This window comes from Salmo salar, chromosome 21 (genome assembly GCF_965601325.2).
Source record: "Salmo salar chromosome 21, fSalSal1, whole genome shotgun sequence".
NCBI lineage: Eukaryota > Metazoa > Chordata > Actinopteri > Salmoniformes > Salmonidae > Salmo > Salmo salar.
In genome coordinates this window covers 60,359,593-60,425,000 of record NC_138311.1, presented here as the reverse complement: position 1 = coordinate 60,425,000, position 65,408 = coordinate 60,359,593, and the positions used below count along the sequence as shown (strand labels likewise).

Sequence of the window (65,408 nt, the reverse complement as noted above, 5' to 3'; positions counted from 1 at the left end):
CAGACCTCCACTCCCAACGATCTGAGCTACTAGATCCCTGCCTTCACCGACTAGATCTACCAGACCTCCACTCTCAAGGATCTGAGCTACTAGATCCCTACCTTCATCGACTAGATCTACCAGACTTCCACTCCCAACGATCTGAGCTACTAGACCCCTGCCTTCATCGACTAGATCTATCAGACCTCCACTCCCAACGATCTGAGCTACTAGACCCTCACCTTCACCAGCTAGATCTACCAGACCTCCACTCTCAACGATCTGAGCTACTAGATCCCTGCCTTCACCGACTAGATCTACCAGACCTCCACTAACACTACACCTGCAGAAGACTCAACACACTACGGCTACATCTTCCAGACCTCCACCCCCACTAACACTACACCTGCACCACACACACCTTTTTCCAGTCCGGAACGGGTAGCTCCCCTGTACCGACTAGGTGCACCTTTTGCCACACTTTTTACTTCCTTTTTCTCCCTGCCGCCTGAAGAAACCCAGCAGGCAGAAACGCGTCGTGGCTGGGACCCTACTAGATCCGTTGTGCAGCTGTCAGGAAGGCAAGATCCGCAACAGACTTTGGGAGGGCCTCTTTTTGGCTACGTTTTAATTAATTTGAACTTTATTCTCTCCTTAATTTGAATTTTACACCGCTCCCACACAAACTCAACACATGACGGCCATGGACGAGACACAAAGGAAAACATTTTCGGCGGGCAACCCTGTCTCACCACCGGAACGTCACATCTTCAACGAACATAAAAATCTTCAAACACCTCTCCAGACTGATCTACTCAACACAGGAAGATGGAACCAGCTCTTCAACGTTACCACCACACTCACAGACCACCTGAGACCACTTCACTCCACCAGCCCAGACACCTGTCTGAGACACCAGGACTACTACACGGGCCATCGGTCCCCCCTTGGTACAGGAAGATACCACCACAAGACATCCTACAGCAGGCACTCCCACTATACAGGGAGGCAGAGCAGACCAACAGAACAGGACCGAACAGCTCCTGTACCTCTACGTAGCACCTCCAACCCAGAGGACCACCACCACACAGAGAAGATTGAACACCACCATGATCTGGGACCTCCACGCTACACAACGGCTTCCAGACACTCCAGGGTATCCAGAAACCCACCTACCTCCAGAGAAACACCTCCCCAGCGGCGAACTGATCCACCTCTGACTCAACACCACCAATGCAACACCTCCGGAACAGAGACTACGCCCCACACCGGCAGCAGCTTCAGCCAAGCCGCCGAGGCCACAACTACTACTACGGGTACCATGAACTACTCACCAGTCCCCAGCCCTTCTCCTACCCTAAGACAAGACACCAGGAGCACCAACACAGAGGACTCCACACCAGCAGCACCGAGACCCCTCTTCACGACACCAGAGGATATCTCCTCCTCCTCTTCCCTACCATCATTCCTGCAGCCCATCACTCCTGTCCACAACCGTAGAACTACTGAACAGCGACCCAGAGAGACCCCACTATATGGGACCTCCACCCTCTTCCACCCCAGTGTCAAGACAACAGCTAAGCTGATCTCCAGACTCATCAGAGTGAGACACCACCTGGAAGCAACCAGCGAACACCTCTCCAGAGGCCCTCTACCACCTGGCTACCAGACCAAGACAAGGGAACTGATAGCCCTCTTCACCCCACCTAGAGCATCAAACGACACCCTCGACAAACTAACCATCGCCACCACGCAATGGCTCAGAAGGAACCATGAGATCCTGGAGAGAGACTACAGGAACGAGACAATACACCCACCACATCCTCTTTGACAACACCAACTGCACCAACTGGACAGAGGCCTGGTACCTCGGCAGCAGATGGGCAGAAGAAGTCCTTCAAAGACCCCCACTACTACCTCTTCTGGAGAGCCTGCGGAACTCCCTCCCTCTAACCGGTGTGTGTATGTAGCCTCGCTACTTTTATAGCCTTGCTACTGTATATAGCCTGTCTTTTTACTGTTGTTTTATTTCTTTACTTACCTGTTGTTCACCTAACACCTTGCACTATTGGTTAGAGCCTGTAAGTAAGCATTTCACTGTAAGGTCTACACCTGTTGTATTCAGCGCACGTGACAAATAAACTTTGATTTGATTTGATCTTCACAGAGACTGGCCAACCAGAGACAACGGCCAATTCATCCCCCCCCCAGGCAGCGAAGCAGAGGGCGACTCACCTCTCCAGACCTCTCTACACGCCACCCCAACTGAGGAGAGACCTACTTCGCCATACCAAGGCCTGAAACGGCCCCTCTCCACAGAAGAAGATCCGGCAGGACCAAACTTCGATCCTCCGAACAAAGCCACTACCTCCCACACCACGGAAGAACCCGACAAGACGCCCACAGACCACTACTAGAGGACGCAAAAGAACCCACAAGACCAACAGGGCCTTTACCCCCTCTCCAGATCCTGACAGAACCAGCCACTTACAGAACAAGACTGCACCTGACCCACCGCCGACCACCAGTACAGCCCAGACCAGGAAGACCGCACCTGAGGAAACCAAGGCTCAACCTACTACCTCTGAGCCCACAACACTCCACCCGACCCTGGACAGAGACCACCACCTACCAGAACCTACAGACCCGCCAGCAACAACTACCTGCAAAAAAAACAAGAAACGACTCAACCAGTACTCCAAGATACGCCTGGTACCTCTCCAAAAGACCAAGCCCCCTCCACCCTCAAGCCTATCCACCGGCATTGCAGAGACCATCAACCAACTCGCCGCACTAGAAGACGGGCTCCCCACCTTTCTGGATCTCACCACCAGCCCACCAGTCCTCTCCGGACCCCCACTATCACCTCTTCACTCCACCAGCCCTCCAGTCCTCTCCGGACCCCCACTACCACCTCTTCACTCCACCAGCCCTCCAGTCCTCACCGGACCCCCACTACCACCTCTTCACTCCACCGGACTACCATCTCCACTGGCTCCAGAGGATCCAGATACCCTGGATGACGCCCTCCTCATGCGTGTTGTGACAGAACTCTCCCAGCAGGCTAGAAGAGAGAACACAACAGCCACCAGACCCCACTCAACCCAGACACAAGAGGCACCACTACCCTCCATAAGGAAGAAGAGCACCACTACAACCACTACCATGGCACCTCCTCTTCTACCTCCTCCACAATCCTCCACCACCTGCACGGCGAACACCAGAAAACATTGAAAGGGACACAACACCCCCAGCATCAACCAACCACCCACCAACAGCAAGACCATCACACCAGCACAGACCAAGAGCAGCTCCTCCACACCTCAACCCTCACCAGCAATGACTCCTCTACACACTCATCGAGAAACATCGCCACCGCCACCTCCTCCTCACCCTGGGAAAACACTATGACCCCCTCCGATGACCACTACTCCCTGCACGACACCGCCTCAGGGGACCAGTAGCTTCAGACGACACCCAGGATCACGCTACAGAGCAGACTGGAGAGTCCAGCCCAGGAGACCAACTCTCATTATGGGAGACTCCAACTTCAGCAGACTCCCAGACATCCACTCAGACCTTATACAGGTCGAAGCTTACCCCGGAGCTCGCCTATGCCATGCCATTGACATCCTCCAACTCCTACCCCAGGAGGGATGCCCCACGGTCACCAAGGTGATACTCTCCTTCGGCAATCAACAAATGGGAGAAAGGCTCCGCGGCTTCCTACCAGGCGGACGTCGATACTCTCTACAACACAGCGACGAAAGCCTTCCCCAACGCCACGATCTTCATGCCGAAGATCAACTACTCCCCCAAGATGCCACTGCTGGAGAGACTAAACCTGGACATCATAAACAGATTCATTGGTAACAGACATCACATCCCCCTACTACCCTCATCAGACTTCTACACCCAACAAGATTGTATACATTGGACCCCGACGACGGCAGCAGCTATGTGGCTATGGTGGCAACGCCATTTAAACTAGGAGCACCGCTCTCTTAACCAGAGCAGGGGGAGAGTGACAGCCTAGCTGGTACTCCACTCCCCACCTGGCACCCCACTGCAAGACCTTCCCTACACCAACAACACTATACCACCATGAGGAGGAACACCCACACCACCATCAACACACCAATGACCGGAGGAACAACCACAACCATCACCACCCCACCACCCCAAGAGAAGACTTGACAGGGGGCTGGACCTGACCATACCACATCCGCCGGGCTCTACTTGTTCTGAGATCGGCACTGATGTAGTAGTACTGTCACGCCTCTTCACCCCCACCCCACAACAACTCAACCTCCTCAACACAGCTGACCCCTCCAACAATCAACAACTACCTGCTAGACCTACACTTCCTCCAAGTACATCCTGGAAACCACTTCCACATGACGGGACTTAAACATAACCAACGATGGCCCTCACAACAACGACTATCCCGCAAAGAACACTGGATAACTCGACTGCGCACAGACACCCCACCTCTCGGACTCAACACAAGACTCCATCCCATCTAGACGATCCCCAACCCACCTTCAACAAAGACAAAACACAACCATCAACATCATCGTCACCACCACCGCCACCATCATCTCCTTCCTCACCTCAACCTCTGTCGCCACCACCTCCTCATCATCCCTCTCCTCCTCCACCTTCTCATCCTTGATGTGCTCCTATCATCACCATCACCATCCAAACCTCTGCCATTGCGGACCAACCCAACACCTACACCTACCACATCCCATCATAAACCACAACAAACGACACCACAGACTCAAATCAACACTCTACTCAACAAGCTACGGAGCTAAGGGTGGACCCAGCAACAGACCCAAGGCACTAGCCATCAAAGGAGCAACAAAAACACACGGAGCCAACAGCCCTCCTGTGTTTCAACAGCAGCACCCAACCCATCCACTCTCCAATCAAGCCTCTCATCAACCTCAACTAAAATCAACCCACTAAAACTCACCAACAAACCCTACGACAGAGAGGACCTAAACACTCCTCCAACCTTCGGTCTCTTGCCCCCCCCCAACGGGCAGTCTGTGCGCTGAGCCTCCCTAGCAAATCAGGCCCGTCCAAATCCTAACACAAAAGGGCGAAAACTACAGTAAAAAGGGAACCATCTAAATACACCTGTGGGACTGGACGGAGGGTCTTCCCCTCTCCAAATCTACCCTTCAACCACATCTTTAAGGCCTTCACGTGAGCCTCCCCTCGCTGCTCCGAGGGGCTCAGAGTTGGAGTGCAGCTTGGATTCATGCCCGGGATAAGACGCTCTAACAAAGCGATGCTGCCCTACGCATATCCATTCCATATCTCTCTAAAAAAAATGCCAGATACTCTTACCGAAGAGTATGTGGGGCTTGACTAGCGGCCAATGACACACCTTCGCTCCCGGGAGAGCTACCCTGTAAGCCTGCTGATTTAGTACCTTGACAGAATGAGTCGGGAAGTTCAGCCACTGACCGGTTGGTGGCCCTCGATGTCTCCGATGGAGTGTAGGTGAAATGGGCTTGAGATCGCTCGGCGCGCCGGAACCTGGTTGGGGCCTTAGAACTTGGAAGGGAGACCAGGTGCAGTTTGACGGGGAAGAGGATCCGTCAGATATAAAAACCAGCTTCGGACACTCTGCAGACACCCGGCCCCGTCTCGCTCATACTGATCAGACCACTACAAGACTTGAACAACATAGTGACAATAACTCACTGGCTAAGAATGACACCCTATGATCCTGGAAGGGAGTAGCCTCACTAGTTCTAATTTTTGTCTGCTCAAACTCTCAAGGCCGACTGACTGACATGCTTGAGATGGACACATGGCAACCAACTGAGAAGCTGGGTTCCTGGAAGGGAGCAGCCCTCTATGGTTTTTGCCTGACCCTAAACCACGTATGTATCTATGAGGATGATGGACGGGGCTCAAAGGGTGGATGCATGACAACCGTAGAGAAGGTTCACCTTCTGGGTTTTTGTCTGCTCAAACCACAAAAACTCAATGACAGACCGTATTGGTATGGACACATGGCAAGCAACTGAGACACCAGACCCGCACAGCGTACGCAACTCAATCGCGTTGCCTGATCCTACACCAAGCACGCCACGACAGCACCAGCTAGATGTGAATCAATGGCAATCACTTCAGAGTAAGGATCCTGGAAGGGAATTACTCTTAAATGTATTGACTAACCAAAACATCTAGGACCCAATGACTGACGGACACGGAGTGACACTTGGCCAACCAGCAATGAAGGATGGTTCCGTGGGCGACTTCCTCTCTGGTGGCCCTTTTTCACCACCATTGACACCTTGATCAATAGAAGGACTCCCCTAACCTTTACTCTAACCCTAACCCCACCCTTATCCTAACCCTAACCCCCACTCTAACCCTATCCCTAACCCCTAACCCCTAACCCTAACCTCACCCCCTACCTGGACTTAACCTCTCTGGGCTAGGCGGGACGAATTCGTCCCACCTACGTAACAGCCAGTTGAATCCTGTGGCGCGATTTTCAAAACATTTGAAATGCTATTACTTCAATTTCTCAAACATATGACTATTTTACAGCTATTTAAAGACAAGACTCTCGTTAATCTAACCACACTGTCCGATTTCAAAAAGGCTTTACAACGAAAGCAAAACATTAGATTATGTCAGCAGAGTACCAAGCCAGAAATAATCAGACACCCATTTTTCAAGCTAGCATATAATGTCACAAAAACCCAGAAGACAGCTAAATGCAGCACTAACCTTTGATGATCTTCATCAGATGACAACCCTAGGACATTATGTTATACAATACATGCATGTTTTGTTCAATCAAGTTCATATTTTTATCAAAAACCAGCTTTTTACATTAGCATGTGACGTTCAGAACTAGCATACCCCCCGCAAACTTCCGGGGAATTCGCTAACAATTTACTAAATTACTCACGATAAACGTTCACAAAAAGCATAACAATTATTTAAAGAATTATAGATACAGAACTCCTCTATGCACTTGATATGTCCGATTTTAAAATTGCTTTTTGGTGAAAGCACATTTTGCAATATTCTAAGTACATAGCCCAGGCATCACGGGCTAGCTATTTAGACACCCGGCAAGTTTAGCACTCACCAATATCAGCTTTACTATTATAAAAGTTTGATTACCTTTTGTTGTCTTCGTCAGAATGCACTCCCAGGACTGCTACTTCAATAACAAATGTTGGTTTGGTCCAAAATAATCCATCGTTATATCCGAATAGCGGCGTTTTGTTCGTGCGTCCCAGACACTATCTGAAATGGTAAATCAGGGTCGCGCGCATGGCGCAATTCGTGACAAAAAAAATCTAAATATTCCATTACCGTACTCCGAAGCATGTTAACCGCTGTTTAAAATCCATTTTTATGCCATTTTTCTCGTAAAAAAGCGATAATATTCCGACCGGGACTGTCCATTTAGCTAAACAGAGGAAAGAAAACAAACCTTTCGGTCGACGCGGGCACGAAGCCTGAGTCTCACAGTACTGTAACCAGCCACTACCCAAACGCGCTGCTTTTTTTCAGCCAGAGCCTGCAAAGCCACGATTCCGCTTTTTGACGCCTTCTGAGAACCTATGGCAGCCGTAGGAAGTGTCACGGGACAGCTAAGATCCTCACTCTTCAATAAACAGAGACAAGAAGAACGACACCTTGTCAGACAGGCCACTTCCTGTAAAGGAATCTCTCAAGGTTTTTGCCTGCCAAATGAGTTCTGTTATACTCACAGACACCATTCAAACAGTTTTAGAAACTTTAGGGTGTTTTCTATCCATATGTAATAAGTATATGCATATTCTAGTTACTGGGTAGGAGTGGTAACCAGATTAAATCGGGTACGTTTTTTATCCAGCGGTGTAAATACTGCCCCCTAGCCCTAACCAGGTTAAAACGGACGAAAGACCAACGATGAAGACACCTAAACCAATTCTACTAAAGTGAGCAACTATAGGGTTCTACAACCTGGGCGGATCTGTGCCCGGACCCCTCGACTCCCCCATTCGGCAAGCGGAGTGCAACCCTCCCCCTGGTCTCTGCATTAGCTTGAAGGCATCAGATCGACCTAGTGGATTCCTTAACAAACACAACCCTAACCCTCTGTCCTCAACCTTGTCCTCAACCCCCACTGTACCTGGATAACAGGAAGTTTCATTAGACTATTCTGTAGCAAAACAAATCAATTTCCTGGGTTGAACTAGGATATCTGAGAGATCCATCTTCCTCAGTAGTGATATGGTTTACGTAATTTCTATAGAGCTTTATGTCTGGATTTGAACAGTAATGACTGATTGAAGATGATTGGCCAGATCCTGCAGATGGAAACACTAGTTGAAGGTGATTGGCCAGATCCTGCAGATGGAAACACTAGTTGAAGATGATTGGCCAGACCCTGCAGATGGAAACACTAGTTGAAGATGATTGGCCAGACCCTGCAGATGGAAACACTAGTTGAAGATGATTGGCCAGACCCTGCAGATGGAAACACTAGTTGAAGATGATTGGCCAGACCCTGCAGATGGAAACACTAGTTGAAGATGATTGGCCAGACCCTGCAGATGGAAACACTAGTTGAAGATGATTGGCCAGACCCTGCAGATGGAAACACTAGTTGAAGATGATTGGCCAGACCCTGCAGATGGAAACACTAGTTGAAGGTGATTGGCCAGATCCTGCAGATGGAAACACTAGTTGAAGGTGATTGGCCAGATCCTGCAGATGGAAACAGTAGTTGAAGATAATTGGCCAGACCCTGCAGATGGAAACACTAGTTGAAGATGATTGGCCAGACCCTGCAGATGGAAACACTAGTTGAAGATGATTGGCCAGACCCTGCAGATGGAAACACTAGTTGAAGATGATTGGCCAGACCCTGCAGATGGAAACACTAGTTGAAGATGATTGGCCAGACCCTGCAGATGGAAACACTAGTTGAAGATGATTGGCCAGACCCTGCAGATGGAAACACTAGTTGAAGATGATTGGCCAGACCCTGCAGATGGAAACACTAGTTGAAGATGATTGGCCAGACCCTGCAGATGGAAACACTAGTTGAAGGTGATTGGCCAGACCCTGCAGATGGAAACACTAGTTGAAGATGATTGGCCAGACCCTGCAGATGGAAACACTAGTTGAAGGTGATTGGCCAGACCCTGCAGATGGATACAGCCTTATAAGCGCTGCATGGATTGCCATATAGCCTCACTGTTATTTTCAATCTCTTTTCAAGTGAAGGGGGAAATGCAGTTTAAATCTTTTGTTTAATCTAATTCATCTGGTTAAGACTGTCACTATTGTCAGGGCCACCCAGATGTGCAGCACTGGACACAGCTTTTTGTCACAACTAATTCATCTGGTTCAGTCTAGTCCAGTCTCTCTCAGGCATCACCTAATTCTGAACAGCTAGGAGATCTAGACTTCAGTTTAATCATGATTTATCTGTTACACCAGACAAATCACTTTATAAATGTTAATGTGGTTTGACTGTTTTGAGTGAAAAGCAAGAAGATAATGAATATTTAGGAGGTTTTCAGAGGATGAACAGTGAGGCAGATTGCCTGGGTATCCACAGGGTGTGCAGGCTTTTGTTCCAGCACTTAACTCCTCTAATCATCAAGAACTTGATTAGCTAGTGGAATTACTAAGGTGTTAGAAACAAAGTGCATTCTCACATGTTTTGTCCAATGTTTTGTTCTCTCTGATTAAAATGTGTGTTAAGGCAGATGCATGTATCATCATTGGAAATAAAATACGCTGTAGCTTTAAAAGGATCAGCCTTCTCCTTTTCCACAAAGGAAAAAAATACAGAGGGAGGGGTTTCTTCCGTGCCACTGGTGTGCTGCGTTGCTTAAGTCACAAGACATTACTCTGCTGTGCTGCGTTGTTTTAGTCAAAACACATGACTTACGAGTGATTCTGTAGTCGTCTTGAAAGGAAAGTGAGTTTTTAACAATTGTTTTTAATGTAGATACAATATTGTAAAACTACATACTTCAAACTGTATCTGTAGAATTCATGACAATTGGGAGTAATTTTCAAATCGATTTTGTAAACTTTGCCTTGTTTGTCTTTACCAGCCACGCTATGTTCATACAAAACTGTCTGTTGAGAAATGCAGATTGAGAGCTGTGACAAGGCAGGCCGAATGCCAATTTAACAGTAGTTCCAGTTGAATAAACTCACAGGCTCACTATATTCCTGCACTAGCACTGCTTATGTTTACATGAACTGACTTTATATAAATACATATGTGTCATTCTCATCTGTGAAAGGATAGTAAGTTGTGATTGTTTTGACAGACCATTTAGCCATGTCGTGTGCTATGAGAAGTCTGGTGGAGGATGATGACAGATACCTGAAGTCCTTCCAGCTGTTCCTGGAGCGCTCCTCTGAACACAAGTGCATGCAGGACTTTATCCATGGCATCCTGCCTGACATTCTAGCCAGGTAACAGTTCTGATATACTAGCCAGGTAACAGTTCTGATATACTAGCCAGGTAACAGTTCTGATATACTAGCCAGGTAACAGTTCTGATATACTAGCCAGGTAACAGTATTGACATATTAGCCCAATTATGGCTACAATTCCAAGGATATAACCCCATGTTAGACAGAACATCACAAGGGCATAACTTTGGATGTAATTAAGTCTGAGGATCTTACACAGTATATGTTTCATGGTAGTACTAGTACCTTTCCTGAAAGCACATTGCCCTGCCTGTTTCTTCCCCAGCATTGGAGAGGGAAAAGCCAACCTTAATATGATGGGAGTTGGAAGTGGAGCAGGTGAGAAAGAACCATGGTGTCACAAAGGATTAAACTATCATAGATAAACATTTGTTGAGCAAATTCAAATATTTACTCATTGTTTAACCCTCTACAATTGTAAGGGTTGAAAATGGCTGATTTGGGCACTGATAAAAGCCTAGATTGGAATGCAGTTACCAGTGACTGTACAGTAACATGCTATACATGTTCATTATTTAGCAGACACATATCAAATCAAATGCAGAGCGACTTACAGGAGCAATTAAGATTAAGTGCCTTGCTCAAGGGCACATCAACAATGTTTCACCTAGTCGGCTCGGGGATTCGAACCAGCGACCTTTTGGTTACTGTCCCAAGACTCTTAACCGCTAGGCTACCTAAGTTATGTCAGAGCTCTGTCTCTGCGCTTCATACTGCTGTATGGGTTTTGACCGTCCATTGTTCTGAACTTGAGCACCTCCAGTGGCAAGAAGTTGCCCCCATCCCTCCCGCTATTTGGGCAACGTTGGTGCATTTCTTGTTGTCTGAGTGAACTGCTGTACATTAAGAGGACTCTATGCATTTAGAAAGATGAGGATTATAATAATTACCGCTTTGATGTCCTATAAGCAAGCCAAACTCAAATGGTATCCAGTGTCAATGTTTATGATCACTATCTTGATGTACAGTTTACAAGATGACATGGCGTCAAACCCTGGGTTGTTCTGATCAGAAGGAGCCTATATTTGTTTATTGTGAAGAGAATTTTCTGCTGAACACACACCTGAATGTACTCGACTACTTTCTGTTCGCACCAAAATGGTGACCTGTTTCCCTGAATTGCATTGGGAAAGCTTAATGCTGTATTATCGTATGTTAGAACTTAGCTTTTCATGTTGGCAATAGAACAGGCTTTCAAATGATTCCCAGCTGACCCAGATTGGGATTTATAATGGACTGTTTTTGGATTGTGTAAACAACAGTAATGGTGGAGATGCAGCGTTGTTTCAAACATAACAACTACAAGTGTGCTTGCTTTAGTTCCTCAACGGCTCAAAGTGCTCAAAGTACCTTTTAGTTGAATCCTCTTCTTTTGAGTTATAAAGGTACGTTGAAATGACTTAGGAACTGAGCACACAGTGGAGAGGTGTGTCCCCACTTGGAGACTGTCATGAAGTTGGCCTGTGGGTAAGGTTTATGACCCCCCATAAATACCTTTCTCCCTTCCCCTCTCTCTCTGACCCTACTGAAGGACTGTTGAATAGCCTTTGTTAAATATAGAGAGTCTGGGAACATCAAACAAATGGGGAAAAGGAACCATATTTTGGTAATAAAACCAGTTGGAAATATGCTTTGGAACTAAATGAGTATGGATGTCAGTTCGGTTGTCATCTGAGACATTATGACTGATGACAGGACGACATAAACTGTACCTGGGAAAGTATACGCCCTCTAGTTATCAGAGTCACATGGAATTGTTATGCAATTGAAATGTTTGATATTGAAATTGTTTGTTAGGAGATTAAATGTAATTTTAGCTTCCAATTGAGAGAATTGGGTTTTCATAAGGAAAGTGCCCTGCTTGATCAGTGGCCCACCCCTGTGAAGAGACAGGGGTTATAAACGATGAAACACACCCTCCTCCCCTCGCCACTATATAAGACAATGACCAATGTTCTTCAGGAGTTCCACTACGTGAGGTCTGCAGCCTCTGCGTTACAAGGACACACATGTCAAGTACAGAACTAAGCCAACCTCGGCGTGAGCTTTGGTTGTGAATGGTATAAACTTTGAACTTATTCACTACAGAAGTGATACTTCCTAGCCGTTGAGTTAGCAGCGGCCGCTGTAGACGTGGGCTAGGAAAGGACGGATGACGGATCCAGTCTAACACACGACGAAGATACTACAACGTATCCAATTTACCAAAAGAGGGTTAGGGTTACTCTTGGCCAACCCGGCCAGCATCTACGACCAATCTACCGAAGCGCAGCTCAGAGTAAATATTTATTGCATTTTCCTTTTCCAAATGGGCGGTAATTTAGAATGCATAAGATTCTGTATTTACGATAGCATAGCTGTATATTACTAACGGCTAACGGCTCTATAAACGTTCTTCCGTGGTGCCCCGACTTCCTAGTTAATTACATTTACATGATTAGCTTAATCAGGTAATATTAATTACAGAGAAAGGATTTTATAGAATAGCATGTCATTTCACTTAAATCCGGCATAGCCAAAGACACGACAAGACACTAGTTAGTCCTCTCATTCAAACCCTTGTCATTGTTTTTTCTTATGTTGTACCTACCCCACATATTCTGATCATGTTACTGAATGCATCCAGAGTATTTTCAGATGTCATTATCAACAAATGTGGCGCAAAGAACATTAAATGTAAAATGCACATAAAATCAACAGTATAATGTTTGGATTGAGTCTGGTGTCAGGTGAACTGTTTTCTCCTCACCTTTTGGTCTAATACATTTCCCATAATCTCCAAACTGTTTCCTTTCAATTGCTACCATGGTTATGCGTTTCATATTTCTTCTGTAAGAAACATTTCAATTCAGCCCTATCCATAGGCCAATTCCCACAGGTGTAAAAGGGGTACCAATGTTGATACCAGGTGGAGTAATTAGCAGCCACTAATTTCAGCTAATCATAACTGATGACAAATGATCACTGATATCCATGATTTACTTATTGGGTAGCTGACATGATTAGTCATGATAAAATGACATGACTTTGAAACTTCCTGTAGATCTTACGCTTTATGATAAAATGACATGACTTTGAAACTTCCTGTAGATCTTACGCTTTATGATAAAATGACATGACTTTGAAACTTCCTGTAGATCTTACGCTTTATGTTTGGAAGACAAACACTTTTTGATATTTGCTTCATACCTGATTAGGATCACATTTATTTTTTGATTGTTGAACACTTGTAATCATTCTCCATCTTGTAGACCTCTATCCAGCTGTCAGATACTCATTCACCGTCAGATACTCATTCACCTCAATGTCACCTTTCACAAGTCTTTCGGCAGAGTGAGTCTCTTCCTGGGTTTCCAGGCAGAGTGAGTCTCTTCCTGGGTTTCCAGGCAGAGTGAGTCTCTTCCTGGGTTTTCAGGCAGAGTGAGTCTCTTCCTGGGTTTTCAGGCAGAGTGAGTCTCTTCCTGGGTTTTCAGGCAGAGTGAGTCTCTTCCTGGGTTTTCAAGCAGAGTGAGTCTCTTCCTGGGTTTCCAAGCAGCTCAAGAAATGTTTCCATTACTCCTATATCAAGTTTCAATCCAACCAATGAAACTATGAGGACTCTGATTTACTTTCAGTTCACGGGCTCTGAATCTGTATCTAGTAGAAAAGCCCTCATTCCCGCACAGTGTTTCTCTTCCTATAATACGATAGATAGGAGGAACTTTAATGTCCCGAAGAGGGACATTGACGGATTTAAACACACAGTACTGCTGTATACAAAACTAGACACTGGTCATTATACACAACATAATACATACTGTACAGTCCACATTACCTGTCCTCCTCAGGTGAGAGAGACATACCTGTAGGATTGTCTCAGCTGTCCTCCTCAGGTGAGAGAGACATACCTGTAGGATTGTCTCAGCTGTTCTCAGGTGAGACCTACAGTATGTGTTTCTCATTTTACCAACATCACCTGTCCTCTCCTCAGGTGAGATTGACCTTGAGATGTTCTCTCAGCTGCATCTGAAGCATCCTGCAGTAACCGTGGACAACCAGGTGGTGGAACCCAGCGCCCAGCAGCTCCACCTCTATAAGGGTATATATAACCATACTAAATTATCTCTTAGGGTATATACACTGAACAAAAATATAAATGCAACATGCAACGCCGATCCCGCAGGTGAAGAAGCCGGATGTGGAGGTCCTGGGGTGGCGTGGTTACACATGGTCTGCGGTTGTGAGGCCAGTTGGGCATACTGCCAAATTCTCTAAATCGAAGTTGGAGGCGACTTATGGTAGAGAAATGAACATTCAATTCTCTGGCAACAGCTCTGGTGGACATTCCTGCAGTCAGCATGCCAATTGTACGCTCCCTCAACTTGAGACATCTGTGGCATTGTGTGGTGTGACAAAATTGCACATTTTAGAGTGACCTTTATTGTCCCCAGCACAAGGTGCATCTGTGTAATGATCATGCTGTTTTAATCAGCTTCTTGATATGCCACACCTGTCAGGTGGATGGATTATCTTGGTTACGGAGAAATGCTCACTAACATTAATGTAAACAAATTTGTGCACAAAGTTGGAGAGAAATAAGCTTTTTGTGTATATTGAACATTTTTGGATTTCTTTTTTATTTCAGCTCATGAAACATGGGATCAACACTTTACATGTTGCATTTTATATTTTTGTTCAGTATGATTACACCTCTATACGGGTATATAGTTCAGGATGATTACACCTCTATACGGGTATATAGTTCAGGATGATTACACCTCTATACGGGTATATAGTTCAGGATGATTACACCTCTATACGGGTATATGGTTCAGGATGATTACATCTCTATACAGGTATATAGTTCAGGATGATTACACCTCTATACGGGTATATGGTTCAGGATGATTACACCTCTATACGGGTATATGGTTCAGGATGATTACACCTCTATACGGGTATATGGTTCAGGATGATTACACCTCTATACGGGTATATGGTTCAGGATGATTACACCTCTATACGGGTATATGGTTCAGGATGATTACACCTCTATACGGGTATATGGTTCAGGATGATTACACCTCTATACGGGTATATAGTTCAGGATGATTACACCTCTATACGGGTATATGGTTCAGGATGATTACATCTCTATACGGGTATATAGTTCAGGATGATTACATCTCTATACGGGTATATAGTTCAGGATGATTACACCTCTATACGGGTATATGGTTCAGGATGATTACACCTCTATACGGGTATATGGTTCAGGATGATTACACCTCTATACGGGTATATGGTTCAGGATGATTACACCTCTATACGGGTATATGGTTCAGGATGATTACACCTCTATACGGGTATATGGTTCAGGATGATTACACCTCTATACGGGTATATGGTTCAGGATGATTACACCTCTATACGGGTATATGGTTCAGGATGATTACACCTCTATACGGGTATATGGTTCAGGATGATTACACCTCTATACGGGTATATGGTTCAGGATGATTACACCTCTATACGGGTATATGGTTCAGGATGATTAGCTCTGTAATTATATGAATGTACTGTTACTTCATATATCTTTATCTTGTGTAGTGTTGGTGTCCCAGAAACCAAACCTAGACTACATTAAATTCACTTGGAACAAGATGACGGCCACTGAGTTTGAGAAGCACTGGAGAGAGAACCATTTGACCAAGAAGATGGACTTCATTCACATGATACAGGTAGAACTACCCAGATGGAGTTACAGTTGAAGTTGGAAGTTTACATACACTTAGGTTGGAGTCATTAAAACTCGTTTTTCAACCACTCCACAAATTTCTTGTTAACCTGTTGGGGCTAGGGGGCAGTATTTTCATGGCCGGATAAAAAAAACGTACCTGATTTAAACTGGTTACTACTCTTACCCAGAAATGAGAATATGCATATAATTAGTAGATTTGGATAGAAAACACTCTAAAGTTTCTGAAACTGTTTGAATGGTGTCTGTGTATAACAGAACTCATATGGCAGGCCAAAACCTGAGAAGATTCCATGCAGGTAGTGCCCTGTCTGACAATTTGTTGTCCTTCTAGGGCATCTCTATCAAAAATACAGCATCTCTGCTGTAACGTAACATTTTCTAAGGCTTCCATTGGCTCTCAGAAGGCGCCAGAAAGTGGAATGAGAGCTCTGCAGTCTCTGGGCAAAAAACAGCAGGAGTGTTTGTGAGTGGTCAGGCAGGGAACACTGACACTGGAGCACGCGTGCACGAGAGGACAATTATTATTTTTTTTTTCTCTCTTTGAACAAATACAACGTCGCCCGGTTGGAATATTATCGCTATTTTATGAGAAAAATCACATAAAAATTGATTTTAAACAGCGTTTAACATGCTTCGAAATACGGTAATGGAATATTTTGACATTTTTTGTCACGAAATGCGCCGGCGCGTCATCCTTTGGATACTGACCTCAACGCACGAACAAAACAGAGCTATTTCAATATAACTATGGATTATTTCGAACCAAAACAACATTTGTTGTAGAAGTCCTGGGAGTGCATTCTGACGAAGAACAGCAAAGGTAATCCAATTTTTCTAATAGTAAATCTGAGTTTGGTGAGGGTCAAACTTGGTGGGTGTCTAAATAGCTAGCCCGTGATGGCCGGGCTATCTACTCAGAATATTGCAAAATGTGCTTTCGCCGAAAAGCTATTTTAAAATATGACACCGCGATTGCATAAAGGAGTTCTGTATCTATAATTCTTAAAATAATTGTTATGTATTTTGTGAACATTTATCGTGAGTAATTTATTAAATTCACCGGAAGTTTGCGGTGGGTATGCTAGTTCTGAACATCACATGCTAATGTAAAAAGCAGGTTTTTGATATAAATATGAACTTGATTGAACAAAACATGCATGTATTGTATAACATAATGTCCTAGGAGTGTCATCTGATGAAGATCATCAAAGGTTAGTGCTGCATTTAGCTGTTTGGGTTTTTGTGACATATGCTTGCTTTGAAAATTGTTGTGTGATTATTTTGGGCTGGGTACACCTTCTGACATAATCTAATGTTTTGCTTTCGCTGTAAAGCCTTTTTTGAAATCGGACAATGTGGTTACATCAAGGAGAAGTGTATGTTTGAGAAAGTTGAATTATGACATTTTGTTGTTTTTGAATTTGCCGCCCTGATATTTCACTGGCTGTGTACCGCAGGTGGGACGCTTGCGTCCCACGTAGCCCATAGAAGTTAAAGCTTGGTCGCAAATGGGTCTTCCAAATGGACAATGACCCCAAGCATACTTCCAAAGTTGTGGCAAAATGGCTTAAGGACAGTAAAGTCAAGGTATTGGAGTGGCCATCACAAGGCCCTGACCTCAATCCTATAGAAAATTTGTTGGCAGAACTGAAAAAGTGTGTGCGAGCAAGGAGGCCTACAAACCTGACTCAGTTACACCAGCTCTGTCAGGAGGAATGGGCCAAAATTCACCCAACCTATGGTGGGAAGCTTGTGGAAGGCTACCTGAAATGTTTGACCCAAGTTAAACAATTTCAAGGCAATGCTACCAAATGAGTGTATGTGATGAAAGAAATAATTCTCTCTACTATTATTCTGACATTTCACATTCTTAAAATAAAGTGGTGATCCTAACTGACCTAAAACAGGGATTTTGTACTAGGATTAAATGTCAGGAATTGTGAGAAACTGAGTTTAAATGTATTTGGCTAAGGTGTATGTAAACTTCCGACTTCAACTGTATATAGGGGATAGTGTGTATACTACAATATGTGCCATACATTGCTACACTGAACAAAAATATAAACACAACATGTAAAGTTATGAGTTATGAGGGTGTGTGCAATTGGCACACCGACTGCAGGATTGTCCACCAGAGCTGTTGCCAGAGAATTGAATGTTAATTTCTCTACCATAAACCGCCTCCAGCGTCGTTTTATAGAATTTGGCAATATGTACAACCGGCCTCACGACCGCAGACAACGTATAACAATGCCAGCCCAGGACCGCCACATCCGGCTTCTTCACCTGCGGGATCGTCGTAGACCAGCCACCCGGACAGCTGATGAAACTGTGGATTTACACAACCAAATAATTTCTGCACAAACTGTCAAACCGTCAAGCTTATCTGCGTGCTCGTCGTCCTCTCCAGGGTCTTGACCTGACTATAGTTGGGCGTCGTAACTGACTTCAGTGGGCAAATGCTCACCTTCGATGTCAACTGACACGCTGGAGTGTGCCCTTCACGGATTAATCCTTTTTTCAACTGTACCGGGTGAGCGGTTTGCTAATGTCAACGTTTTGAACAGTGTCCCTTGCTCGGCGGTGGGGTTATGGTTTGGGCCGGCATAAGCTACGGACAACGAACACAATTGCATTTTATCGATGGCAATTTGAATGCACAGAGATACCGTGACGAGATCCTGAGGCCCATTTTCGTGCCATTCATCCGCTGCCATCACCTCATGTTTCAGCATGATAATGCATGGCCCCATGTCACAAGGATCTGTACACAATTTCTAGAAGCTGAAAATGTCCCAGTTTTTCCATGGCCTGCATACTCACCCATTGAGCATGTTTGGGTTGGTCAGGATCCACGTGTACGAGAGCATGCTCCAGTTCCCGCCAATATCCAGAAACTTCACACAGCCATTGAAGAGGAGTGGGGCAACATTCAACAGACCACAATCGACAGCCTGACCAGCTCCATGTGAAGGAGATGTGTCACACTGCATGGGGGGGTCACACTGAATAATGACTGGTTTTCTGATCCACACCCCTACCTTTATTTTAAGGTACTGTATCTGTGACCAACAGATGCATATCTGTATTCCCAGTCATGTGAAATCCATAGATCAGATGAGGGCCTAATTTATTTATTTCAATAGGCTAATTTCCTTATGAACTGTAACTCAGTAAAATGTTTGAAAATGTTGCATTTTTATATTTTTGTTCAGTGTATTTATTTCATCATATTCAGTCTTATATCACAATAACATGATAGTTCCCCTGTACTCCATCCAGATGTTGTATTACGTGAAGGATCCAGGTGCTACAGTCACATTCTACCAGAGCCTCCTGGACAGGAATGGAAAACTACTCATAATTCTGGTGTCTGGTGAGTCAGTTGAGTTCATGTACCGTCAAACATTTGGACACACCTACTCATTCAAGGGTTTTTCTTTGTTTACTATTTTCTACATTATAGAATAATAGTGAAGACATCAACACTATGAAATAACTTATATGGAATCATGTAGTAACCAAAAGTGTTAAATCAAAATATATTTGAGATTCTTCGAAGTAGCCACCCTTTGCCTTGATGACAGCTTTGCATACTCTTGGCATTCTCTCACCTGGAATGCATTTCACGTGTACAAACATGCTTTTCGTACACGTGGATCCTGACCAACCCTTGTTAAAAGTTAATTTGTGGAATTTCTTTCCTTCTTAATGTGTTTGTGCCAATCAGTTGTGTTGTGACAAGGTAGGGGTGGTATACAGAAGATAGCCCTACTTGGTAAAAGACCAAGTCCATATTATGGCAAGAACAGCTCAAATAAGCAAAGAGAAACGACAGTCCATCATTACTTTAAGACATGAAGCTCTGTCAATCTGGAAAATTTCATGAACTTTGAAAGTTTCTTCAAGTGCAGTCGCAAAAATCATCAAGCTCTATTTTGAAACTGGCTCTAATGAGGACCGCCACAGGAAAGGAAGACCCAGAGTTACCTCTGCAGAGGATCAATTCATTAGTTAACTGCACCTCAGATTGCAGCCCAAATAAAAAATAATCTAATTTTATTTGTCACATGGACAATGACTGTTATACTTACTTTAGGTAGTTAACATGGAATTACATGTTACAACTAATTAATAATGAGTTACTATTAGAACTAAGTCATTTAATAGCATATATGTGGTGGTGACACTGTGGGGTTCTGTTACTATGGGAGGTTATAATGTGTATAATGTCTGTAGATGAGAGTGGCTGGGGAAAGCTGTGGAGGACCTTCAGGACCCAGCTGTGTAACACAGAGATCAGTCAGTGTGTGACTACAGGTGATATTAAAGCCTACCTGGACTCTAAGACAACGAGTTACCAGAGCTACAAGCTGCCGTCTCAGATGGACATCACAGAGTGTTTCACTGAGGGGGACCAGAGAGGAGAAATGCTTCTGGACTTCCTGACTGAGGTGTTAGACTTCAGTGCCACTGCTCCTCCTGAGCTGAAGAGAGGAGTTCTAGACCTGCTGATGACCCCAGACTGTAGCAAGGAGGTAGATGGGAGGGTCATCTTCAATAACACCCTGGAGGTGCTGGTGGTTGACCCTCTACAGTAACACAGGAATAGATCTCAAAAGGCTGTAGCAACAATGTGTATCACTGATAAACACTGAATATACAAAACATTAGGAACACTTTCTCTTTCCATGACAGACTGAGCAGGTGAATCCAGGTGAAAGCTATGATCCCTTATTGATGTTACTTGTTAAATCCACTTCAATCAGTGTAGAGGAAGGGGGGGGAGACAAGTTAAATAAGGATTTTAAAGCCTTGAGGCAATTGAGACATGGATTTGTATGTGTGACATTCAGAGGGTGAATAGGCAAGATGAAAGATTTAAGTGCTTTTGAACGGGGTATGGTAGCAGGTACCAGGTACACCTGTTCGTGTAAAGAACTGCAATGCTGATGGGTTTTTCACGTGTATCAAGAATGGTCCACCACCCAAAGGACATCCAGCCAACTGCGGGAAGCATTGGAGTCAACATGGGCCAGCATCCCTGTGGAACGTTTGACAGCTTGTAGAGTGTGCCCCGATGAACTGATGCTGTTCTGTGGGGGTGCAACTCATTATTAGGAAAATGTTCCTAACGTTTGGTATAATCAGTGTATAAAGTCAGTATTTCATCCATCACAAATAATGTTTGTCATGTGAAAACAATGTTTTACCTCACTTTAACAACACATCAGAACCTAAAAGATGATACACAGTTTCTTTTAGGGGGACGCTACTTTGGTTTTAGAAGTGGGAGGGACATATCATGGCGGGGTGTCCTCCCCCAGAATTATTTTGGGCATGTAAAGCAAATTTCCTGCATTTCTGCACAAGCCGATATGACGCAAGGCCCTTCTAGCCGTCTCTATTTAGTACAACAAAAAGTAAGCAAAAATGCCCACAGTCATCAAGCCAGATAAGAGATAATTATTAAATATGTTTAAGTGATTGATAAAACTGAACTACATGAAAGGCAATTGAATAATCAATATTGTGTTGCACCTTTAACCAATAGCCTAACAAATGAACAAGACTTAAAATAATAAAGTACAAAGACTTTTGATTATCTTTATTAAGACATCTATATCAAATTTCAGGCAGACCGACCAACCGCATGCACTCCCAACCCCCACCAGTCTAGTCAATAACTCAACTCTCTCCCTGACACCCACCAGTCTAGTCAATAACTCAACTCTTTCCCAACCCAATTTCCTTCCAACTTTTTTTTATTCCCAAGGAAAAGGTTTGGAATTTAAAAAAATAGAACACCTGCACATATACATTAACACACAGAAACAGCACATCCTCCATATAATTTTTTACACATTTTTAGCAGTTTTTTTTATTAACATATACATTTTAAATACATGGTACTTTTATATAGAGCACTCACATGACAAAGATATTATATTCAGTACCAGTCAAAAGTTTGGATACCTACTCATTCAAGGGTTTTTCTTTGTTTTACTATTTTCTACATTGTAGAATAATAGTGAAGACATCAACTATGAAATAACACATATGGAATCATGTAGTAACTAAAAAAGTGTTAAATAAATCAAAATATATTTTATATTTGAGATTCTTCAAAGTAGCCACCAAACAAAGTAGACGAAATTCGAGCAAGGGTTCCCTTCCAGAGAGACATCAGAGATTGTAACATTCTCTGTTTCAAGGAAACATGGCTCACTCAGGATACGTTATCAGAGTCGGTACAGGCACCTGGTTTCTTCACGCATCGCCGACAGAAACAAACATCTCTCTGGTAAGAAGTGCGGGGGTGTGTGCCTTATGATTTAACTCCAGTGTTTAATTGCTCAATTGTAATTATTTTGCCACTATGGCCTATTTATTGCCTTACCTCCCTCATCTTACCTCATTTACACACACTGTATATAGACTTTTTCTATTTTTTTAATTTGTTTATTTCGCCTTAATTTAACCAGGTAGGCTAGTTGAGAACAAGTTCTCATTTACAACTGTGACCTGGCCAAGATAAAGCAAAGCAGTGCGACACAAACAATGAGTTACACATGGAATAAACAAACATAGTCAATAACACAATAAAGAAAGTATATATATAGTGTGTGCAAATGAGGTAGAATAAGGGAGGTAAGGCAATAAATAGGCCATAGTGGCGAAATAATTACAATTTAGCAATTAAACACTGGAGTGATAGATGTGCAGAAGATGAATGTGCAAGTAGAGATACTGGGGTGCAAAGGAGCGAAAATAAATAATAAAATAACAGTATGGGGATGAGTTTTTAAAAATGTATTTCACCTTTATTTAACCAGGTAGGCTAGTTGAGAACAAGTTCTCATTTGCAACTGCAATCTAACCACATTGTCCGATTTCAAAAAGGCTTTACAGCGAAAGCAAAACATTAGATTATGTTAGGAGAGTACAGAGACACAAATAATCACACAGCCATTTTCCAAGCAAGCATATATGTCACATAAACCCAAACCACAGCTAAATGCAGCACTAACCTTTGATGATCTTCATCAGATGACACTCCTAGGACATTATGTTATACAATACATGCATGTTTTGTTCAATCAAGTTCATATGTATATCAAAAAACAGCTTTTTACATTAGCATGTGATGTTCAGAACTAGCATACCCACCGAAAACTTTGGGTGAATTTACTAAATTACTCATGATAAACGTTCACAAAATACATAACAATTATTTAAAGAATTATAGATACAGAACTCCTTTATGCAATCACGGTGTCAGATTTTTAGGTTTTCGGCGAAAGCACATTTTGCAATATTCTGAGTACATAGCTCGGCCATCACGGCTAGCTATTTTGACACCCACCAAGTTTGGGGCTCACTAAACTCAGAATTACTATTAGAAAAATTGGATTACCTTTGCTGTTCTTTGTCAGAATGCACTCCAAGGACTTCTACTTCAACAACAAATGTTGTTTTGGTTCCAAATAATCCATAGTTATATTCAAATAGCTCCGTTTTGTTCGTGCGTTCAGGTCACTATCCGAAGGGTGACGCGCGAGCACATTTCGTGACAAAAAAATTCAAAATATTCCATTACCATACTTAGAAGCATGTCAAACGCTGTTTAAAATCCATTTTTATGCAATTTTTCTCGTAAAATAGCGATAATATTCCAACCGGGCAACGTTGTATTCATTCAAAGGCTGAAAGAAAAAAATGGAGTAGTCTCGTGAATGCGCATCTCAGTCTCACTGTCCCCAGGCTGACCACTTACAAATTCTGCTGCTGTTGTTTGCCCAGAGACAGCAGACACCCCATTCCACTTTCTGGCGGCTTTAGAGAGCCAATGGAAGCCTTAAAAAATGTCACGTTACAGCACAGATACTGTATTTTAGATAGAGATGCAACAGAAGGACAACAAATTGTCAGACAGGGCACTTCCTGTATGGAATCTTCTCAGGTTTTGGCCTGCCATATGAGTTCTGTTATACTCACAGACACCATTCAAACAGTTTTAGAAACTGTAGAGTGTTTCCTATCCAAATCTACTAATTATATGCATATTCTAGTTTCTGGGCAGGAGTAGTAACCAGATTAAATTGCGTACGTTTTTTATCCAGCCGTGAAAATACTGCCCCCTATCCCAAAGAAGTTAACTATTCATTATACATTCTACATCAATTACTAATTAGATAAGTTTCAGAGTGGATTCTTTACTCATTTACCTGTAATCATTTATTTCACTTATCAAAAGGTTAACCCAGCCGTGAGCTGCCCAGTGACTCAAGCCTACCAGATGAGCTAAATGCTTTTTTTGCTCACTTCGTAGCAAGCAACACTGAAGCATACATGAGAGCACCAGCTGTTTCGGACGACTGTTATCTCTCTCTCTGTAACCGATTAGAGCAAGACCTTTTAAACAGGTCAACATTCACAAGGCTGTGGGGCCAGATGGATTACCAAGACATGTACTCCTCAAAAAGTTCTACAACTGCACCATCGAGAGCACCCTGACCGTTGCATCACTGCCTGGTATGGCAACTGCTCAGCATCTGACGTAATCTGCTACAGAGGGTAGTGCATCACTTGGGCCAAGCTTCCTGCCATCCAGGACCTATATATGTGACGTGGTGAGGTTGGACCCAGGTGCAGAGAAGAGACCAGATGAGGAATCAGTGGTTAAGGATAAGCATAATACTTCACTGTGAAACGGTAGTTGCAGGATCACAGTACACTTGAAAAACAACAAACACTAAGTCTCAAACGCACACAGTAAACAAAAAAAAATAAAAAAAAACACACAATTAACCTCCTAACTAAAGGGAGGGAAGGGAGGGTGGCTGCCGTCAACGACGGCACAGTGCTACACCCCCCCTCCCCAACCCACCTATATTGGAGGTGGCTCCGGTTCTGGCCTACTGTCCAACAGACCGTAGACAGACCTGTTGGGCTTAGGACAGTAGGCAGACTTCTTTGGTTCTGGTTCGTGGGCCGACTCCGTCGGTACCAGGCTGTAAGCAGACTCCTTCGGTTCTGGGTTGTAGGCAGAATCATCACAGTCATAGTTAATCAACTTTATTTTAGAATTGTGACCAGACTCACCCGGTTCTGGGTCACAGGCAGCTCCCCTCAGTCCCGGGTCGCAAGAGGTTGTCGGATACTCTGGTCCGCACCCCGGTGTCGGATCCTCTGGGCCGCACCCCGGTGTCGGATCCTCCGACGGCCCTGACCCAGGATTCACCAGGCTGGGGAGACATGATGGATGCCTGGCCCTGGGCACAGGCACAGGACTCACCAGGCTGGGGAGACCCACTGAAGGCCTGGTCCTGGGAGGTGGCACAGGATGAACCAGGATGGGGAGACCCACTGGAGGCCTGGTCCGAGGAGGTGGCACAGGACGGACCAGGATGGGGAGACCCACTGGAGGCCTGGTCCTGGGAGGTGGCACAGGATGAACCAGGATGGGGAGACCCACTGAAGGCCTGGTCCTGGGAGGTGGCACAGGACTCACCAGGCTGGGGAGACCCACTGAAGGCCTGGTCCTGGGAGGTGGCACAGGATGAACCAGGATGGGGAGACCCACTGGAGGCCTGGTCCGAGGAGATGGCACAGGACGGACCAGGATGGGGAGACCCACTGGAGGCCTGGTCCGAGGAGGAGGCACAGGATAAACCGGGCTGTGGGGGAGCACTGGAGTTCTGGTACGGACACTCTTTACCCACACTCCAGGCTGAATGCCCACTTTGGCCCGGCACGGGCGGAGAGCAGGCATTGGGCGAACTGGACCCTCCCAGCGCTCTGGAGACACAGTGCGCAACGCCGGCGCAGGATAACCTGGACTGAGGAGGCGCACTGGAGACCAGACGCGCTGAGCTGGCACCATCCGCCCTGGCTCGATGCCTGCACTCGCATGGCACTTGCGGGGGGCTGGTATGTAGCGCACCGGGCTTTGAACGCGCACTGGGGACACCGTGCGCTCCACAGCATAACACGGTGTCTTACCAGTACCACGCTGCTTCCGGTAAGCACGGGGAGTTGGCTTAGGTCTACCACCTGACTCCGCCAATCTCCCCGTGTGCCCCCCCCCAAAAAAATTGTGGGGCTGCCTCCCGTGTCCGTTGCGCTCCCTCTCCTCATACCAGCGCCTCTCAGCTCTCGCCGCCTCGATCTCCCACTGTGGGCGGCGATAATCCCCAGCTTGAGTCCATGGTCCTTTCCCGTCCAGGATTTCCTCCCAAGTCCATGACTCCAGATAGCCTTTCTCCTGGTGCCTCTCCTTGTGCTGCTCCTTCCTCTGCTGCTTGGTCCGTTGTTGGTGGGTAATTCTGTCACGTTCCTCGTATTCTCCCTCATCGGAAGATATGTCGAAATCACTCGATGACCAATACGCAGCAGGTTGACTGTTCCACATCATATTTATTTTAGATGGAAACGACAAAACAAAATAAACACTCAGAGGAGAAAGGTGACAGTTTCACAGGTGAAACGAAACACAGTGCAAAATTACAATTACCCACAAAAATCAAACACAAACACACCCCACTATATGGGACTCTCAATCAAAGGCAGATAGACAACACCTGCCTTCAACTGAGAGTCCCAACCCCAATTAACCCAACAGACATACACTCACTCAACTCCACATAGAAATACCTAACCTAGAACCTACCCCAACACTCACAACCCCACTATACCATAACCAAACATAACTGCCACGTCCTGACCAAATATAATACAAAAAAACCTAAGTATATGGTCAGGACGTGACAACAGTAAACAATTCAAGCTTCTGCAAAGGACAACAGAAACACCTCTTTTAACAGGGAAATCATCATGAGTAAATTGGACACACCTGAGTGTCATTAATGTCTCTAGGATGGTCTCTGCCGCCCTCTGGTGACAGGTGGAACCATGACAATATACTAGGCGGTGTCAGAGGCAGGCAAAAAAAAATGTCAGTCACAAGTCATAGACTGTTCACTCTGCTATCTCACGGCAAGTGGTACCGGAGCGCCAAGTCTAGCACCAAAAGGCTCCTTAACAGCTTCTACCCCCAAGCCATAAGACTGCTGAACAATTAATCAAATGGCCACCAGACTATTTACATTGACCCCACCCTTTGTTTTTTACACTGCTGCTACTCACGGTTTATTATCTATGCATAGTCACTTTACCTCTACCTACATGTACAAATTACCTCGACTAACCTGTACCTCGCACATTTACTCGGTACTGTGTACCCCCTGTATATAGTCTCGTTATTTTATTGTTACTTTTAATTACATGTTTTACTTTGGTTTATTTAGTAAATCTTTAACTCTTTCTTGAACTGCATTGTTGGTTAAGGGCTTGTAAGTAAGCATTTCACAGTAAGGTCTACACCTGTTGTATTCGGCGCATGTGACATAGTTTTATTTGATTTAACATTTCAGCCGTGTTTGGCATCTCTGGGCAGGGCTGTAACACGTTGGAGTCTCTGGGGCAGGGCTGTAACACGTTGGAGTCTCTGGGGCAGGGCTGTAACACGTTGGAGTCTCTGGGGCAGGGCTGTAACACGTCAGCTGTGGTTGGAGTCTCTGGGGCAGGGCTGTAACACGTTGGAGTCTCAGGGGCAGGGCTGTAACACTGCTGTGGTGAGAGTCTCTGGGGCAGGGCTGTAACACGTTGGAGTCTCTGGGGCAGGGCTGTAACACGTTGGAGTCTCTGGGGCAGGGCTGTAACACGTCGGCTGTGGTTGGAGTCTCTGGGGCAGGGCTGTAACACGTTGGAGTCTCTGGGGCAGGGCTGTAACACGTTGGAGTCTCTGGGGCAGGGCTGTAACACGGCTGTGGTTGGAGTCTCTGGGGCAGGGCTGTAACACGTTGGAGTCTCTGGGGCAGGGCTGTAACACGTTGGAGTCTCTGGGGCAGGGCTGTAACACGGCTGTGGTTGGAGTCTCTGGGGCAGGGCTGTAACACGTCGGCTGTGGTTGGAGTCTCTGGGGCAGGGCTGTAACACGTCGGCTGTGGTTGGAGTCTCTGGGGCAGGGCTGTAACACATTGGAGTCTCTGGGGCAGGGCTGTAACACGTTGGAGTCTCTGGGCAGGGCTGTAACACGTTGGAGTCTCTGGGCAGGGCTGTAACATGTTGGAGTCTCTGGGGCAGGGCTGTAACACGTTGGAGTCTCTGGGGCAGGGCTGTAACACGTTGGAGTCTCTGGGGCAGGGCTGTAACACGTTGGAGTCTCTGGGGCAGGGCTGTAACACGTTGGAGTCTCTGGGGCAGGGCTGTAACACGTTGGAGTCTCTGGGGCAGGGCTGTAACACGTTGGAGTCTCTGGGGCAGGGCTGTAACACGTTGGAGTCTCTGGGGCAGGGCTGTAACACGTTGGAGTCTCTGGGGCAGGGCTGTAACACGTTGGAGTCTCTGGGGCAGGGCTGTAACACGTTGGAGTCTCTGGGGCAGGGCTGTAACACGTCGGCTGTGGTTGGAGTCTCTGGGGCAGGGCTGTAACACGGAGTCTCTGGGGCAGGGCTGTAACACGTTGGAGTCTCTGGGCAGGGCTGTAACACGTTGGAGTCTCTGGGGCAGGGCTGTAACACGTTGGAGTCTCTGGGGCAGGGCTGTAACACGTTGGAGTCTCTGGGGCAGGGCTGTAACACGTTGCAGTCTCTGGGGCAGGGCTGTAACACGTTGCAGTCTCTGGGGCAGGGCTGTAACACGTTGGAGTCTCTGGGGCAGGGCTGTAACACGTTGGAGTCTCTGGGGCAGGGCTGTAACACGTTGGAGTCTCTGGGGCAGGGCTGTAACACGTTGGAGTCTCTGGGGCAGGGCTGTAACACGTTGGAGTCTCTGGGGCAGGGCTGTAACACGTTGGAGTCTCTGGGGCAGGGCTGTAACACGTTGGAGTCTCTGGGGCAGGGCTGTAGCACGGCTGTGGTTGGAGTCTCTGGGGCAGGGCTGTAACACGGCAGCTGTGGTTGGAGTCTCTGGGGCAGGGCTGTAACACGGCGGCTGTGGTTGGAGTCTCTGGGGCAGGGCTGTAACACGTCGGCTGTGGTTGGAGTCTCTGGGGCAGGGCTGTAACACGGCGGCTGTGGTTGGAGTCTCTGGGGCAGGGCTGTTGAATAAATGACTTATTGTAAGTATATCTAACCTATGCCCTGTTTATGCATGTACATGCATATTTTCTAATCCACACCCTTACCTTTTTTATAAGGTATCTATGACCAACAGATGCATACCTATATTCCCAGTCATGTGAAGTCCATAGATTAAGGCCTAATTAATTTCAATTGACTGATTTCCTTATATGAACTGTAACTCAGTAAAATCTTTGAAATTGTTGAATGTTGCATTTATATTTTTGTTCAGTATATGTATTTATGTACATAATATACCTGCACTGTAATTGATAAAGATTAGTAGTCTTTAATTTTATACTCAGGAAAAGCTCTGCATTAGTGTACCAGTTCTATCTGGGCTACAGGTCACAGGTAGCAAATGAATGCTTATATAACACTGTACAGGCAGCTCTTATATCCTTCCATGTTTAAAATGTACATATCAATTGTCTTGATACAATTTTCAGAAGTCTCCTATTTGAAGAGAAACATGTAAATCCTAAGAGATCTGTGTGTTCATAGTCTGTAAGCACAATGCACTGCTCACATTAATACACAGCTATTCCTTAGTTAGCTGTTAGCAGTGCTGGATTCCCTCTATGGGGGAAAGAGGTTCACAGAGCGCTGTGAATAGAGTGAATTGATAATGGGAACTAAGGATGCCCTTTGGTTGTTTACTAATGTGTGGGTTCCTTGAAACAGTCTGGGTCCATCCAATAGGAAGCAGGCTATGTTTGGATGCCAGCCAAAGGCAGAGGAGTACAGTAGGGAAGTATGGGCTCTATTTAATCCGTGTTGCAGAAGTCAAATCAAAGTTTATTTGTCACGTGCGCTGAATACAACAGGTGTAGACCTTACAGTGAAATGCTGAATACAACAGGCTCTAACCAATAGTGTGAAAAAGGTATTTGGTGAACAATAGGTAGGTAAAGAAATAAAACAACAGTAAAAAGAAAGGCTATAAAAGTAGCGAGGCTACATACAGTAGAGAGGCTATATACAGTAGAGAGGCTATATATAGTAGAGAGGCTATATACAGTAGCGAGGCTATATACAGTAGAGAGGCTATATACAGTAGAGAGGCTACATACAGTAGAGAGGCTATATACAGTAGAGAGGCTATATGCAGTAGAGAGGCTATATACAGTAGAGAGGCTACATACAGAAGAGAGGCTATATACAGTAGAGAGGCTATATACAGTAGAGAGGCTATATGCAGTAGAGAGGCTATATGCAGTAGAGAGGCTATATGCAGTAGAGAGGCTATATACAGTAGAGAGGCTACATACAGTAGAGAGGCTATATGCAGTAGAGAGGCTATATGCAGTAGAGAGGCTATATACAGTAGAGGCTATATACAGTAGAGAGGCTATATGCAGTAGAGAGGCTATATGCAGTAGAGAGGCTATATGCAGTAGAGAGGCTATATGCAGTAGAGAGGCTATATACAGTAGAGGCTATATACAGTAGAGAGGCTATATACAGTAGAGAGGCTATATACAGTAGAGGCTATATACAGTAGAGAGGCTATATACAGTAGAGGCTATATACAGTAGAGAGGCTATATACAGTAGAGAGGCTATATACAGTAGAGAGGCTATAAAAGTAGCGAGGCTATAAAAGTAGCGAGGCTACATGCAGACACCAGTTAGTCAGGCTGATTGAGGTAGTATGTAGATATGGTTAAAGTGACTAAGCATATATGATGAAGAGAGAGTAGCAGTAGCGTAAAAGAGGGGTTGGCGGGTGGTGGGACACAATGCAGATTGCCTGGTTAGCCAATGTGCGGGAGCACTGGTTGGTCGGCCTAATTGAGGTAGTATGTAGATTAATGTATAGTTAAAGTGACTATACATATATGAACAGAGAGTAGCAGCAGCGTTCAGGGTTACAGTGTGATTGCCTTTAAATTTCAATGTTCCCACATTAGCGGAGACTGCATTCACGGTAAATGCTGCATATGTTGGTTCAATTAGAAAGTACCTTTACATTTCTATCACGCCATCTCTAACGCTTCAGCAATACAGGTTGAATAGAGCCGTAAGTCTGAGAGACTTGCCACTGTATAGTATAACATGTCAGCTAAAATAAGGCAATGCATTTGTTCTCAATCTATTCCTTGTGTCCTTCAAGATGCTTAACATAGCCATTCAGTGTGTGAAATGATTGTTGTCTGTAAAAATAATTAATGTAGATGTGGTTGAAAGATGGATTAACCTTGAGAGGTTGTGCTCCGGGCACTTTGATTTGGTTCTGGAAATGGCTCCATGGATATTTGACTGGATGGGAATGGAATGTGACAGCACAGCTGCATGGACTCTATGAACAGACCAGTACTGTGCATACAGACAGTCTGTCTAGTTATATTATTGGGGACAGAGTCCACCCAGTCAGAGGGGGCTAGGGAGGGCTTTCAGGTCTACTCAGGAGAGGCTTCTCATTTCTCTGTACACTACGGCAAGGTAATCCATGCTTCTCACGGTACTTTCTCAATTGACTGATCTTGATGATTTATATGAAATATGTTATGTTGAATTGTGACATGTAGAACTTAAAATACCAGTATTCTAACTGCATACTAAGGTTAATGTCAGTTTGGTCTTTACATCAACAGGCTGCAGCCATGGACACTGTGAAGCCAGCGGGGTACGAGGGCCGTTATGTTCAGGGGTTCCAGTTTTACTTGAAACACTCGGAGGAACACAAGGCCATCCTTGGGTATGTCGACAAGGTTCTCCCTGGAGAGTTCACCAGGTAATGATTTATAACTCATCTAGTTTGGTTAGTACATTACTAATGATCATCTGGGATATATTTACAGTAAACTGTTCTCTTTGATTTCTGTAGAATTGGAGAGGGGAAATCCAAAATGGATGTTCTAGGTGTTGGAAGTGGTGGCGGTACGTAATTTAATCTGAGTTGCACTCAACTATTAATACTCAACTGTTTCTCCAGATTTATACCGCCACAGTGACAGCCTATATAGCCCTAGTAATACTAGTATAGAATTATACAGTTCCTCCAGTTTTATGTGGTAATAGAGCGGTGATCGGTCAAATGTGCATGCCCTCACATAATATGCAGGGAATTGTTGATTTTGCAGCACATTCTACGATCGCGTCCTGCGGTGGACTGATTATGGCTTCATGGTTATAATGCTGTGGTCTTCTAGTTAAAGTGTTATGGTATTTCAGGGGAGATGGATGCCCACATCCTGTCTATTCTACAGTCTAAACTGCCAGCCACCGCTCTTACTGCAGACATAGTGGAACCCAGCATCCACCTCACTGACAATTTCAAAGGTACTGATTTATTTCACATGTATTTATTCAGGGGCGTCACATTGAGATTGGTGTCTCTTTTGCTAGGGAGACCTGATTCTCAAAGAGCTACAGGTCAAAGAGCTACAGATTCACGTCTGCATTGTCATCTGTTCCAGGAGTTATTGTGATACCATACAGAGTCTGTGTATTTGATCATCATGCCTTTGATCAAATACTCTCACTAGATGTTTTGCCTGTTTGTCTTGTAACTGTTTTGTAGCGTTAGTGGAAAAGACTCCCAGCCTTCAGAAGATCCCGTTCTCTTGGCACACCGTGACGTGTGGAGAATATGAGAAACAGGTCAAAGACAAAAGAGAGATCAAAAGATTTGACTTCATTCACATGATTCAGGTAAACTGCTTGACTATATATACAAATGATTCAGGTAAAAAGCTTGACAATGTACAAATGATTCATGTAAACGGCTTTACTTAATACACATGATTCAGGTGAAAGGCTTGAAGTTGCTTTGGAAATACCCAGTGATCTTAACCAGCCAACAATGGCGCCGACAGAGGGCTGCCTTGCTTCTATTCCTTAGTATTTTGTTTTTTGGTCTATTATTTCTTACATTGCTACCCCAGAAAATCTTAAGTGTTATTGCATACAGCCGGGAAGAACTATTAGTTATCAGAGCGGCGTCAACTTACCAGCACAACAACCAGGAACACGACTTTCCCGAAGAGGATCCTTTGTCTGAACTACCCAGGGCATTTGAACTGATTCCAGAGGCTGACCCAAAACAACGCCGCCAGAGAAGAGGTAGACGGAGCGGTCTTCTGGTCAGACTTCGGAGGCGTGCACACCACCTACCGCTTCCGAGTATATTATTCACTAATGTCCAGTCTCTAGATAACAAGGTCGACGAAATTAGTTGCAAGAGTTTCTTTCCAGAGAGACATACTCTGTTTCACGGAACCATGGCTTTCTCGGGATATGCCGTTGGAGTCGGTACAGCCACCTGGATTCTTTGTACGTCGCGCCGACAGGAATAAACATCTCTCCGGGAAGAAGGGTGATTAACAACTCATTGCGTAATATATATATCATACCAACGAGACATTAAAAACTGTAATATCTTATGTTTCACCGAGTCGTGACTGAACAACGACATTAACAACATACAGCTGGCGGGTTAGACACTCTATCGGCATCCTCTGGTAAGACACGGGGCGGCGGCCTATGTATATTTGTAAACAACAGCTGGTGCACAATATCTAAGGAAGTCTCGAGGTTTTGCTCACCTGAGGAAGAGTATCTCATGATAACCTGTAGACCACACTATCTACCTAGAGAGTTTTCATCTGTATTTTTCATAGTTATCTACATACCACCACAGACCAATGCTGGCACTAAAATCGCACTCAATGAGCTGTATTCTGCTATAAGCAAACAGGAAAACGCTCATCCAGAGGTGGAGCTCCTAGTGGCCGGCGACTTTAATGGAGGGAAACTTAACCTCTTACATCTAGACGTTCCGCTAGCGGAACACCTGCTCCAATATCCAATGATAGGCGTGGCGCGAATTACAAATTCCTCAAAAATACAAAAACTTCAATTTTTCAAACATATGACTATTTCACAGCATTTTAAAGACAAGACTCTCCTTTATCTAACCACACTGTCCGATTTCAAAAAGGCTTTACAGCGAAAGCAAAACATTAGATTATGTCAGCAGAGTACCAAGCCAGAAATAATCAGACACCCATTTTTCAAGCTAGCATATAATGTCACAAAAACCCAGAAGACAGCTAAATGCAGCACTAACCTTTGATGATCTTCATCAGATGACACACCTAGGACATTATGTTATACAATACATGCATGTTTTGTTCAATCAAGTTCATATTTATATCAAAAAACAGCTTTTTACATTAGCATGTGACGTTCAGAACTAGCATACCCCCCGCAAACTTCCGGGGAATTTGCTAACAATTTACTAAATTACTCACGATAAACGTTCACAAAAAGCATAACAATTATTTTAACCTCTTATGGCTAGGGGGCAGTATTTTCACGGCTGGATAAAAAACGTACCCGATTTAATCTGGTTACTAATCCTACCCAGTAACTAGAATATGGATAGAAAACACCCTAAAGTTTCTAAAACTGTTTGAATGGTGTCTGTGAGTATAACAGAACTCAAATGGCAGGTCAAAACCTGAGAGATTCCTTTACAGGAAGTGGCCTGTCTGACCATTTCTGGAACTTCTTTGCCATCTATCTTTTACAAAGGATCTCTGCTCTAACGTGACACTTCCTACGTCGTCCATGGGCGCTCAGAGCCCGGGAAAAACCTGAATGTCGTCATCCCAGCCCCAGGCTGAAACACATTATCGCCTTTCTCAAGTGGCTGATCAAGGGACTGTGGGCTTAGGCGCGTGACCTAACCCCGTCTTTGTGATTTTAGAAACGTTTTAGGAACGTTGGAGTGTTTTCTATCCAAAGCCAATAATTATATGCATATTCTAGTTACTGGGCAGGAGTAGTAACCAGATTAAATCGGGTACGTTTTTTATCCAGCCGTGAAAATACTGCCCCCTAGCCATAACAGGTTAAATCAGTTTTACATCATTTCTATCAGCATGTTAAAAGTGCAACCAGAGGTGAAAAAAAACTCTAGACCACCTTTACTCCACACACAGACGCGATCAAAGCTCTGCCTCGCCCTCCATTTGGCAAATCTGACCATAATTCTATCCTCCTGATTCCTGCTTACAAGCAAAAATTAAAGCAGGAAGCACCAGTGACTCGGTCTATAAAAAAGTGGTCAGATGAAGCAGATGCTAAACTACAGGACTGTTTTGCTAGCACAGACTGAAATATGTTCCAGGATTCTTCCAATGGCATTGAGGAGCACACCACATCAGTCACTGGCTTTATCAATAAGTGCATCGAGGACGTCATCCCCACTGTGACTGTACGTACATACCCCAACCAGAAGCCATGGATTACAGGCAACATTCGCACTGAGCTAAAGGGCAGAGCTGCCGCTTTCAAGGAGCGGGACTCTAACCCGGAAGCTTATAAGAAATCCCGCTATGCCCTGCGACTAACCATCAAACAGGCAAAGCATCAGTATAGGACTAAGATCGAATTGTACTACACCGGCTCAGACGCTCAGACGCTCGACAGATGTGGCAGGGCTTGCAAACTGTTACAGACTACAAAGGGAAGCATAGCCGGGAGCTGCCCAGTGACACGAGCATACCAGACGTGCTAAATAACTTCTATGCTCGCTTCGAGGCAAGTAACACTGAAACACGCATGAGAGCATCATCAGTTCCAGACGACTGTGTGATCACGCTCTCCACAGCCGATGTGAGTAAAACCTTTAAACAGGTCAACATTCACAAGGCTGCAGGGCCAGACGGATTACCAGGACGTGCACTCGGAGCATGTGTTGACCAACTGGCAAGTGTCTTCACTGACATTTTCAACCTCTCCCTGTCTGAGTCTGTAATACCAACATGTTTTAAGCAGACCACCATAGTCCCTGGGCCCAAAAACACTAAGGTAACGTGCCTAAATGACTACCGACCCGTAGCACTCACATCTGTAGCCATGAAGTACTTTGAAAGGCTGGCCATGGCTCACATCAAAACCATTATCCCAGAAACCCTAGACCTACCTCAATTTGCATAAAGCACCAACAGATCCACAGATGTTGCAATCTCCATTGCGCTCCACACTGCCCTTTCCCACCTGAACAATAGGAACACCTATGTGAGAATGCTATTCATTGACTACAGCTCAGCGTTCAACACCATAGTGCCCTCAAAGCACATCACTAAGCTAAGGACCCTGGGACTAAACATCTCCCTCTGAAACTGGATCTGGGACTTCCTGATGGGCCGCCCCCAGGTGATGAGGGTAGGTAACAACACATCTGCCACGCTAATCCTCAACACAGGGGCCCCTCAAGGGTGCGTGCTCAGTCGCCTCCTGTACTCCCTGTTCACTCATGACTGCATGGCCAGGCACAACTCCAACATCATTAAGTTTGACGATGACACAACAGCCTGTTCACCAACAACAATGAGACACGGAGGAGGTCAGAGACCTGGTCGTGTGGTGCCAGGACAACAACCTCTCCCTCAATGTGATCAAGACAAAGGAGATGATCATGGACCACAGGAAAAGGAGGACCGAGCATTCCCCCATTCTCATCGACGGGGCTGTAGTGGACTAGGCTGAGAGCTTCAAGTTCCTTGGCATCCACATCACCAACAAACTAACATGGTCCAAGCACACCAAGACAGTCATGAAGAGGGCATGGCAAAACCAATTCCCTCTCAGGAGACTGAAAAGATTTGGCATGGGTCCTCAGATCCTCAAAAGGTTTTACAGCTGCATCATCGAGAGCATCCTGACGGGTTGCATCACTGCCTGGTATGGCAACTGCTCGGCCTACGACCACAAGGCCCTACAGAGGGTAGTGCGTACAGCCCAGTACATCACCGGGGCCAAGCTTCCTGCCGTCCAGGACCTCTATACCAGGCGGTGTCAGAGGAAGGCCCTAAAAATGTGTCAGACTCCAGCCACTCTAGTCATAGACTGTTCTCTCTGCTACCACACGGCAAGCGGTACCGGAGCGCCAAGTCTAGGTCCATGAGGCTTCTAAACAGCTTCTACCGCCAAACCATAAGACTCCTGAATATGTAATCATATGGCTACCCAGACTATTTGCCTTGCCCCCCCCCCTCCCCCGCTGCTACTCTCTTTTCTATGCATAGCCACTTTAATAACTCTACCGACATGTACATAATTACCTCGACATCGGTACCCCCGCACATTGACACATTGACTCTGTACCGGTACCCCCTGTATATAGCCCCGCTATTGCTATTTACTGCTGCTCTTTAATTATTTGTTATTATTATCTCTTACTTTTTGGGGGGAGGTATTTTCTTAACTACATTGTTGGTTAAGGACTTGTAAGTAAGCATTTCACTGTAACACCTGTTGTATTCGGCACGTGACAAATAACATTTGATTTGATTTATGATGTCCATCCGGTTTGATTTCTATTTGCCATATCTTTCAAACGGTGCTCTTTCACAAAAGTTCTGAACCTAACCCATATACGTTTTACGGGCACAGTATGTTTTACATTAGTTATCTTGTTGTTATTAGTCCCAACCCCTCCCGTCTATCTCTTAACACCATCCATATTGTATTTATATTTGCCATATATTTTTCAACTGTGCTGTGATGTTTCACAAATGTTCTGAACCTTTCTATTCTCATTCTTTGTACAGATTGTAAATTGAAAATAAACATTTTTTGCCAGAAGTATTATTATATTATTGATCGATTGACTATGACTTTTTAGATCGCCCAGTAGTGCTATCTGCAGGTTTAGCTCCAGGTAAATATTGCAGTTCTTCAAACATTCCTGGACCTGTGACCAAAAACAAGCTACATATGGGCAGTACCAAAACAAATGATCTAATGATTCTTACTCTTCACAGCCAAATCTGCAGAGCTGGGAAGATTGTATCCCCCATATAAATAACATTCTGCAAGAATTATGTTTAAAAATTCAAAGTTTTGAATCCGGTGTCTTTTAGCGCATCAGTTCATAAACCATGTGCAATGGAATCGGTACGTCAAAAATCTCTTCACAACTATTTTGCAATCTATATGGCACGGCTGTCAATTTTTTGGTCCTTAAATGAAACTGGTATACTTTTTTTATTTATCACAATTTTCTTCAACCAATTATGGTCTTTAATGCAGGGCTGACAGACAAGTTCCTTTATCCCCCTTCCACTTTCCTCTTCCATTTTTGCGGTAATGCTGCAATTAGTTGGTTGTAATTTTAGGTAGAGTAGACATTTCCATATGTTTTAGTTAGCTGCATGTATGACAACTCCACCAGTGGTATTTATGATATAATTTACAAAGAGTATACCTTTTTTTTAATCATTAGTATATTTGAGTTTAACCACTCTAACACTGTGTTGTATTAGTTGTTCTGGTGGATTAAAATCTAGTACAACCACTAAAGTTTTTTTGATCAATTAGTATATTTGAGTATAACCACATTTATTGTATTATTTGTTCTGTCTTTTCTGATTAAATTGAAATGGCAACCTACTTTCTATGGCTTGTTTTAAAATAGAGATATTTGGGAGATGATTTCCTTTTCAAATATCTGAAAGTGAGAGAATTGGCCACTAGTCTAAGTGGTAACAGTATTTCTCTTCCATCCTCAACCTCACATGCATCCCTATTCAACCCCATAGATGCTATACTACGTAGATGACTATCCAGGAACCATCAAGTTCTTCCACAATCTTCTGAAGGAAAACAGCAAACTGCTCATAGTTCATGAAGCAGGTTAGTATACCAGTTCAGTCACAAACTGTGTAATATACAGTAACATATAATGTACAGTAACATCTAATGTATAGTAACATCATGTATAATATACAGTAATATATAATGTATAATACAGTATAATAGCATGTAGAGTAACAATATATATTATACAGTGCAGTAACATAATGTATAGTAGACATTAACATAGCATGTATAATATACAGTACCAGTCAGAAGTTTGGACACCTACCCATTCCAGGGTTTTGCTTTATTTGTACTATTTTTCTACATTGTAGAATAATAAAGAAGCCATCAAAACTATGAAATAACACATATGGAATCATGTAGTAACCAGAAAAGTGTTAAACAAATCAATATATATTTGACATTCTTCGAAGTAGCCACCCTTTGCCTTGATGACAGCTTTGCTGTATGGCATTGAAGCTCGTCTGGAGGTTTGTTAGCACAGTGTCCAAGGAAGGACCAGAAGTATACAGAATGGTGTCGTCTGCGTAGAGGTGGATCAGAGAATCGCCCGCAGCAAGAGCGACATCATTGATATATACAGAGAAAAGAGTTGGCCTGAAAATTGAACCCTGTGGTACCCCCATAGAGACTGCCAGAGGTCCAGACAACATGCCCTCCGATTTGACACACTGAACTCTGTCTGCAAAGTATTTGGTGAACCAGGCGAGGCAGTCATTAGAAAAACCAAGGCTATTGAGTCTGCCGATAAGAATACGGTGATTGACAGAGTCGAAAGCCTTGGCCAGGTCGATGAAGACGGCTGCACAGTATTGTCTTTTATCGATGGCGGTTATGATATCGTTTAGTACCTTGAGCGTGGCTGAGGTGCACCCGTGACCAGCTTGGAAACTGGATTGCACCACGGAGAAGGTACGGTGGGATTCGAAATGGTCAGTGATCTGTTTTATTAACTTTGCTTTTGAAGACTTTAGATTGACAGGGCAGGATGGATATAGGTCTGTAACAGTTTGGGTCTAGAGTGTCTCCCCCTGTGAAGAGGGGGATGAACACGGCAGCTTTCCAATCTTTAGGGATCTCGGACGATACGAAAGAGAGGTTGAACAGGCCAGTGATAGGGGTTGCAACAATGGCGGCGGATAGTTTTAGAGAGGGTCCAGATTGTCTAGCCCAGCTGATTTGTACGGGTCCAGGTTTTGCAGCTCTTTCAGAACATCTGCTATCTGGATTTGGGTGAAGGAGAAGCTGGGGAGGCTTGGGCGAGTAGCTGCGGGTGGGGCGGAGCTGTTGTCCGGGGTTGGAGTAGCCAGGAGGAAGGCATGGCCAGCTGTTGAGAAATGCTTATTGAAATTTTCGATAATCATGGATTTATCGGTGGTGACCGTGTTACCTAGCCTCAGTGCAGTGGGCAGCTGGGAGGAGGTGCTCTTGTTCTCCATGGACTTTAGTGTCCCAAAACTTTTTGGAGTTAGAGCTACAGGATGCAAATTTCTGCTTGAAAAAGCTAGTCTTTGCTTTCCTGACTGACTGTGTGTATTGGTTCCTGACTTCCCTGAACAGTTGCATATCGCGGGGTCTATTCGATGCTATTGCAGTCCGCCACAGGATGTTTTTGTGCTGGTCAAGGGCAGTCAGATCTGGAGTGAACCAAGGGCTATATCTGTTCTTAGTTCTGCATTTTTTTGAACGGGACATGCTTGTCTAAGATGGTGAGGAAATTACTTTTAAAGAATGACCAGGCATCCTCGACTGACGGGATGAGGTCAATATACTTCCAGGATACGCGGGCCAGGTCGATTAGAAAGGCCTGCTCACAGAGGTGTTTTAGGGAGCGTTTGACAGGGATGAGGGGTGGTCGTTTGACCGCAGTCCCATAGCGGATACAGGCAATGAGGCAGTGATCGCTGAGATCTTGGTTGAAAACAGCAGAGGTGTATTTGGAGGGCAAGTTGGTCAGCATAATGTCTGAGGGTGACCATGTTTACGGATTTAGGGTTGTACCTGGTGGGTTCCTTGATGATTTGTGTGAGATTGAGAGCATCTAGCTTAGACAGTACAGTAACGTATAATACATAATATACTGTAACGTATAATATACAGTAACATTTAATGTAACCTATACAATAGTAACAATGTATGATATACAGCACATTAACATAAAACGTATAATATACAGTAGTAACACAATTGATAATGTACAGTAACATGTGATATATAATGTACAGTGCATTATCATATAATGTACAGTAACAAAATGTACAATGTACTGTAACATATAATTCATTATACAGTAACATCTAATGTATAACATGCAGTACAGTAACTTGTAATGTATAATATACAGTAACATACTAATATATATATATATATATATATATATATGGTTAGGGTATATACACACACACACAATACAGCAACATATAATGTATAATTTTCAGTACAGTAACATAATGTATAATATACAATACAGTAACATAATGTATAATATACAATACAGTAACATAATGTATAATATTCAATACAGTAACATGGGCTACAGACTCTTTAGCAGGGTAGTAACCTATAGTATTGGTTGCAGATTTATACAAATGTTCTGGGGTTTGTACAGATGGTTATAAATATTAAAATATATCCTCCATTATTTCACTGTTCTCTATCATACTATTTCCAGCTGGCAGCGGCTGGGACACCCTGTGGAAGACCTACAGGAAAGAGCTCTGCACCAAGTCCATCTCTGACTACCTGTCTGCTGGAGACATCAAGGTTCATCTGGAGCGGCTGGAGCTTCAGTATGACGAGCACCTCATCCCTAACACCCTGGACATCACAGACTGCTTCACTACTGGGGATGAGATGGGAGAGCTGCTGCTGGACTTCATGACAGAGCAGGACCACTTCCACCAGTCTCTGACCCCTGACCTTAGAGCAAGCATCCTGGACCTTCTCCGGAACCGATGTAGCACAGAGAAAGAGGGCAGGATACTGTTCGACTGCAGCATGAGTTGTCTCCTGGTTTACTCCTGAACCATGTGTGGTGTTTAATGAGAGTGCCGAGAGTCATACGAAGAGATCTACTGTACACAGTATATGGCTCTGAGTTTGTCTAAGTGGCTATAGTGCACTTTGTAGCAAAGGCTATACCTATATATCTTCTGCAATACAACATGTTGGTTTTCTATCTGCAAACCAAATAGTTTTTCAGTGTTTTCAATAAAAGTGTCCTCTCATTCTCTCAAATATCATGCTCTATTTTGTTACAAATATCAGAAACACGCCAAGGCCAGTAGATGGAGCCATTAGTCCACATAGCAGGTCAGTAGATGAAGCCATTTGGTCTAGATAGCAAGGGAAAGGGAGATACCTAGTCAGTTGTATAACTGAATGCCTTCAACTGAAATATGTCTTCCACATTAAACCTAACCAATCTGAATCAGAGAGGTACGAGGGGCTGCCTTAATCGACATCCTTGTCTTCGGGGGCCGGGGAACAGCTGGTCAGTAGATGGAGCCATTAGTCCAGATAACTGTCAAGGAGATGGAGCCATTAGTTCAGATAGCAGGTCAGTAGATAGAGCCATTAGTCCAGATAGCAGGTCAGTAGATAGAGCCATTAGTCCAGATAGCAGGTCAGTAGATGGAGCCATTAGTCCAGATAGCAGGTCAGTAGATGGAGCCATTAGTCCAGATAGCAGGTCAGTAGATGGAGCCATTAGTCCAGATAGCAGGTCAGTAGATGGAGCCATTAGTCCAGATAGCAGGTCAGTAGATGGAGCCATTAGTCCAGATAGCAGGTCAATAGATGGAGACATCAGTTCAGATAGCAGGTCAGTAGATGGAGACATTAGTCCAGATAGCTGGTCAGTAGATGGAGCCATTAGTCCAGATAGCAGGTCAGTAGATGGAGCCATTAGTCCAGATAGCAGGTCAGTAGATGGAGCCATTAGTCCAGATAGCAGGTCAGTAGATGGAGCCATTAGTCCAGATAGCAGGTCAGTAGATGGAGCCATTAGTCCAGATAGCAGGTCAGTAGATGGAGCCATTAGTCCAGATAGCAGGTCAGTAGATGGAGCCATTAGTCCAGATAGCAGGTCAGTAGATGGAGACATTAGTCCAGATAGCAGGTCAGTAGATGGAGACATTAGTCCAGATAGCAGGTCAGTAGATGGAGACATTAGTCCAGATAGCAGGTCAGTAGATGGAGACATCAGTTCAGATAGCAGGTCAGTAGATGGAGCCATTAGTCCAGATAGCTGGTCAGTAGATGGAGCCATTAGTCCAGATAGCAGGTCAGTAGATGGAGCCATTAGTCCAGATAGCAGGTCAGTAGATGGAGCCATTAGTCCAGATAGCAGGTCAGTAGATGGAGCCATTAGTCCAGATAGCAGGCCAGTAGACCGAGCCATTAGTCCAGATAGCTGGTCAGTAGATGGAGCCATTAGTCCAGATAGCTGGTCAGTAGATGGAGCCATTAGTCCAGATAGCAGGTCAGTAGATAGAGCCATTAGTCCAGATAGCAGGTCAGTAGATGGAGCCATTAGTCCAGATAGCAGGTCAGTAGATGGAGCCATTAGTCCAGATAGCAGGTCAGTAGATGGAGCCATTAGTCCAGATAGCAGGTCAGTAGATGGAGCCATTACTAAAAGATAATAGGCCAGTAGATGGAGTCATTAGTCCAGACAGCAGTATTGGCTCTTCTACAGTTGTGGCCAAAAGTTTTGAGAATGACAGAAATATTAATTTTCACAAAGTCTGCTGCCTCAGTTTGTATAATGGCAATTTGCATATACTCTAGAATGTTATGAAGAGTGATCAGATGAATTGCAATTAATTGCAAAGTCCCTTTTTGCCATGCAAATGAACTGAATCCCCCAAAAACATTTCCACTGCATTTCAGCCCTGCCACAAAAGGACCAGCTGACATGTCAGTGATTCTCTCGTTAAACACAGGTGTGAGTGTTAACGAGGACAAGGCTGGAGAACACTCTGTCATGCTGATTGAGTTCGAATAACAGACTGGAAGCTTCAAAAGGAGGGTGGTGCTTGGAATCATTGTTCTTCCTCTGTCAAACATGGTTACCTGCAAGGAAACACGTGCCGTCATCATTGCTTTGCACAAAATGGGCTTCACAGGCAAGGATATTGCTGCCAGTAAGACTGCACCTGAATCAACCATTTATCGGATCATCAAGAACATCAAGCAGTTCAATTGTTGCGAAGAAGGCTTCAGGGCGCCCAAGAAAGTCAAGCAAGCGCCAGGACCGTCTCCTAAAGTTGATTCAGCTGCGGGATCGGGGCACCACCAGTACAGAGCTTGCTCAGGAATGGCAGCAGACAGGTGTGAGTGCATCTGCACGCACAGTGAGGCGAAGACTTTTGGAGGATGGCCTGGTGTCAAGAAGGGCAGCAAAGAAGCCACTTCTCTCCAGGAAAAACATCAGGGACAGACTGATATTCTGCAAAAGGTACAGGGATTGGACTGCTGAGGACTGGGGTAAAGTCATTTTCTCTGATGAATCCCCTTTTCCGATTGTTTGGGGCGTCCGGAAAAAAGCTTGTCCGGAGAAGACAAGGTGAGCGCTACCATCATTCCTGTGTCATGCCAACAGTAAAGCATCCTGAGACCATTCATGTGTGGGGTTGCTTCTCAGCCAAGGGAGTGGGCTCACTCACAATTTTGCCTAAGAACACAGCCATGAATAAAGAATGGTACCAACACATCCTCCGAGAGCAACTTCTCCCAACCATCCAGGAACGGTTTGGTGATGAACAATGCTTTTTCCAGCATGATGGAGCACCTTGCCATAAGGCAAAAGTGATAACTAAGTGGCTCGGGGAACAAAACATCGATATTTTGGGTCCATGGCCAGGAATCTCCCCAGACCTTAATCCCATTGAGAACTTGTGGTCAATCCTCAAGAGGCCGGTGGACAAACAAAAACCCACAAATTCTGACAAATTCTGACAAACTCCAAGCATTGATTATTTAAGAATGGGCTGCCATCAGTCAGGATGTGGCCCAGAAGTTAATTGACAGCATGCCAGGGCGGATTGCAGAGGTCTTGAAAAAGAAGGGTCAACACTGCAAATATTGACTCTTTGCATTAACTTCATGTAATTGTTAATAAAAGCCTTTGACACTTATGAAATGCTTGTAATTAGACTTCAGTATTCCATAGTAACATCTGACAAAAATATCTAAAGACACTGAGGCAGCAGACTTTGTGAAAATTAATATTTGTGTCATTCTCAAAACTTTTGGCCACGACTGTACATGCTCACATCTGCCCCTGAACACGGCAGTTAACCCACTGTTCCTAGGCCGTCATTGAAAATACAAATTTGTTCTTATCTGACTTGACTAGTTAAATAAAGGTAAAATAAAACATCATGACCACCAGCTGATGATACTGCAGTTTCTACTATCTCTTATGGCACTTAATGTGTCTAATACTCTCAGTAACCTAATGTAGCAGGCATAGAAAGACACCTGAGTGGAGTTCCCGCTTCCTTTTTTCAATGGGAATGAAGTTATGTTGAAAATACTGGAAAAGCGGATGTTAGCGCTTTCTTGCGACTCCTCAAAGGCTATAATCGCAGAAACATTCAAAAAAAGTGGTTATAGCAAACATTCAAACAGTCATAGAATAATATTATGTTGATCAGTTATTGGGTTCTATTATCCTGAGCTGATCATTAGACTAGTAGAGGTCATGTCACTGTTGTCATGTTAAACACCCGGAGGAAATGGTTTAATATTTGGAATCGCTTTTTATCTTGGTTAATAGAGAATTAGTAGTAATTAAAGATTGAATCGAACTTTTAACTCAATTTACTGTCAAATGTTGTACGTACATGTAGGCTAATACATCTGAACTTCATCTGTTATATATACTACAGCATAACTCCATCTGTTATATGGACTACAGTATAACTCCATCTGTTATATATACTACAGTATAACGCCATCTGTTATATGTACTACAGTATAACTCCATCTGTTATATATACTACAGTATAACTCCATCTGTTATATGGACTACAGCATAACTCCATCTGTTATATGGACTACAGTATAACTCCATCTGTTATATAAACTACAGTATAACTCCATCTGTTATATGTACTACAGTATAACTCCATCTGTTATATGTACTACAGTATAACTCTATCTGTTATATGTACTACAGTATAACTCTATCTGGTATATGTACTACAGTATAACTCCATCTGTTATATGTACTACAGTATAACTCCATCTGTTATATGTTACTACAGTATAACTCTATCTGGTATATGTACTACAGTATAACTCCATCTGTTATATGTACTACATCTGTTATATATACTACAGCATAACTCCATCTGTTATATGTACTACAGCATAACTCCATCTGTTATATGTACTACAGCATAACTACATCTGTTATATGTACTACAGCATAACTACATCTGTTATATGTACTACAGTATAACTCCATCTGTTATATGTACTACATCTGTTATATATACTACAGTATAACTCCATCTGTTATATGTACTACATCTGTTATATATACTACAGCATAACTCCATCTGTTATATGGACTACAGTATAACTCCATCTGTTATATGGACTACAGTATAACTCCATCTGTTATATGGACTACAGTATAACTCCATCTGTTATATGTACTACATCTGTTATATATACTACAGCATAACTCCATCTGTTATATGTACTACAGTATAACTCCATCTGTTATATGTACTACATCTGTTATATATACTACAGTATAACTCCATCTGTTATATGTACTACAACATAACTCCATCTGGTATATATACTACAGCATAACTACATCTGTTATATGTACTACAGCATAACTCCATCTGTTATATGTACTACAGTATAACTCCATCTGTTATATGTACTACATCTGTTATATATACTACAGTATAACTACATCTGTTATATATACTACAGTATAACTCCATCTGTTATATGTACTACAGTATAACTCCATCTGTTATATGTACTACATCTGTTATATATACTACAGCATAACTCCATCTGTTATATGGACTACAGTATAACTCCATCTGTTATATGTACTACAGTATAACTCCATCTGTTATATGTACTACATCTGTTATATATACTACAGCATAACTCCATCTGTTATATGGACTACAGTATAACTCCATCTGTTATATGTACTACAGTATAACTCCATTTGTTATATGTACTACATCTGTTATATATACTACAGTATAACTCCATCTGTTATATATACTACAGTATAACTCCATCTGTTATATATACTACAGTATAACTCCATCTGTTATGTGTACTACAGTATAACTACATCTGTTATATAAACTACAGTATAACTCCATCTGTTATATGGACTACATCTGTTATATGTACTACAACATAACTCCATCTGGTATATATACTACAGTATAACTACATCTGTTATATATACTACAGTATAACTCCATCTGTTATATGGACTACAGCATAACTCCATCTGTTATATGTACTACAGTATAACTCCATCTGTTATATATACTACAGTATAACTCCATCTGTTGTATATACTACAGCATAACTCCAGCTGTTATATGTACTACAGGATAACTCCAACTGTTATGTGTACTACAGATATCATATGTTCTTCAGTATAACTACATCTGTTATACTTACTACAGTATAACTCCATCTGTTATATGTACTACATCTGTTATATATACTACAGTATAACTTCATCTGTTATATGTACTACAGGATAACTCCATCTGTTATATGTACTACAGGATAACTCCATCTGTTATATGTACTACATCTGTTTAAATATACTACAGTATAACTTCATCTGTTATATGTACTACAGTATAACTCCATCTGTTATATGGACTACAGTATAACTCCATCTGTTATATGTACTACAGGATAACTCCATCTGTTATATGTACTACAGCATAACTCCATCTGTTATATGGACTACAGTATAACTCCATCTGTTATATATACTACAGTATAACTCCATCTGTTATATGTACTACATCTGTTATATGTACTACAGTATAACTCCATCTGTTATATGGACTACAGTATAACTCCATCTGTTATATATACTACATCTGTTATATATACTACAGTATAACTCCATCTGTTATATGTACTACATCTGTTATATATACTACAGCATAACTCCATCTGTTATATGTACTACAGCATAACTCCATCTGTTATATATACTACAGTATAACTCCATCTGTTATATGTACTACAGCATAACTCCATCTGTTATATGTACTACAGTATAACTCCATCTGTTATATATACTACATCTGTTATATATACTACAGTATAACTCCATCTGTTATATGTACTACATCTGTTATATATACTACAGCATAACTCCATCTGTTATATGGACTACAGTATAACTCCATCTGTTATATGTACTACATCTGTTATATATACTACAGCATAACTCCATCTGGTATATATACTACAGTATAACTCCATCTGTTATATGTACTACAGCATAACTCCATCTGTTATATGTACTACAGTATAACTCCATCTGTTATATATACTACATCTGTTATATATACTACAGTATAACTCCATCTGTTATATGTACTACATCTGTTATATATACTACAGCATAACTCCATCTGTTATATGGACTACAGTATAACTCCATCTGTTATATGTACTACAGTATAACTCCATCTGTTATATGGACTACATCTGTTATATGTACTACAACATAACTCCATCTGGTATATATACTACAGCATAACTACATCTGTTATATGTACTACAGCATAACTCCATCTGTTATATGTACTACAGTATAACTCCATCTGTTATATGTACTACATCTGTTATATATACTACAGTATAACTACATCTGTTATATATACTACAGTATAACTCCATCTGTTATATGTACTACAGTATAACTCCATCTGTTATATGTACTACATCTGTTATATATACTACAGCATAACTCCATCTGTTATATGGACTACAGTATAACTCCATCTGTTATATGTACTACAGTATAACTCCATCTGTTATATGTACTACATCTGTTATATATACTACAGCATAACTCCATCTGTTATATGGACTACAGTATAACTCCATCTGTTATATGGACTACAGTATAACTCCATCTGTTATATGTACTACATCTGTTATATATACTACAGTATAACTCCATCTGTTATATGTACTACAGTATAACTCCATCTGTTATATATACTACAGCATAACTCCATCTGTTAAATGTACTACAGCTGTTATATATACTACAGTATAACTCCATCTGTTATATGGACTACAGCTGTTATATATACTACAGTATAACTCCATCTGTTATATATACTACAACATAACTCCATCTGTTATATGTACGACAGTATAACTACATCTGTTATGTGTACTACAGTATAACTACAGCTGTTATATGGACTACAGTATAACTACATCTGTTATATGTACTACAACATAACTCCATCTGTTATATGTACTACAGTATAACTCCATCTGTTATATATACTACAGCTTAACTCCATCTGTTATATGTACTACAGTATAACTACATCTGTTATGTGTACTACAGTATAACTACAGCTGTTATATGGACTACAGTATAACTACATCTGTTATATGTACTACAGCATAACTCCATCTGTTATATGTACTACAGTATAACTACATCTGTTATATGGACTACAGTATAACTACATCTGTTATGTGTACTACAGCTGTTGAGTACTACAGTATTACTCCAACTGTTGTACCCACACGTATTGTCTGCATCCCAACTCCACCCTGCAGTAAGGCCCTTGTCTTGTCTCTGTCTTTCAGTCTCTAGTACATGTCTTCTGGCTGATCGTTTTCCTCATTAGCTTTAATATTCCATTAATTGAAATTCATTATAATTATTGTCTTGGCGTCTTCCCCTGTGATGTCATTGGGCTAGCAGCACCTGCTCATGTCCATTACCCAGATTCCTCGCTAGGATTCCATTACCCAGGGTCCTCGTTGGGGGAAAACCATCAGGAAGTGACAGAGCATTTGTCAACCAGATAATAAACCTCAAGGAGGCATGGTAATGTTCGAATGCTCTTCAGACAAAACTAGACACACATCTTACTCAATACAATGTTACTTACACAAACCTCATACAGAATATAATGTTCTTTAGACACACCTCATACAGAATATAATGTTCTTTATAACCTGGGTGGTTCGAACCCTGCATGCCGATTGGCTGACATCTGTGGTATATCAGACCATATACCACAGGTATGACAAAACATTTATTTTTACTCTTCTAATTACATTGGTAACCAGTTTATAATAGCAGTAAGGCACCTCGGGGGTTTGTGGTATATTGTCCAATATGCCACGGCTAAGGGCCGCCACGGCTAAGGGCCGCCACAGCTACCACACCCCCTTGGGTCTAATTGCTTAATTATGCACAATTCATACAGAATTAAATGTTCTTTAGACACGCCTCATACAGAATATAATGTTCTTTAGACACAAATCATACACAATATCATTTTAGGTGGAAACTAAAATAAATCCACGGGGGAAAAAACACCTTTATAAAGAGAGACGTCAATTCATTTTCTATTCCACATGTGTTAATTTCATTGAAATGACGTGGAAACAACATTGATTCAACCAGTGTGGGCCCAGTTGAATGCATCTATCATCACATTCCCAGACTAACGGAAGAGGGCCTACTATTCCTAATGTGATGTGTAGATTGGATAAATTAGGCTAATAATATAACTGACTCACTGTTCGCAAAAATACTGTTCTGCTTTTCTTCTCCTTTCCACACATCCTGTAGCCCCAGCTAGAGGGACATTATTTATCAGGATCCCCCAAAAATGTGGCCTCATGCAAGTCTACAACACTTCACTCTCCATGATTGGAGACAATCTGTAATACCATGCTGACACTGACTAACTGAAGGCAACCATGTAATGGAGGCCTATGAAAAGGGGAGACATATTATAGGCTATGACGTCCATCTAGCCTGGAGGAAAAAATTATTGTAAAAAAATAAATAAAAAATACTTTCCAGGAGAACGAACTCACACACTGATAAAGACAGTGAATATGCTCACTCACCCGGGATATGGCCGATGTCTTACGCTATAGGCCTAGTGCCGATAAGATAGACTACTGTTCTTTCAAAAGCCTATTGATAGCCAAACTAAAGACAGGTTAGAGGTTTTCTTTGTCTCCTCTCTCTTGTGTTTTTCCAGCTATTGTGTTGTTAAACTTTGCGATAGACTATTGAGATGCTTTTCACTGACAGCCGCAGATCAACAATCAGATATTTGAAATGCTGCGTGCGCTAGCCCAAATTTAAAGGAAGCTAATGATACTCTGTGGCTAAATCATGTGTAGTGTTTTGAAGGATTTTATTTAGTTTTGTATAGACAGGAGTAGTCTAATTACAGTATATCATTTTGTCAAGTTCAAATCAATTTGCGCTGCCTATGATCCAGTTCATATCTTGATCCATGATGGTATGGGATTGAATATCTTTTTATAATTCTAAATAAATCATATTTCCGACTTCTGAGAATCTAATTCATAAAATAAAACAAGTTATAGGAAAAAATAACACATTAAGAAATATTTAATGTGTCTGAAAGCAATGATAAACGTCTTGAGGCAGACATGTATTTCAAGCTAGTATCAGATGCTCATTGCATCACTACAGACATCCGAGTGTGAGCACTGAGGGGCATTGGACACATCATCATCAGCCTCTTCATCATTGTCCTCTTCATCATCATCTTGTTCATCACGTTCCATGGTATTATGGTGTTCTCCACGTAGGGAAACACTGGGTTCTATCACCACCAGAAACAGACTGGGTAGAACTGGGTTCTATGACCACAATAAAAAAAAAATAATGTCTTCCAATCTTTACTAACGACATTGCTACTGGCTTTGAGTAAAGCCAGAGTGTCTATGTATGCGGATGACTCAACACTATACATGTCAGCTACTACAGCGACTGAAATGACTGCAACACTTAACAAAGAGCTGCAGTCAGTTTCAGAGTGGGTGGCAAGGAATAACTTAGTCCTAAATATCTCTAAAACTAAAAGCATTGTATTTGGGAGAAAATCATTCACTAAACCGTAAACCTCAACTAAATCTTCTAATGAATAATTTGGAAATTGAGCAAGTTGAGGAGACTAAACTGCTTGGAGTAACCCTGGATTGTAAACTGTCATGGTCAAAACATATTGATACAACAGTAGCTAAGATGGGGAGAAGTCTGTCTATAATAAAGCGCTGCTCTGCCTTCTTCACAACACTATCAACAAGGCAGGTCCTACAGGCCCTAGTTTCTACCTTCTTAACAACACTATCAACAAGGCAGGCCCTAGTTTCTACCTTCTTAACAACACTATCAACAAGGCAGGTCCTACAGGCCCTAGTTTCTACCTTCTTAACAGCACTATCAACAAGGCAGGTCCTACATGCTCTAGTTTCTACCTTCTTAACAACACTATCAACAAGGCAGGTCCTACAGGCCCTAGTTTCTACCTTCTTAACAACACTATCAACAAGGCAGGTCCTACAGGCCCTAGTTTCTACCTTCTTAACCTGTTATGGCTAGGGGGCAGTATTTTCACGGCTGGATAAAAAACGTACCCGATTTAATCTGGTTACCACTCCTACCCAGTAACTAGAATATGCATATACTTATTACATATGGATAGAAAACACCCTAAAGTTTCTAAAACTGTTTGAATGGTGTCTGTGAGTATAACAGAACTCATTTGGCAGGCAAAAACCTGACAAGGTTTCAGGCAGGAAGTGGCCTGTCTGACAAGGTGTCGTTCTTCTTGTCTCTGTTTATTGAAGAGTGAGGATCTTAGCTGTCTCGTGACACTTCCTATGGCTGCCATAGGGTCTCAGAAGGCGGTAAAAAGCTGAATCGTGGCTTTGCAGGCTCTGGCTGAAAAAAAGTAGCGCGTTTGGGTAGTGGCTGGTTACAGTACTGTGAGACTCAGGCTCGTGCCCGCGTCGACCGAAAGCTTTGTTTACTTTCCTCTGTTTAGCTAAAAGGAGATTCCCGGTCGGAATATTATCGCTTTTTTACGAGAAAAATGGCATAAAAATGGATTTTAAACAGCGGTTGACATGCTTCGAAGTACGGTAATGGAATATTTAGATTTTTTTTGTCACGAATTGCGCCATGCGCGCGACCCTGATTTACCATTTCAGATAGTGTCTGGGACGCACGAACAAAACGCCGCTATTCGGATATAACGATGGATTATTTTGGACCAAACCAACATTTGTTATTGAAGTAGCAGTCCTGGGAGTGCATTCTGACGAAGACAACAAAAGGTAATCAAACTTTTATAATAGTAAACCTGATATTGGTGAGTGCTAAACTTGCCGGGTGTCTAAATAGCTAGCCCGTGATGCCTGGGCTATGTACTTAGAATATTGCAAAATGTGCTTTCACCAAAAAGCTATTTTAAAATCGGACATATCGAGTGCATAGAGGAGTTCTGTATCTATAATTCTTAAAATAATTGTTATGCTTTTTGTGAACGTTTATCGTGAGTAATTTAGTAAATTCTTAGTGAATTCGCCAGAAGTTTGCGGGGGGTATGCTAGTTCTGAACGTCACATGCTAATGTAAAAAGCTGGTTTTTGATATAAATATGAACTTGATTGAACAAAACATGCATGTATTGTATAACATAATGTCCTAGGTGTGTCATCTGATGAAGATCATCAAAGGTTAGTGCTGCATTTAGCTGTCTTCTGGGTTTTTGTGACATTATATGCTAGCTTGAAAAATGGGTGTCTGATTATTTCTGGCTGGGTACTCTGCTGACATAATCTAATGTTTTGCTTTCGCTGTAAAGCCTTTTTGAAATCGGACAGTGTGGTTAGATTAACCTGTTGGGGCTAGGGGGCAGTATTTTCACGGCTGGATAAAAAAACGTACCCGATTTAATCTGGTTACTAATCCTACCCAGTAACTAGAATATGCATATACTTATTATATATGGATAGAAAACACCCTAAAGTTTCTAAAACTGTTTGAATGGTGTCTGTGAGTATAACAGAACTCATTTGGCAGGCAAAACCCTGAGACAGATTCTGACAGGAAGTGGATACCTGATGTGTTGAATTACCTTTAAGCCTATGCCATTGAAACACACAGGGGCTTATTAATGTTTTGGCACTTCCTATTGCTTCCACTAGATGTCACCAGCCTTTACAAAGTGTTTTGAGTCTTCTACTGTGAGATCTGACCGAACAAGAGCCTTGGAACGGTGATGGCCGATTAGACTCTGGCGCGCGAGGTCATGTTGGGTACCCTCGTTCCAATACGTTTTAAAAGAGAATGCATTCGTCCACCTTGAATATTATTCATGTTCTGGTTAAAAAAGGCACTAATGATTTATGCTATACAACGTTTGACATGTTTGAACGAACGTAAATATATTTTTTCCCCTCGTTCATGAAGTGAAGTCCGGCGGGCTTAGATCATGTGCTAACAACACGGAGCTTTTTGGACATAAATGATTAGCTTTTTTGAACAAAACTACATTCGTTATGGACCTGGGATTCCTGGAAGTGACATCTGATGAAGAGAATCAAAGGTAATGGATTATTTACATAGTATTTTCGATTTTAGATCTCCCCAACATGACGTCTAGTCTGTATAGCAAAGCATATTTTTCTGGGCGCAGTGCTCAGATTATTGCAAAGTGTGATTTCCCAGTAAGGTTATTTTTAAATCTGGCAAGTCGATTGCGTTCAAGAGATGTAAATCTATAATTCTTTAAATGACAATATAATATTTTACCAATGTTTTGTAATATTAATTATTTAATTTGTTGTGCTGACTTGACTGCCGGTTATTGGAGGGAAACGATTTCCTGAACATCAACGCCATAGTAAAACGCTGTTTTTGGATATAAATATGAACTTGATAGAACTAAAAATGCATGTATTGTCTAACATAATGTCCTAGGAGTGTCATCTGATGGAGATTGTCAAAGGTTAGTGCATCATTTTAGCTGGTTTTATGGTTTTGGTGACGCCTGTCTTTGAATTGACAAAACATTACACACAGCTATTGTCAATGTACTCTCCTAACATAATCTAACTTTATGCTTTCGCCGTAAAACCTTTTTGAAATCGGACAACGTGGTTAGATTAAGGAGATGTTTATCTTTCAAAGGGTGTAAGATAGTTGTATGTTTGAAAAATTTGAATTTTGACATTTATTTGGTTTCAAATTTGCCGCTCTTGAAATGCACCTGCTGTTGATAGGGTGCACCACGGGTGGCACGCTAGCGTCCCACATAGCCCCAAGAGGTTAACGAGAGTCTTGTCTTTAAAATGGTGTAAAATAGTCATATGTTTGAGAAATTGAAGTAATAGCATTTCTAAGGTATTTGAATAACGCGCCACAGGATTCCACTGGCTGTTACGTAGGTGGGACGATTTCGTCCCGCCGACCCTAGAGAGGTTAACAGCACTATCAACAAGGCAGGTCCTACAGGCCCTAGTTTCTACCTTCTTAACAACACTATCAACAAGGCAGGTCCTACAGGCCCTAGTTCTGTCGCACCTAGACTACTGTTCAGTCGTGTGGTCAGGTGCCACAAAGGGATTAAGGAAAAATTGCAATATGCTCAGAACAGGGCAGCACAGCTGGCCCTTGGATTTACACAGAGAGCTAATATTAATAATATGCATGCCAATCTCTCTTGGCTCAAAGTGGAGGAGAGATTGACTTCATCATTATGTCATGACGTGACCCTTTTTGGGTATAGCTAGTGGCTTCCTCCTCTCTTCTACACCCAGGTTCTGTTATCTCAAGTCGTAAATTCCTGGAGGAGACTCTCTCCCTCTGGCCATGCAGAAAGAGACACAGAGAGAACAAAGGATTTCAGATGGCGAACTCCTAAATCCTCAAAATGGGGATTTGATACAAAATATCCACTTGTGAGAAGGTGGCAATGGTCCGTGGACACTTAAGGGATGGGTATAACGAGTGTCCTTCATTTGGTGACCTCAGAGAGGACAGGAAACACATGTAACTATATCTCTGAATATGTACATTTCCCAATTATGGGGTTTGCATCTTATTCTTGTATAAAATGAATGAGTAAAGATGAAACGATTTGTGAAATGATGTAAGGTCATGTTAAAACTTTAATGAAAGAGGATTGTATTCCCTTTAAAGTTTAACTAAGTCATTGGCCCGCCCCCGTGAGCACAGACATGATCTGGCATCATAGACCCGCCTTTTCTATTGTTATTAATAAAACCCCCTCCTGAGGAAATCCTCTTCAGACCACGAGTGCCTCGGTGTAAGCTGAGGTGGCACAGGTTTGAGTTTAGACTAAGCAAACCCACAGTGTGAGCTGTGATTGCGAATAGTTATTGAATTCCTAACCATACCACGTGGAGCATTGGCTACACAGCTGGAAATCCCTACAGAATAAGAGCAAATCGTAGATACTAATTACTAGTCTGCAGCTAGAAATTATGTCAACCTGGGATGCGAAGACCGACAACCGCCGAAACATCTATTCTATGAGAACATTTCTGAATGGTACTCTGAAGTATCCATTCTAACCGTGGAAGACTGATCTTCAGGGAAGCAGAGAGAGAGACGATGATGAACTGACTCTCCAACAGAAGGACTGACGATTCCAACAGAGATCATGACGACACACTTGGTGTAAATATATATTGATTGCAATTATTCCCGAATGAGTGAGTGTTCATGTGCAAAGGGTTAGCATTTCAATTAATATAATTATAGTAGTACTGTGTGTAGTGAGCCCTTTTGTCTTTCCCGCCCTTCTCAGGCCACACACACTTCCCTTTGTCCACCAAGCCGTCATATCGGCTTAGGGGAGGTTCCCTAGTGGGTAATCATTTCCTTGTAAGCATATCTACTGTTTGTGTGTTTATGCATTTCTGTGATTATTTAGTTAGTAAATAAATGACTATGGATGATTCATAGTAAAGGCTGGGTTCGTGCAGATAACCAACAATTTACGACGTTTGGAATGAGACTAACATGAGGTAAAGAATAATTCATTAATTAGAAGACTAATTGATCAGATATTAAAATACCTGAAGAGTTATATTAGGAAAATTATAACTTTGTAATCTGAAGATTTTCCTAGTTAATAACATTTACATGATTAGTTTATTCACATAATAATAATAATTACAGTGAATTGATTTGATAAAATAACAGACTTCACTTTAATGACGCTAAAGACACGACTACTACTTGTATTTGTGAGAGGTATTGACATGTTGAATGCACCAAGCTGTCTGTTTGAACTACTGGCACACAGCTTGGACATGCATACCCCACAAGACATGCCACCAGAGGTCTCTTCACAGTCCCCAAGTCCAGAACAGACTATGGGAGGAGCACAGTACTACATAGAGCCATGACTACATGGAACTCTATTCCACATCAGGTAACTGATGCAGCAGTAGAATCAGATTTAAAACCAGATAAAAATACACCTTAAGGAACAGCGAGGACTGTAAAGAGACACACACACAGGCACAGACACATGCTCACACAAACATGAAAGCATACGCACTATACACACACACACACACACACACACATGTACACACGGATTTAGTGTTGTAGATAGGTGATGCGGGAGTAGTGGCCCGAGGGCACACACTTCAAATCAAATCTTACAGTGAAATGACCTTAGAGTGAAATGCTTTTTTACAAGCCCTTAACCAACAATGCAAATATTTACTATTCAAAAGGCACTCGCATATCTGAGCTATCTTTTTTTCAGGTGCATGGTAACAGTTGAATAAAATGAGAAAAAAGAAGAAACCCGGACACTGCTCTTGATAGTATCATTGCTCTTTAGTGGGGGTGGCAGGTAGCCTAGTGGTTAGAGCATTGGGTCAGTAACTGAAAGGTTTCTGGAACAATCCCTGAGCTGACAAGGTAATAATCTGTTGTTTTGGCCCTGAACAAGGCAGTTAACCCACTGTTCCTAGGCCGTCATTGTAAATAAGAATTTGTTCTTAACTGACTTGCCTAGTTAAATTTAAACAAAAATGAATAAGCTTTACGTGTCGGCTTCAAGGCTTTCGTCAACTCTTTGACAAAGGTCTTGAGGTCGATACATAAAGCTTATTAAAGAGCAGTGTGCGGGTTTCTTATTTTTTCTCAAAAAAGAATTTACTAAAATGAATTGAGGTAAAAAATTAAGAAAAAAGAAGAAAGAAAATAGAAAAAAATAACAAATAATTAAAGAGCAACAATAAAATAACAGTAGCGAGGCTATATACAGGGTGTACCGGTACAGAGTCAATGTGAGGATGCACAGGTTAGTCAAGGTAACTGAGGTAATATGTACACATACAGTGGGAAGAAAAAGTATGTGAACCCTTTATAATTACCTGGATTTCTGCATAAATTGGTATCTGATCTTCATCGAAGTCACAAAAATAGACAAACACTCTGCTTAAACTAATAACACAAAAACAAATATAATTTTTCACATCTTTATTGAACACACCGTGTAAACATTCACAGTGCAGGTTGGAAAAAGTATGTGAACACTTGGATTTAATAACAGGTTGACCCTCCTTTGGCAGCAATAACCTCAACCAAACGTTTTCTGTAGTTGCGGATCAAACCTGCACAACGGTCAGGAGGAATTTTGGACCATTCTTCTTTACAAAACTGTTTAATTTCCACAATATTCTTGGGATGTCTGGTGTGAACCGCTCTCGAGGTCATGCCACAGCATCTCAATCAGGTTGAGGTCAGGACTGACTGGGCCACCCGCTCCAGAAGGTGTATTTTCTTTTGTTCAAGTCATTCTGGTGTTGATTTACTGTTGTCTTTTGGGTTGTTGTCCCGTTGCATCACCTAACTTCTGTTGAGCTTCAATTGGCGGACAGATAGCCTTACATTCTCCTGCAAAATGTCTTGATAAACTTGGGAATACATTTTTCAGTCGATGATAGCAAGATGTCCAGGCCCTGAGGCAGCAAAGCAGCCCCAAACCATGATGCTCCCTCCACCATAGTTTACAGTTGGGATGAGGTTTTGATGTTGGTGTGCTGTGCCTTTTTTTCTCCACACATAGTGTTGTGTGTTCCTTCCAAACAACACAAGTTTTGTTTCATCTGTCCACAGAATATTTTCCCAGTAGCGCTGTGGAACATCCAGGTGCTCTTTTGCGAACTTCAGATGTGCAGCAATGCTTTTTTTTGGACAGCAGTGGCTTCTTCTATGGTGTCCTCCCATGAACACCATTCTTGTTTAGTGTTTTACGTATTGTAGCCTCGTCAACAGAGATGTTAACATCTTCCAGAGATTTCTGTAAGTCTTTAGCTGTCTTCTGACATCTATTTTGTTCGAGGCATGGTTCACATCAGGGAATGCCTCTTGTGAATAACAAACTCAAATGTTGTGAGTGTTTATGGGGCAGAGCAGCTCTAACCAAAATCTCCAATCTCATCTCATTGATTTGACTCCAGGTTAGTTGACTCCTGTCTCCAATTATCTTTTGGAGAAGTCATAAGCCTAGGGTGTCACATACTTTTTCCAACCTACACTGTGAATATTTAAATTATGTATTCAATAAAGACAAATAAATAACAAATAACAAAAATGTGTGTTATTAGTTTAAAATTATTTTAAGCACACTGTTTGTCTATTGTTCTGACTTAGATTTAGATCAGATTAAATTTGATGTCAAATTTATGCAGAAATCCAGGTGATTCCAAAGGGTTCACATACTTTTTCTTGCCAATGTATGTAAAGTATGCTTTGCTTTATCTTGGCCAGGTCGCAGTTGTAAATGAGAACTTGTTCTCAAATGGCTTACCTGGTTAAATAAAAGGTGAAATAAAATAAATAAAAAAGTGAATTAATGTGTTGAGTATTCTGTCCTGAATGGATTGTAATGTTTTAAACATTTTAAAAACTGCCTTATTTTTGCTGGACCACAGGAAGAGTAGACAGCAGGCAGCAGCTAATGGGGATCCATAATAAATACAAATATAAATACCAGCAGAAAGAGACTGGGTTCTATCACCAACAGAAACAGACTGGGTTCTATCACCACCCGAAACAGACTGGGTTCTATCACCAACAGAAACAGACTGGGTTCCATCACCACCCGAAAAAGACTGGGTTCTATCACCAACAGAAACAGACTGGATTCCATCACCACCTGAAACAGACTGGGTTCTATCACCACCCGAAAAAGACTGGGTTCTATCACCAACAGAAACAGACTGGGTTCTATCACCAACAGAAACAGACTGGGTTCTATCACCACCCGAAACAGACTGGGTTCTATCACCACCCGAAACAGACTGGGAACTATAACTACCAGATGCAGACTGGATTCTATCACTACCAGAAACAGACTGGGTTCTATCACCAACAGAAACAGACTGGGTTCTATCACTACCAGAAACAGACTGGGTTCTATCACTACCAGAAACAGACTGGGAAGAACAGGGTTCTATCACTACCACAAAAAGACTGGATTCTATCCAAACCAGTAAAAGACTGGGTTCTATCACTACCTGAAACAGACTGGGTAGAACTGGGTTCTATGACCAGCAGAAACAGACAGGGTTCTATCACCACCAGAAACAGACAGGGTTCTATCACCACCAGAAACAGACTGGGTTCTATCACCACCAGAAACAGACTGGGTTCCATCACTACCTAAAACAGACTGGGTTCTATCACCACCTCGAAAAAGACTGGGTTCTATCACTTCCAGAAACAGACTGGGTTCCATCACCAACAGAAACAGACTGGGTTCTATCCCTACGAGTGACGGACTTGGTTCTATCACTACCAGAAACAGACTGGGTTCTATAACCACATGAAACAGACTGGGTTCTATCCCTACCAGTGACAGACTGGGTTCTGTCACCAACAGAAACAGACTGGGTTATATCACTACCCGAAACAGACTGGGTTCTATCACCAACAGAAACAGACTGGGTTCTATCACTACCAGAAACAGACTGGGTTCTATCACCACCAGAAACAGATTGGGTTCCATCACCACCTGCAACAGACTGGGTTCTAACATCACCAAAAACAGATTGGGTTCTATCACCACCAGAAACAGACTGGGTAGAACTGTGTCCTGTCACCTGCAGAAACAGACTGGGTTCCATCACCACCAGAAACAGAATAGGTTCTGACACAACCAGAAACAGACTGGGTTCTATCCCTACCGGTTACAGACTGGGTAGAACAGGTCCTATCACAAGCAGAAACAGACTGGATTATATCACTACCAGAAAAAGACTGGGTTCTATCACCACGAGAAAGAGACAAGGTTCTATCACCACGAGAAACAGACAGGGTTCTATCCCTACCAGTAACAAACTGGGTAGAACAGGGTTCTATCACCACCAGAAACACACTTTCATCTATCACCAACAGAAACAGACCTAGTAACACCACCACCAGAAACAGACAGGGTTCTATCACTTCCAGAAACAGACAGGGTTCTATCACTTCCAGAAACAGACAGGGTTCTATCACCACGAGAAACAGACAGGGTTCTATCACAACCACAAACAGACAGAGTTCTATCCCTACCAGTAACAGACTGGGTAGAACAGGATTCTCTCACCAGCAGAAACAGACTGGATTTTCTCACCACCAGAAACAGACCGGGTTCTATCACCAACAGAAACAGACTGGGTTCTATCACTACCAGAAACACAATGGGTTCTATCACTACCAGAAACAGACTGAGTTTCTTTCCCTACCAGTACCAGGCTGGGTTCTATCACCACCAGAAACAGACATGGTTCTATCACCACCAGAAACAGACAGGGTTCTATCACTACCATAAACAGACCAGGTTCTAATACCAAAAGAAACAGACTGGGTTATATCACTACCAGAATCACAATGGGTTCTATCACTACCAGAAACAGACAGGGTTCTATCACTACCATAAACAGACCGGGTTCTATCACCAACAGAAACAGACTGGGTTCTATCACTACCAGAAACACAACTGGTTCTATCACTACCAGAAACACAATGGGTTCTACCACTACCAGAAACAGACAGGGTTATATCCCTACCAGTAACAGACTGGGTTCTATCACCAACAGAAACATTCTGGGTTCTATCCCTACAAGTAACAGACTGGGTAGAACAGGGTTCTATTACTTCCAGAAACAGACTAGATTCTATCACCCCTAGAAACAGACTGGGTTCTATCACTACCAGAAACACACTTTGTTCTGTCACCAACAGAAACAGACCTAATAATACCACCACCAGAAACAGATCTGGGTTCTATCACCACAAGAAACAGACTGGGTTAAATCACTGCTAGAAAAAGACTGGCTTCTTTCACAACAAACTGGGTAGAACTAGGTTCTATCACCACCAGAGGAATAATTGGTTCTGTCACCACCACCAGAAACAGACCTGGTACTACCACCACCAGAAACAGAGTTTGTCCTACCACCATCAGAAACAGACTTGGTTCTATCACTACCAGAAACAGACTGGGTTCTACCACCACCAGAAACAGACCAGGTACTACCATCACCAGAAACAGACCTGGTACTACCATCACCAGAAACAGACTGGGTTCTACCACCACCAGAAACAGACCTGGTACTACCACCACCAGAAACAGACCTGGTACTACCACCACCAGAAACAGAGTTTGTCCTACCACCATCAGAAACAGACCTGGTTCTACCACTACCAGAAACAGACTGGGTTCTACCACCACCAGAAACAGACCTGGTACTACCACCACTAGAAACAGACCTGGTACTACCATCACCAGAAACAGACCTGGTACTACCATCACCAGAAACAGAGTTTGTCCTACCACCATCAGAAACAGACTTGGTTCTACCATCACCAGAAACAGACCTGGTGCTACCACTACCAGAAACAGACTGGGTTCTACCACTACCAGAAACAGACTTGGTTCTACCACTACCAGAAACAGACTGGGTTCTACCACCACCAGAAACAGACCTGGTACTACCATCACCAGAAACAGACCTGGTACTACCACCACCAGAAACAGACCTGGTACTACCATCACCAGAAACAGACTGGGTTCTACCACCACCAGAAACAGACCTGGTACTACCACCACCAGAAACAGACCTGGTACTACCATCACCAGAAACAGACTGGGTTCTACCACCACCAGAAACAGACCTGGTACTACCACCACCAGAAACAGACCTGGTACTACCATCACCAGAAACAGGGTTTCTGTAGGGTCTCTGCCCTGGTTTGATAACTACCTCTCTCAATGAGTGCAGTGTATAAAGTCAGAACATCTGCTGTCTCAGCCACTGCCTGTCACCAAGGGAGTACCCCAAGGCTAGATCCTAGGCCCCACACTCTTATCAATCTGCATCAGCAACATAGATCATGCAATAGGAAGCTCTCTCATCCATTTATATGTAGATGATAGTCTTATACTCAGCTGGCCCCTCCCTTGATATTGTGTTAAATGCTCTACAACAAAGATTTCTTAGTGTCCCACAAGCTTTTCTTTGCTCTTAACATTTTTCTGAACACCTCCAAAACTAAGGTAATGTGGTTTGGTAAGAACAATGCCCCTCTCTCCACAGGTGTGATTATTACCACTGAGGGTTTAGAGCTTGAAGTTGTCACCTCATACAAGTACTTGGGAGTATGGCTAGACGGTGCACTGTCCTTCTCTTAGCACATATAATTTTTAACATTTTTACATATCAAAGGCTAAGTTAAATCTAGACAAGGTTTCCTCTATAGTAATCGCTCCTCTTTCACCCCAGCTGCCAAACTAACCTTGATTCAGATGAGCATCCTTCCCATGCTAGATTACGGAGACGTAATTTATAGATTGGCAGGTAAGGGTTCTCTCGAGCGGCTAGATATTCTTTACCATTTGGCCATCAGATTTGCCACCAATGCTTCTTATAGGACACATCACTGCACTCTATACTCTGTAAACTGGACTACAGACCCGTAGCACTCACGTCCATAGCCATGAAGTGCTTTGAAAGGTTGGTAATGGCTCACATCAACACCATTATCCCAGAAACCCTTGACCCACTCCAATTTGCATACCGCCCAAACAGATCCACAGATGATGCAATCTCTATTGGACTCCACACTGCCCTTTCCCAACTGGACAAAAGGAACACTTATGCTATTCATTGACTACAGCTCAGCGTTCAACACCACAGTAGCCTCAAAGCTCATCACTAAGCTAAGGATCCTGGGACTAAACACCTCCCTCTGCAACTGGATCCTGGACTTCCTGACATGCCGCCCCCAGGTGGTAAGGGTAGGTAACAACACATCTGCCATGCTGATCCTCAACACGGGGCCCCTCAGGGGTGCATGCTCAGTCCCCTCCTGTAGTCACTGTACACTCATTTTTTGTTAAAATGTTTTATTTCACCTTTATTTAACCAGGTATTTATATATTAATATAATTTATTTGATTATATATAGGTATTTATATACACTGCTCAAAAAAATAAAGGGAACACTAAAATAACACATCCTAGATCTGAATGAAAGAAATAATCTTATTAAATACTTTTTTCTTTACATAGTTGAATGTGCTGACAACAAAATCACACAAAAATAATCAATGGAAATCCAATTTATCAACCCATGGAGGTCTGGATTTGGAGTCACACTCAAATTTAAAGTGGAAAACCACACTACAGGCTGATCCAACTTTGATGTAATGTCCTTAAAACAAGTCATAATGAGGCTCAGTAGTGTGTGTGGCCTCCACGTGCCTGTAAGACCTCCCTACAACGCCTGGGCATGCTCCTGATGAGGTGGCAGATGGTCTCCTGAGGGATCTCCTCCCAGACCTGGACTAAAGCATCCGCCAACTCCTGGACAGTCTGTGGTGCAACGTGGCGTTGGTGGATGGAGCGAGACATGATGTCCCAGATGTGCTCAATTGGATTCAGGTCTGGGGAACGGGCAGGCCAGTCCATAGCATCAATGCCTTCCTCTTGCAGGAACTGCTGACACACTCCAGCCACATGAGGTCTAGCATTGTCTTGCATTAGGAGGAACCCAGGGCCAACCGCACCAGCATATGGTCTCATAAGGGGTCTGAGGATCTCATCTCGGTACCTGATGGCAGTCAGGATACCTCTGGCGAGCACATGGAGGGCTGTGTGGCCCCACAAAGAAATGCCACCCCACACCATGACTGACCCACCGCCAAACCGTTCATGCTGGAGGATGTTGCAGGCAGCAGAATGTTCTCCACGGCGTCTCCAGACTGTCACGTCTGTCACATGTGCTCAGTGTGAACCTGCTTTCATCTGTGAAGAGCACAGGGCACCAGTGGCGAATTTGCCAAT

The 65,408-nt window shown here is 43.0% G+C and overlaps 2 protein-coding genes across 4 annotated transcripts; both read left to right on the top strand.

Annotated features, from left to right (window-relative positions):
• Nucleotides 1–9,814: 9,814 nt before the first annotated feature.
• On the top strand, nt 9,815–21,401 carry LOC123729604 (histamine N-methyltransferase). The gene is made up of 7 exons (XM_045704963.2): nt 9,815–9,946; nt 10,308–10,455; nt 10,742–10,794; nt 14,447–14,554; nt 16,066–16,196; nt 19,499–19,592; nt 20,456–21,401. The coding sequence occupies exons 2-7, from the start codon at nt 10,319–10,321 to the stop codon at nt 20,815–20,817; spliced, it is 885 nt and encodes a 294-aa protein (XP_045560919.1). The 5' UTR covers nt 9,815–9,946; nt 10,308–10,318; the 3' UTR covers nt 20,818–21,401.
• A 9,486-nt stretch (nt 21,402–30,887) lies between these two features.
• Nucleotides 30,888–42,194, top strand: hnmt (histamine N-methyltransferase). Of its 3 annotated transcripts, none has more exons than XM_045704342.2 (7): nt 30,888–31,784; nt 31,937–32,076; nt 32,170–32,222; nt 32,517–32,624; nt 32,866–32,996; nt 38,897–38,990; nt 41,629–42,194. In XM_045704342.2, exons 1-7 carry the CDS (start codon nt 31,635–31,637, stop codon nt 41,979–41,981), a joined length of 1,029 nt encoding a protein of 342 aa, XP_045560298.1. In that variant the 5' UTR covers nt 30,888–31,634; the 3' UTR covers nt 41,982–42,194.
• Nucleotides 42,195–65,408: the final 23,214 nt, after the last annotated feature.

Bases quoted from the DNA above. Each gene is read 5' to 3' on its own strand.
- hnmt (XM_045704342.2), top strand. From the start codon at position 31,635: ATGGACTCTATGAACAGACCAGTACTGTGCATACAGACAGTCTGTCTA. The intron at 31,785-31,936 runs GTAATCCATGCT...TTACATCAACAG, and splicing joins TCTCTGTACACTACGGCAAG to GCTGCAGCCATGGACACTGT. The intron at 32,625-32,865 runs GTACTGATTTAT...ACTGTTTTGTAG, and splicing joins CCTCACTGACAATTTCAAAG to CGTTAGTGGAAAAGACTCCC.
- LOC123729604 (XM_045704963.2), top strand. From the start codon at position 10,319: ATGTCGTGTGCTATGAGAAGTCTGGTGGAGGATGATGACAGATACCTG. The intron at 10,795-14,446 runs GTGAGAAAGAAC...TCCTCTCCTCAG, and splicing joins GGGAGTTGGAAGTGGAGCAG to GTGAGATTGACCTTGAGATG. The intron at 19,593-20,455 runs GTGAGTCAGTTG...TAATGTCTGTAG, and splicing joins ACTCATAATTCTGGTGTCTG to ATGAGAGTGGCTGGGGAAAG.